This window comes from Vicia villosa, linkage group LG5, assembly GCF_029867415.1.
Source record: "Vicia villosa cultivar HV-30 ecotype Madison, WI linkage group LG5, Vvil1.0, whole genome shotgun sequence".
Taxonomy (NCBI): Eukaryota; Viridiplantae; Streptophyta; class Magnoliopsida; order Fabales; family Fabaceae; genus Vicia; species Vicia villosa.
In genome coordinates this window covers 1,998,962-2,068,433 of record NC_081184.1, presented here as the reverse complement: position 1 = coordinate 2,068,433, position 69,472 = coordinate 1,998,962, and the positions used below count along the sequence as shown (strand labels likewise).

Below are 69,472 nucleotides of genomic sequence, written 5' to 3'. Positions count from 1 at the left end.
TTTGTTTTCCATCCTTAGTAACGGTCCTTCACTTAGCAACATCAAAATGAAATATTCATATCAATATATGTGGGAAGAGAGCGTGGATAATTCTAATTCTTTGAAGGTTGTAAGCCCTCAATTAGAGACTCTATGTTTGGTTGGCAATATATGGTTAAGTGATGAAAGCATCGTAGTCTTTGCATCTATTTTTCCTAATTTGCAACTACTTGATTTAAGTTATTGTAATAAGATATCTCAAGGTATTTGTGAAGTTTTAAGGAGATGTGGTAAAATTAAGCATTTGAACTTAGCCCACTGTTCAAAAGTGAAACTACTTGGAATGAACTTTGAAGCTCCTAAATTGGAGGTGTTAAACTTGTCACATACGAGAGTTGATAATGCAGAACTCCATGTGATCTCAAAGAGTTGTCGTGGGCTTTTGCAATTGTCACTTCAAAATTGTTATCGTGTCTCAAATACGGGAGTGAAGCATGTGCTAGAAAACTGCATCCAACTCAGGGAGATTAATTTGAGAGATTGTCCAAAAGTGCATTCTTTGCTTGCTGACTCAATGATACTATCAAGGCCAACATTGAAAAAGATAATTGTTCCAACTCGTGTTAATATGTCAAGTTTGATTTTCAAAATGTATACAAATAGTAAGTTGTCATGACAGATTAGAAGGAAAGTAAAACAGTAAGTTGTCATTATGATTGGTACAAGTTACCGTTGTCTTGCTTTAACTCTATTTAGAGTCTTTTTGTAAGGGTTGCACCCCTAGTACGATTTTCTTATATGAATTGCTTATAAAAAAAAATAAAATTTGAGTAAGGAATTATAGAGAGATAGAGAGATATAAAATTTTATTTGTTTCAATAGAGTGATGCTAAACAGGTAATCACATATATTTTATTTTTTGAGGATAAATTAGAAATATAGTAAATCTGGAGCATTGGCTCCTGTTAAGCTCTATGTTTATGACTACTAATACTAATTTGTAAGCTTTCTTAAGAATATTCTATCAAAGCTAATATTCAAATGAGTCACAGCTTTCAATTTTTACTTCTGTGGTTAGAATACTATGGGAATGTAACTTACAGTTGCCAGGCAAGTCGGCAACTTTAAGGCTCAATGAAAGCTCGCATAATAGGTGGACAGTTTGAAGGAGTAACATGCCTTGTATTATGAATAGCACATCACATAGTAATAGGTGGACAAACTTTACTTATTATTCAAAATCAGATCCATTAATTTCAACTAAAAATTATAAAAATCAATGCAATTGTTTTTTTTTTTTTAATAAGCAATGATATAAGATATCGCAATAGGGGTGCAATTGTTTAATGTAATAAATTTAAGCTTCGTTGTGCAATGCTAGACTCGTTATCTTTATTTGTTTTAGAAGTGCTGCTGCAAGCAGATTTAAACAAAGAATGGTTGTTGTTTGTTGTTGTTATGCTCCTGTATCTGTCTTTCATCAAATTCAAACCCAGCTTGTTGTTGATTATTACTAGTACTAATTGGTTTTTTTCACATCAGTTTTTTTGATCAATTTATGTCTTTTATTTCTCACTTTTTGGATCAGATTTTTATCTAAGATGCTTATAAGGAAGTGTGAAATACCAATATCTTGAAAAGCTGTGAAACAAAAGCGTGAAAAAGTTAAAGGATCCTGTTTAGGATCGGTCTGTAACTTCTACTGATGGTTGCCTTTCTAAGTCTAACTACTCTTTGATTTTCCTCATCAAAGAAATGAGTTGTCTTTCATATTCTTACACAACCGCATCGTACTGCAGTAGCAGTGTGATTTTAAAATTACGTCTCCGAGTGTATTAGGTAGGAACCATCTTAGTCAATTTCAATCATGTTTCTTTAAGAATTTTCATCAAAAATCAAAATAATAGAATTCTAAAACTCAATTTACTTTTCATGTAGAAAAAACTTAACATTAAAAGTTTTTCAACATTGTATTTCAAAATCCTCCGTATAAAAATTCACACCACAACAGCCGCAATGCGCATCGCAACAACTGTAATGACCACAATCGCAACACCCGCAACCATAATCGCAGCCGCAGCCGCTACCGCGATGTAAAACCATGGATACAATGAAGGAACAAGTAAGAGATGTCAAAGTCGTAATAGCTTGAGAAAACGTCCGCAAGCCATTGGCGGGAAGAGTGTCTTGATTGGAGATATCAAGTGATTTGAGAGTCAATGGAAAACAAGGGATTTATTGGAGTAGCATGATAGGTCAAGTAAGATGAGTTTGGTGAACCTTTGGAAGAAGAGAGAGAGGAAAAGGTGTGTTGGATCACATAAAACGAGTGAGAATCGGAGACGGTTAGTACTAGAGAGGAATTGAAAACAGATTCCCAACACTCATCAGGTAAGTAAAACTCAGTTGCAACTACAACCATTGAAAGCCTATGAAGATCAGGTGAAGAGGAGTCAAAGAGTTAGAGGTAGCTGAAGACTAAGAAAAACTATAGAAGTTATTAAGAAAGATCTAGAGATTAACGGTTTGTAAAGCTCATAATCTCATTTGTAAAAATAGGGTGTTCAAGATTTTGGGTAATGTGTGATATGCTAAATGTCGGCATATCCCTTACTCAGTAAGCATACGAGTCCATGCTTTTAATGTGACTGAATTGAGTTAACAATACAGCTGGTGATGTGTGATTGCTAAATATCAGTATGAATACTGTAAGAAAGTGATACTGCTTCACTTGATATACTATTTTTCATAAAGGTCATACAACTTATGCTCCACTTTTTCTCCTCAAAGACATATCTTCCATGTGTATTTTGTTTTAATATATACACGCAACTTGCAAAGCATGTGATTATTATTCTCAAAGACAGCCTCGTAAACATTAGTATGGAAACAAAACCATCATCCACCCAAACTACAATGCTATGAAGTTAATTCTTTCATCTCTGCAATTTTTTATTACTTCCCTCACCTTTTACTAGCGGTAACATATAAACACATAAGGATGTGTAGAAAAAATAGTCCAACGAACAATTTCGAGATTACGGACAACGTTTCATCTTCAATTATTGACCCTGACAACTTATCAATTTATCTTAAACTTTTTCAATCCTATATAATCAAGGATTAAAAAAAACTTTCTCTAGAGATACCCTCACAACTCACAAGCATTTAACTCACGAAGTTGTAAACTACAGTATATGGAAAAAAAAAATTGAAACGTGCATCACTCATTCGCTTGAAGGTTGACGACTAAATTTGACATGAATTTGGAATCTTACTCCCCTTCTACCCCAAAATGTATGTCAGGAAAAAAGCATAAACAAATAAGGACCACAAAAACAAGACCAAGGCAGAAAACATGAGAGGTTTTTCTGTCAAAGGGTGCTATGAAGTTATTTCAAAGGCCTTAAATGCGGAAGAAGTGGCGGATAGTTATTGGCGTAAGATCTACAAGAAGCTTTGGTCGACTAAAATTCCTAGTAAGATACTATTTTTCGGTTGGAAATTGATCATTAATAGACTACCGACAAGAATGAATTTGGCGAGACGGGGTATTTTACGGAGTGCTCATGACTTCGTATGTCCTTTATGTCTCGTGGACAATGAAGACTTAGAGCATCTTTTTGGTGGTTGTTCAATTGTCAAAGGGTGGTGGATTAATCTTTGTCGTTGGCTTCGGGTGGATTTAATCGATTTTGACGGACCCATTATCGACCGCTTGCAAGCTCTTGAGGTTTGTTGTAATATTAAGTTTAAGGCTAGCTTAGGGTGGTTTTTTGGCTTGTCGTATTGTTGGGTAATTTGGTTATGTAGGAACTCTATCATTTTTGAAGGGGGTAGTTTGAATCATTTTGATGGTACCGGGATGATCAAATTGTTATCTTGGGAATGGTTGGTCTTTGGAAAGAGGGGTTTACCCGATTGTGTTTGGTCGGATTGGAACACTTTTCCGGGCTGTTGTTTCGGTTAGAAGGGGTCTGTTTTTTTTTTTTCTTCTGTTTTCCGGACTGCTGTATTGTTTTAGGTGGGGGCTGTTTTCTTTCTATTGTCTTTTGGTTCTGTTATGGTTGTAATGGGTTTTGCACCCCTTGTGCATCTTTATTAATACATCCTTTGCTTATCAAAAAAAAATGAAGGACGGACCATACAACGCTCACAAACACTTTGCATTAAATTGTACATTATATAAAAATCTTACACAATTACTAAGGCAATTACATGTTAAAACATAAAATAACTTCAGATGCTTAAATCACTGCAATCATTTAATGTAATAAATTAAAGCTAGCCTCATTTTCTTTACTTGTTTTAGAAGTGCTACTACAAGTAGTTTGGACAAAGAATGGTTGTTGTTAGCTATTGTTATGACCTTGTATCTGTCTTTAGTCAAATTCAAACCATTGTTGTTGAATAGTACTAGTACTAATTGGTTTTTTTTTCTCATCATTTCTTTGGATCAGTTTATGTCGTTTATTTGTCACTTTTTGGATCAGACTTTTATCTTAAGAAGCTTGTAAGGAAATGTGAAATACCAAGATCTTGAAAAGCTGTGAAACGAAAGCGTGCAAAAGTTAAAGGATCCTGTTCAGGATCAGACTGTAATTTCTAGTGATGGTTTCCTTTCTAAGTCTCACTACTCTCATTGATTTTCCTTATCAGAAAACTGGATTGCCTTACATTTGGTTATATTTTGTTACTACAGTCATGAAATAATACGGTTAATCTGGTACAGTATCGGTTGAGTTTGGTTCAAAACATTTTGCAACATTTTTTTTTTTCTTTTCAATAAGCAATTGATATAAGAACGCACTAGGGGTGCAACCCTTACAACAAGAAAACTACAAGGAATTAAAACAATCCATCGGGGATTTGTACCAATCATAAAAGCTAGAAAGATACCCCGGATTGCAACTAGCTAACAAACACCAAGATAAATACATGATTTTGTAATACACCACATCAAAACTATACTCCTCCTTTTAAAAAATCATCGCATTTCTCATGTTCCAAAGACTCCACGTGGTAGCTATCCAAATGGAATTGATCTTCATTCTAGCATTAACATTAACGACCTTCTCTTGGATAAAACCAAAATCCAAAAAAATAGGTAAGACCAATAAAATCAGTTCGGTATCTAGAACAGACTCACCGGTTTAAAAGACCGATTTGGTATTGTTCTTTTTTTTGTCCTCTTTTTCTCTTTTATTTCTATCAACATTTCTTATCATAGTTACATTTTCTTTTTTTAATAGACAATGATATAAGAAATCGCACTTGGGGTGGAACCCTTATAACGAAAAACTCTAAGAAAAGTTGAACATTTCACAAGGTTGTATAAAATATTTGCAAAAATATAAATATACCTACTTAGGAATAATTGGTAATACGGGTTGATATTTTTTGTTATTTAATTCATCATCATCATCATCATTATTATTATTATTATTATTATTATTATTATTATTATTATTATTATTATTATTATTATTATTATTATTATTATAAATTTTTAGCAAAATTTGACATTGAATGATCGAATGCAACTTTAAAGAGTAAAAATAAAGTCCTATTTAAATGGCAATATTTTAGCCAAATTTCTAATAGAAGCATTTAATTTTAAATATGTATTCAATTGTTTTGTTTTTATTTACTTTAATCAATTAATCAATTAATTGGAAAAAATGGGAACATTGGTTCAATTTTTTTAATTTTATTAATTGATTAGAAATATGGGAAATTAATTATTACTATAGATTTTAAAATTTTACAAAATTTGTCATTTTGAACGGTTCTAAAAGTTAGTAATTATATTTTTATTAATCACTTTCATTTCATTGGTACTATTCCCTTTTTTAGTCTTCACTTTACTTTTCATAAGCCATATTAAATTTTTATTGAATCTGTTAAATATTTTTGGAAATTTAAGATACTAATTATTATTTTTGAAAACTAGTCCAAGATTCTTCGTTTCTTCGTAATCCAAACTAGAGAGAGAAGCTCTCCCTTCTCTCTAGGAATAGGGCCTGGCTCTATTTTTCGTGTTCTCTTAGCCATGGCAGAAGCTTGGAGAAAGGTGGGAAAGAGGAATGGAGGTGGAAGATGGGACATTGCTTCAGCTAACGGTAAGCTGGGTGAGGAAGTGGTGGTTTCATCCTTCTTTATTACTGAGTTCGGGATCAACTGGAAGGCGAAGGATTTGTTTTTCGAGTTCAAGAACTTGGGTAACATAGTGGAAGTGGTTGTCTCCCCCAACAGAGATAAACGAGGGAGAAGGTTCGGGTTTGGCAGATACGCCAACGTCGAGGACGAGAGAATGCTGGCAACGAAGCTGGATAATATGGTGCTGGAGGGTAAAAAGCTGTTTGCTAATTTACCTAGATTTCAAAGGCCACAGAAGAATCCTTCGAGAGTGGTTGTTAATGGCGCTAGGAGAGTAGAGGTTAACACGAAGCTGAAGCCGGAGGCGGAATCTTCCCTCAGAAGGCAAGGTTGGGTTGATAACCGTTCCTTTGCTGAGGCAACTCAGAACTTAAAGGCATCTGGAATCCCTCTAAAAGAAGCTATACCGGCGGTCAAATCCTTTGTTTTTGAAGCGGAGGATGAAGACGTTACCAGATACGGAAGGGCGTTCATCGGGGTTTTGAGGAATGTGGGTATGGCGATGGAGATGAAGAAAATTTTTCTGGAGGAGGGTATTTTCACCATTAGAGTGACGATCCTTGGTCCTAATCTATGCGTGTTGGAAGACTTAGTGTATGGGGAGGTCGAAATTCTGATTGAAGAAAGAAGGAGATGGTGGGAGCAATGGTTCAGTGTTATTAGACCATGGAGATCCGCAGACATTGATAAGGAGCGATTCACGTGGATTCGAGTTTCTGGTATCCCTTGTCATGTATGGGGGATCAAGTTATTCAAGGCCATAGCTGATATTTTTGGAGGTTTTATTAAATGTGACGACAAGTCCATGGCGAGAGTATCTATGGAAGAAGCTAGATTTTTGATCAAAACTAATCTTCAGGTGTTGATCAATGAAAGAGTGAAGATGGTGGTAGGTGGAGAATCTTTCTTCCTGTTTGTTAGGGAAGATTCTCACGATCAGATTGTTTTAGCCAAGGCGGGTAAGATTGGAGAAGAGGGGGAAAGCTCTGTTTCGTTTTCCTCCGGGGATGTTCGGAGCTCCGGAGAGGAAGGTGAGGAGGAACAAGTGGGGTCCAACAGGAAGGTGTCAGTAGATTTCAACATAGGTGGGGCGGCAGATAGTAGGTTGGAGGAAGTTGTCGCAGGTTCAGGGAAGCAGGAGGTGAGCAGAGTTGCACCAAGAGAGGATAATTTGGAGGCTTTCAAGGTCTTGGGCAAGACTGTACCATCTGTATGTCCCTCTTTTTCTCATGCATTAAATGAGCCTTGCATGCTTGCATTTAGTGAAGGTACAGCTGGCAGCGGGGGGAACGAGGAAAGGATATTGGGGAAAAAGGTGTTATGTGAGGTGTCCACCAACAGTGTAGTGGGTGGGACCGAGTGTAATGGATTTGTATCAGAATCGTCTAGCTCTTTTAATGGGCCGGTGCAAGAAGTGGGCCTGGCCATAAAAAATATTTCCTTTGACTCTGAATGCAGAAATCTGTTATTATCAAAGCCCAAATTGCATGTGCCAAAATCCAAAGGGAGAAAATACAGAAGTGTGATAGATTTGGGCGAAAGGGTGGAAGCTGTTCCTTCCTATTTCAATTGCTTAGCGCCAAGGAAGTCCGGTAGTCTAAAAGATGATTCCGTCGGTGAAGCTGTTAAGGAAGACGAAGGAAAACTTAGTTTGGAAGGTACGTCAGTTCAGTGCCCTTCTCCTACTGAATCTGATTTTAATCGTTGCAATGATAGGGTGGGGAGAAATTCTTTATCTGATGTTGGGGGTAATATATGGAAGTCTATTAAGAGGTTGGGTGTTTCAAGCGGGGTAGAAGAAGAAGCGAATATTGAGTTTTTGGAAGAGATGGAGAAGAGAGATAGATTGGGAATGAAGGGTAAGAAGGAGACTCTCAAAATGTTATAATGAATTTAATTTCCTATAATATTAGAGGGGGAGGGGTTTTATCCAAGAGGAAGAGAGTCAGTTTTCTTCTAAATTCTTCCAAGGTGGATGTGTGCTTTATCCAAGAAACTAAACTTTCTAGATTTAGCGACGATATGGCGAGATCTTTTTGGGGAGGTCAAGAGGTGGATTGGACGGCTAGACATTCAGAAGGTGCGTCGGGAGGTTTGGTTATCTTGTGGAAGAAAGGATCCCTTGATCTTGTGTTCAGTTTCTCGGGGCCTGGTTTCGTCGGGATTAATATCTTATGGGAAGGATCGGTTATCAACCTGGTGAATGTTTACGCGCCCAGCAGTGTGCGGAATAGAAATCTTTTGTGGCAGAGTTTGTTAGAGCGGAGGAGCAAAAGTGGGGCGGAGGAATGGTGTTTCGGAGGTGATTTTAATGAGGTAGTGAGGAAAGAAGAGAGGTTGGGTGCGGGTTCGGCTGCCAATTCTAGGGGAATGGAGGAGTTTCGAGAGTTTGTAGCTCGTATGGGAGTGGTGGATGTTCCGTGTGTGGGGGGGAGATTTACGTGGTTCAAGGATAACGGGAGAGCGATGAGTCGTATTGACAGGTTCCTTGTTTCTAGAAGATTGATTGATGTGTGGGGTGTGGTGGATCAAAGAATAGGCTCGAGAGATGTATCGGATCATGTTCCTATTAGTCTAGTGTGCGGTACGGTGGATTGGGGTCCAAAACCCTTTAAATTCAACAATTCTTGGTTTACTCATAAAGACTTCAAGGCTTTCATTCATGAGGAGTGGAGTAAGATTATCATTAAAGGAAGGGGAGATTTCGTTTTGTTTGAGAAACTTAAGAGGTTGAAGGAAAGATTAAAATGGTGGAATCGGGAGATATTCGGGTGGATTGATTTAAAAGTAGTGGAGGAGGTGGGGATTATTAACGATATGGATTCTTTGTTGGTAGACAACTTTGGTGAAAATATTGACGACTTGGTGGAGAGAAGGAAAGAAGCAACTTGTGAGATGTGGAATTGTTTGAACACGAAAGAAAGTATGCTAAGGCTAAAGTCGAGACAATTATGGTTGAAGGAGGGAGATAAGAATACTAGGTTCTTTCACAACTCTATTAAAAATAGACAAAGAAAAGGAGCGATATCGGTTTTAGAGGGTGAGCGGGGTAGGGTGGAAGGTGTTGACGATATTAAAAGGGAAGTTAGGGACCATTTTGAAGGTTTTTACAAGGAGGAGAATATTGACAGAGCTGTCCCGGAGGGACTGGTTTTTCGTTCTTTGAACATTGAAGAAAAGGAGTGGATGGAAAGGCCCTTCTCGGAAGAGGAAATTAAGACGGCGGTGTGGGATTGCGATGGTAATAAAAGCCCGGGCCCGGATGGTTTCACGTTGGAATTCTTTCAGCAATGTTGGGAGACGGTAAAGAAGGATGTGGAGTGTTTCGTAAAGGATTTCTTTGATAAAGCTAAGCTTACGAAAGGATGTACTTCATCCTTCATCACGCTTATTCCAAAAGTTAAGCATCCTATCAAATTGACCGAATTTAGACCGATTTGCCTTGTCGGTAGCCTTTATAAGATCATTTCAAAGCTTTTGGCGGGTAGGTTGAAAAGGGTCCTAGGGAAGTTGATTTCAAATAACCAAACGGCCTTTGTTCCGGGGAGAAATATTTCGGATGGTGTTTTGGTGGTGAATGAGGTGTTGGATTTGGCCAAAAGAAAGAAGAGGAGGTGTTTCGTTATGAAGGTGGATTTTGAGAAAGCTTATGATCGGTTAAGTTGGAATTTGTTGAGGTTTGTTCTTAAGAAAATGGGGTTCGGGGAAAGATGGTTAAGGTGGATGGAAGGATGTGTGTTTACTAGCTCTTTGTCCATTATCATTAATGGGAGTGTCACTAAGGAATTTAATGTGGAAAAGGGCCTCCGCAAAGGTGATCCGTTGTCCCCGTTTTTGTTTGTCATAGCCGCGGAAGTTCTAACGGGCCTTATGAATAAAGCTACCTCGTTGGGTGATTTTAGAGGTTTTCTTTATAACGAAATTGATGCGTGTGGTATGCTTCAATTCGCGGATGATACAATATTCATAGCGGAAGGAGATCTCGCGAATATTTGGACCATTAAGTCTATTCTTAGAGGTTTTGAGATTATGTCGGGGGTGAGGGTTAATTTCAACAAGAGTAACATTTATGGAGTCAATGTGGGAGATTGGTTCATGGAAGCGGCTTCGAGTTTTCTTGCGTGTAAAGTTGGTTTTTTGCCTTTTAAATTTCTAGGCGTGAGGGTAGGAGATAGTCCTAGGAAATTATCGATGTGGAAGGATTTGCTATCTCATCTTAGAAGAAGGCTAGCGGTGTGGAAAGGAGTGAACCTTTCGATAGCGGGAAGAGTGAGCTTGATTAATTCTGTTTTAAATGCCATACCCATTTATTCGTTGTCCTTCTATAAAGCTCCTTCGAAGGTTCTCAACGAAATTCGGTCTATTCAAAGTTCCTTCCTTTGGAGTGGTAGAGAGGGTAGAAGAACTATCCATTGGGTTCGGTGGGAGACGGTTTGTAAAGGGAGAAACGAAGGAGGTTTGGGAGTGAAGAATGTTGAGGTGATGAATTTAGCGTTGTTGAGTAAATGGAAATGGAGAATCTTGACGGATGAGGATGCGGTTTGGCGTGGAATTCTTGCTTCTAGATACGGCGAGGTGAAGAGGAAAGTGTTGGTTGGGGATGTGTCTGTCATTGAGAAGACCGACTCAATTTGGTGGAGGGACTTGCTCATATCTGATCATTATATTTCCCTTTTAACTCATGGTTTTGCAGGGGCAGTGGATTGTATCATTGGCAATGGAGTGGACATACCGTTCTGGTATGGTTGCTGGGCAGCGAAGCAACCTTTTGCTGCAGCTTATCCGGATGTGTTGGTGGCAGCCGGTAATGATCTGCTGTCCGTGGCTGCAGCAGGAGGGTTCCATAGTAATGGCTGGGACTGGAATGAAGGTGCTATTTTCGGTATGCTGGCTGAGTCGGATGAGGGGCTGCGGACAGAGGTGCTGCAGCATATCAAAGACTGCGTCCCAGTCATTAACGAAACTGACAGGTTCATATGGGCGCCTTCCTCGGACGGAATTTTCTCGGTAAAATCTTGTTACAACAGATTTTTTGAAAAAATGTCCGGTCCTCCCCTTGACCCTAACATTGTTAAAGCTGCTGAGCATTTATGGAAGGTAAAATCTCCGCCTAAGATTCTTTTATTCGGATGGAGAATCATCCACAATCGTATAGCCACGAAGGACCAACTATTTAAAAGGGGCATTTTAGATTCTAGTCTTTTACTTTGCGTCTTTTGCAATAAGGAGGATGAGAACCTTGAACATCTCTTAGGCGGTTGTGAAGTTTTGAAGGAAGTGTGGATGAAGACTTATCGGTGGATTGGCACTATCAAGGATCTTTCGTACGAGGACTTTGTTAGGTTCCTCCGTTTGCTATGCATAATGTGAAAGGTTCGATGTTAAGAGACATGATAGCGGTTATTTGGTTGGCGGCGGTGTGGGGTATTTGGATGTCAAGGAATGCTACTATATTCAAAGAGGAGTCTTTTAGCTTTAATGAATGTTGGGGTGGGGTGGTGTACAACTCTTGGAGGTGGCTTTGCTCCTTCTATAGGCGTAAATCTTATTGTAACATTTACTCTTGGAATACCCTTCCGCTTTCTTGTTTTGATCGGTAGGAGTATTTCCGTTGTGTTCTTTCGGGTGAGCATCCCTTATGCTCTCTTTTAATTCCATTGCCTATTCAAAAAAAAAAAAAAAAAAAAATTTTTGAAAACTGAGGAGAATATGCCCACAGATAATCAGAATGTGGATTCTCCGCCGATCACATAATTAGCCATAAAAGATGTGTTGGAAAGAGAAAAAATCAGAGAGTAAATGACATAATTAGCCCACACAAATACAATGCACTAACACTGTAATTATTTACTACAGGGGATTTAAATCCATCAAATCAACGACTTGTTCTTCAACTAAAACAAGGGTTACCGAATCAAAGTTGTATCAAATCAATATGGCTTCTTCTTCAAACAAAAGAAGAAGCAAAACAAGGATTGCAACTTATCTTTATTTACCTGATGATTGTTGGGAACATGTGTTCAAATTTCTCAGGAAAGACGACTACTATGACCCTAAGTCTCTCTCCCTCGTCTCGAAACAATTACTATCCCTCACCAGTCGTCTCCATTACTCACTCCTTGTCCGCGAGGAAACAAGCTCTTCCATGCGTCGTCGTCTCTTCCGTAGATTCTCCAACCTCAACTCTATCCACTTCCCTTACTACACCAATTGTATCGACTATCTTCTCCATGAAATCTCTCATTTCTCACTAAACATCACATCACTCAATCTCTCCACTTATCAATCTTAAATTTCACCAAGTGATGGCTTGATACGTTTTTCCCAGAAAATTACAACATTAACTTCACTCATCTGTTCCGGCATTCGCTTTCTTGATACTAGTCACATAATTCTCATTGCACAATGTTTTCCTTTGCTTCAAGAACTCGACCTCAGTTTTCCTAAAAAATGCAGCTACAACATCCTCAATGGGCTACTACAACCACTTGAACCACTTTCATTGGCACTTTCCAAACTCCGAAAGGCTGGTCATAGCTATATCAATGATCCATCTCTCTTCCACTTGTTCAAGAACTGTGAATTTCTTGAAGAGGCCATCCTATTTGGCTGTCATCGACTAACCAACTCTGGTATTGTCTCTGCTCTAGCTGAGAGACCAACACTGAGGTCTTTATCCTTTACCATTTATTCTGAACCACGAGATTGTTCAACTTTGTTTGCACTCCTTAAGAACACTCTTTCACTTACTGAAATCCGAATGGAATACAGCCTCAACATTATTGTACATAATTCTAATTCTTTTATGGACATTTTTGTAAGACCTCAATTAGAGTCCCTTCGGCTGGCTCACAATTCATGGTTGAGTGATGAAAGCATCAAAGCATTTGCTTCCGTTTTCCCCAATTTGCAGCTACTTGTTCTGAGTTATTGCACTAACATATCTGAACAAGGTATTTTTCATATTTTAAGGAGATGTTGTAAGATTAAACATTTGAATTTATCCGGCTGCTTAAGAGTTAAGCTACTTGGAATGAACTTTGAAACTCCCAAACTAGAGGTGTTAAACTTGTCACGTACACATGTTGATGACGAGACACTCTTTGTGATTTCAAAGAGTTGTCGTACGCTTTTGCAACTGTTGTTGGAACATTGTAATGATGTCACGGATAAGGGAGTGAAACACGTGCTAGAAAACTGCTCACAATTGAGAGAGATCAATTTGAGAGGTTGTCTTAAAATGCACAAAGATGTTTTTCACTCAATGGTATTTTCAAGGCCATCATTGAGGAAGGTAATTGTTCCGACTCGGTCTCTTTTCAGCAACAAAGAGTTGAAACTCTTGTCGCGTCAAGGATGTCTTTTCTGCAAGTAAAACTAATCTGCTGATGTTCGGACTCTGAAATGTAAGATTTTTTTTCTTTTCGGATTTACCTCTGTGAGAAACTACTCTTTTCTTTAATGTCAAATTGAAATGTATGTTCTAATTACTTGGATAATATTATTGTGTCCTGGCAGCATGAATTAATTTGGATACTTGTTGCAGTACAATTTTCTCTGCTGTTACTTTTCTTAATTTTCTGTGTTATCAACATTAAAAAACGAACATTATGTTACCGACAATACTTTCACATGTTGATTTGTACACTTTAAGTTTCTGCTTTTTCATATATTTCGCTTTTGACAAGCAACTAGGGGTTTATTCAACCATTTTTTCATAATTCACCCAAGAGAGTTATGTAAAGGCATTTAAAGTGAAAAATGTGATGCAAGAATGGTTTGTCCTTTTAGTATTGTTCTTTTACTCTAAAATCTCTCTATATATGGTAAAGTCAGTGGGTGAGTGGTGTTGCGACTTGCGAGTTGTTGCACGTGGTAATGCTAACTATTCCCTTTTTAGTCTTCACTTTTACTTTGAGTATTTGAACAGTTCCCACTATTGTCTATCTATATCAAACTCAGCTTTATAATGTTTTTATTTCTTCTGCTGGGAATTTTTCATAAAGTTCTTACTTTGTTTTGCTTGCAGGAATGTTATAAAACACAGAATAAAGAAAAACTTATTTGCTCAACAATTGTCTTGAAGAACATAAAGTTAAGTGTGCGGTTATAGCTGACGCGATAAGCCATTCTAAATACTCCTCAGTTTTTTGGAACATTTACAAGCTTCATGATATTCACAAGGTTGTAACCAAAATTCTAAACATGGAGCAAAAGTAGAATTACCATAATTCTCGGTTTCTTAGGAAAATTACATTGTATTCATATATGGTTTAGGGGAAGCCTGCTATATTCACACATGTGTGAATCAATACTTCTTTTAAGACCAGATTAAGTATTGACTTCATATTATCGTTATTCGTACTTATCAACTTCTGTACTTCCATATCTAAGATACATGGCTATTTAAATGTTGAAAAGAGGCATGGTTATTCTTAATTCTAATGTTCTGTTGCAATTCTTTACTAGTTCATGCACAATCCAGATAGATTGATTAATTGTTAATTATATATTAATAAGATAGGACAATTCTTTGTTATAAATGGGTGGCATAGTGGCGAACGTGCATGCGCACCAGGGACTGAACCCAACTACACTCGCAGAAAGCCAATCGGCCACCACTAGGTTTGGATATAACATGACAAATAACATCAACAAGACTGCACCAACTTAAATCAGGGGCTTTTTTAAACTTCATTACTAGCCGGAAATAAAAGCTTAAATGAGAGACCTCAATAATCAAGAATCAAGTGAACACAAGCAGAGTAATCCAACAACGACAGAGATTAATCAGAATATAAATAGCAACAATGCAAAGTAGACCAAATTACTCTCGAGTCAAGAACATGAGTGATGCTTTTGCTCACACACCAACATAAGATGTATTTTTATATAGACTCCATAAACTTTAAGTTTTCGTGAATGCGAAAATAATAGAAGAGAAACAGCTTGATGAAAACTGAGTACAAATATATTATTCTTCCTTCTTTCTCTAATATCTATATTACGGATTTTATTACAAATATATTCTACAAATAGTGTTTCTAAACTGGCATGTTTTATTACAGATTTTGTAGTATACTTCCTAGTGATGAGTACAAGTCACAATTATTTATATCACGGAAGCGCGAGTAATCATTTTCCAACCAAAAGTGAAGAAGAATGATAACATTAAACAATAAGATTTGATTAGTAAAATAAACAGAATGAAGCATACATAGCAAAAATGCAGTCATTGCATTGGTTGTGTTCAATTGCTACGAACAAACACAAGAAATGTGATTTAGGCAAAGCAAGAAGCTGTAACACTAACACTATATCTATATCATCATAAACGAAAGACTACAATATTTAGCTATGATAGTTTAGTTATCAAGTGAATAAGCTAGAATGCCTAGATGATATAATACAAATGTCAATCAATTATGTAGCAGAAATTTATGCGTTCTATGGTTATAGCATAAAGAATAATTTGTCTAATAATTATATTTGAATTTTGAAAGTTAACTATGATTTCATGGATCTAATTCATCATATAGAAGAACACACTTGTGGATTAATAGACAAAACTAATATTCTGTTATTAAGTTCTTCTAGTGAAATGAATATGTGGTGGAGCAATTATCTTTCTTAAAGACGGGCTTGACAATAACATTGAAGAAACATTACGATGCACTTTATCACAATTATGCAAATTGATCTCTCTTAGTTCTGTGCAGTTTTCAACCACGTATTTCACCCCCTTACATGTGACATAACGACAATTTTCAAGGTTCAATTGCAAAAGCCCGCGACAACCCTTTGAGATTGCAAAGAGTGTTTCATCGTGAACGGCTGTATATGACAAATTCAACACCTCCAATTTAAGAAGTTCAAAGTTCATTCCAACTAGTAGCTTCACTCTTGAACAATTGGCTAAGTTCAAATGTCTAATGTTACAAAATCTTCTTAAAACTTGACAAATACTTTCATCAGATATAAGTTGGCAAGAATTCAAATCAAGCAGTTGCAAATTGGACAAAATGGAAGATAACCTTATGATGGTTTCATCTGTTAACTCTTGACAATGAGCCAAATAGAGAGACTTTAATTGAGAGTTTACAATACAATCCATCGAAGAATTAGAATTCCTTACACTCTCTTTTCCAATAGATGTCCATTCCATTTTGATCTCAATAAGTGAAGGACAGTTACTAACGAGTGCAAACAAGGCTGATTCTGTGAGTCTATTACACTGACTAAGGTCTATAGACATCAAATCACCAAGAAATAAAGACAACTCGGCAACACGCTGATTATTCAGAAAATATGCCCTGTGAAGATTCAAATGTTGTATACATGGACACTTGGATAGCAAAGAGAATATTCCGGTATAACTATTTTCTGGACAATTTGGGAGATCAAGCCTTGTCAAAGGAAGACCCTCCATTGCAATAGAGGAGAGCAACTCATCAGAGGTGATAAAAGAGCACAATTTAAGACAAGTCAAACCCTTCAAACTCACCAATGAGTCAATGAAAGGTGAAGTAAGGGAGTCGTAAAAGGGCCCAGTAAAAGATAAAGACCTCAATGTTGGCCTCTCGCGTAGAGCAGCTGCCATGCCAGGCAGGGTTATGCGCGAACAATTAACGATGCTTACTTCTTCGAGAAGCTTACAGTTCTTGAACAAGTGGAAAAGTAATTCGTTGGAGATATAGTAATTATTAGACAGGTTAACTTTGCAGAGTTTGGGCAGTGCGAATGAAAGAGCCTGTGCAGAGAAGAAGGCGGTTTTGTAAAATATGAAATTTGTAGGGCTACTGAGATCAAGTTCTTCAAGGAAAGGGAAGCATTCGGCAATGAATAACATGTCGGTGTCATAGAAAGTAGCAATGTGGGAACATATGAGAGATCTCAAAATTGTATTGCTTAGGGAGAAAGCTCTCAATCCCTTTGCTGGAATCTTGACTTGGTTTGAGATATTGAGTGATGTGATATTCAATGGAAAACGAGAGATTTGGACGAGAAGATCGTCGAGATCACCGTCGCAGTAGGAGGATAGGTTGAGGGAGGAGATGTTGGAGAATCTATGGAAGAATTGGCATGTCGGATTATAGATAGTGAGAGATGATCGAAGACGATTTGTGACGGAGAGTAACTGTTTGGAGACGAGGGAAAGAGACTTGAGATGAAAGTAGCGACGGCGGGTGTCGTCGGCTTCGTGGTTGATAAGGAATTTGAAGATACATTCCCAACATTCATCTGGTAAATAAACATTGGTTGAAAGCATAGCTACTTTTTTGCTTCCAGCTTGTATGGATGAAGATGAAGAAGAAGTAGCCATAGCCATCGTTGATTTTGATTTCAGAGAGTTTCTTTTCCTCTTCCTTTTGGTGCCGCCGAATACTATTATGGGAATATTTGATGGGTTATATAATATGTTAGGTTTAAGTAAATATTGGACTTTTGGTTTTTCTGTTTTGGTAATTTGTGTATATGTTATAGTTTTATATCTCTATTTTTTTTGTAAAATTTAGTTTTCCGTTTTAATTTATTTTTGGAATGTTATGGTAACTTTATTAATTTTAAATGAATTTAAATTACTTCAAGTATAAGGTAGTCATTACATCTTTATTATTATGATTTTTTTTTTTAAATTAATCCAAAATATCTAGATTAGTAATGGCTGAATTCTCAAAAACAAATCCAATTTTAAATTTGATTACACTTTAATATTTATATGATATACTAAATGTGATTTAATAGAACTTTTTTTTTGTTTATTTAAGTAAATATAATTGTTAGATCATAGAATAATTTATTAAATATTTATAGATATCAAATTAGAAAAATAAAATAAAATAAATTAAAAAACAGGATCAAATTAAGGTGTGTTTGTTTTAAGGAATGAAATAACATCTTGAGAATGTGAGATTGAAAATATAATAATTTCATGTTTGCCTCAAGATTTTAAAAATTGAACCCGGATATATTTTATTCCTAGGAATCTTGTTTATTCATAATTTTTCTCATACTTATTCCCCTGTTTAAAGGGTGGGAATCCAACATTCTCTTAGAAATAAGCTCGAAATCTTTAACTTTTCATTACTACTCACATTTATATTTTATTCCTAGGAATCTTGTTTATTCATATATTTTATAAGCATTGCAGAGAAATATATTTTTAAGCCAAACACAGCTAAGTAGGAGTATTATTCATGAAATAGTAATCATGAAAGAGTTAAAAGGTAGTGCACTGACAGTGTAAAATAGTTTTACACTGTCATCCAATAGGGAGTCATGAATGTGCCATGTCATTAAAGCTTTTTTTAAATAAAAAAATATTTTAATTAAATGCATGGTGGTGATTGGTTGACAGTGTAAAAATACTTTACACTGTCTGTGCATGACCCATTTTCTCATCATGAAAATATGATTTAAAAGAATGTTAATCCATAACTTGAAACAAACCTATTTAATTTCTTTAAAAAAAAAAGATAAAAGTAGGATAGTTTGTTAAAAAAAATGAGTAATTAGGTTTTTTTTAGGGAACAGTAGGATATTAAAGAAAAAAATTTCTAAAATCCTTAGAATAATGTTTTATTTAAAATATTGATTGAAAATAATCTACTCTAAAAAATGATTAAAAATAGTCCAAAACCGTTAGAATATTTATATTGTTTTCACGTTTTCAATCTGTCTACCCTAACCCTAAAATCTGTCACCATCACTAATTGTGAGACTGCCATATTGTCGTCGTCGGCAGTAGTAACATAATGGCGGCAGAAGCATATTTATATTTACCTGATGAGTGTTGGGAATGTGTCTTCAAATTTCTCAACAACCATGAAGTCGACAAAGACAACAGCTACTTCAAGTATCTCTCCCTTGTTTCCAGTTTCTCTCCATCACCAACCGTCTTCGATTCTTTGTCGTTATCGGCTCAAAAACAGTCCCTTTCATCCATCTTCTATTTCAAAGATTTCCCAATATCACATCCCTCGCCCTCAAGCGTGGCTTCCACCGTAATTCCAATGCCTTCCGTGGTGATCGCAATGCATTTCTTCATCAAATATCTCGTCTTCCTTTGAAACTCACATCTCTCGATCTCACCAGCCAAGTCTTCATTCCCGCTGATGGGTTGCGAGATTTCTCCCAAAATATTACAACTTTGACATCTCTCAATTTTTCCGATATGGATTCTATTAAGATCTCTGACATGTTACTCATTGCCGATTGTTTTCCTTCACTCGAAGAACTTGATATAGGTAGAATTGCAATATTTCACGATCAAAATAGCTTCATTGATGGGATAAAGACTCTTTCGTTGGCACTTTCCAAACTCCGCAAGATTAATCTCTCTACTCATAGTTACATGACCGACGAATGTCTTTTCCACTTGTTCAACAACTGTAAATTTCTCGAAGAGGTGATCATATTTGATTGTTTTAATATTACCAATGTCGGTATTGTTTATGCTCTCTGTGAGAGGCCAAAATTCAAATCTTTACACTTTACCAATAGAACAGACAATTGTTCAAATTTGTTAGACATCCTTAGAAACTGTCCTTCACTTAGCAATATCAAAATGAAATATCCATATCAATATATGTGGGAAGAGAGCGTGGATAATTCTAATTCTTTAATGGTTGTAAGCCCTCAATTAGAGACTCTATGTTTGGCTGGCAATACATGGTTAAGTGATGAAAGCATCATAATATTTGCTTCCATTTTCCCCAATTTACAACTACTTGATTTAAGTTATTGCAATAAGATATCTGAAGGTATTTGTGAAGTTTTAAAGAGATGTGGTAAAATTAGGCATTTGAACTTATCATACTGTTCAAAAGTGAAGCTATTTGGAATGAACTTTGAAGCTCCTAAATTAGAGGTGTTAAACTTGTCACATAGAAGAGTTAATAATGCACAACTCCATGTGATCTCAAAGAGTTGTCCTAGGCTTTTGCAACTGTCACTTGAAAATTGTAATTATGTCTCAAATACGGGAGTGAAACATGTGGCAGAAAACTGCATCCAACTACGAGAGATTAATTTGAAAAACTGCCAAAAAGTGCATCCTAAGGTTGTTGACTCAATGATATTTTCAAGGCCAACATTGAGAAAGATAATTGTTCCACCACGTTATCGTTATCGTTTCAATGATGGAGAGAGGGAACTCTTATGTCATGGATGCCTTCTTTGCTAGTATTATGAAACAATTCTCAACTCTTAAATTTAAAATGTTTTGTGTTTTTAGATTTACTTATTGAGAAATTACTTTAAAAAAATTTATATTTATGCTCATAAAACTTTTCATGTTTGTTCATGTATTGCTAGCAGTGAGTGTTATATGCAATTTTAATTTATTGCTTCTCTTAAATTATATATATTTTTTGGATAAAATTCTTGTCTCTCAATATATCAAGTTGCGAAAAATTCTTACAGTTAATAGTTCCAACTAAATTATGGTTATTATGGTAAAATTTCACTCTGTTTTCTCAAAATGTACACAGATATGTAGTTGTCAACTGTCATGGCAGATTTGTTTGAGAAGTACATTTAAATTCAGAAATTGAAAGGCATTCACAAGTTAATTTCATACCTAGTACTAGCAGCAAAATCCAATAAAAGGTGAAATTTGAATCTGTTATGTTTGGATATAGTGATCCAACTACGTTTTCTTTACACAATTTGTACATCCTAATCGATGCATACAAAATTGAATTTGAAAAGTTGCATATAAAATTGAATTTGAAAAATTGCATATAATGGTTTAGCCATAATTAAATTGTTATTTTCTCTCACGTAATATACTTATTGGCTACACTAAAAACAAAACCCATTCAACAATAAATAGCAAAATTTCCGACTCAACAAATAGGTTTAAACTTTTCAATCATTAAACCCTAACTCCAAATTACGTAAACCCTAAAATCTGTCACCTTCCCTGAACTCGCAACTACCATTGTCGTCGGCAGTACTCAGTAGTAACATGCACCCGAAAACAGCTTATCTATATTTGCCTGATGAGTGTTGGGAATGTGTTTTCAAATTCCTCAACAACGATGAAGACGAAAAACACAACCGCTACCTCAAGTCTCTCTCCCTAGTTTCCAAACAGTTCCTCTCCATCAAAACAAAAAACTATAGAAGTTATTAAAAAAGATCTAGAGACTAACGGTTTGGAGAGAAACATGATTCTGGATAGAACATTATGGCGGAAGTTGATTTATATAGTGGACCCCACTTAGTGGGATAAGGTTTGGTTGTTATTGTTGTTGTGTAAAAATGTTTTTGAATGCATATTTTGATTCAAGCGAAGATGTTTTGATACAAAATAACATATATACAATAAAGAACAAGATAAAACAGTGAATGCAGCAAATTGTAAGTTTGATGCTCCTACTTTAAGTTGTAAAAGCTCATAATCTCTTTTGTAAAAATAGGGTCTTCAAGATTTTGGGTAATGTGTGATATGCTAAATGTCAGCATATCCCTTACTCAGTGAGCATATGAGTCCATGCTTTTAATGTGACTGAATTGGGTTAACAATACAGCTGGTGATGTGTGATTGTTAAATATCATTATGAATACTGTAAGAAAGTGATACTGGTTCACTTGATATACTATTTTTCATAAAGGTCATACAACTTATGCTCCACTTTTTCTCCTCAAAGATATATCTTCCATGTTTAATAATAGTATTTTGTTTTATTATATACACACAACTTGCAACTTCTTTTATTACAAGAATGGTATTGACAATCAGACACATGATTCTTAATACTTGAAGATAAACAACATCACCGCAAAGCATATGATTACTATTCTCAAAGACGGACTCGTAAAAATTAGCATGGAAACAAAACCATCATCCACCAAACTACAATGCTATAAAGTTAATTCTTTCAACTCTGCAATTTTTTATTACTTCCCTCGCCATTTACTAGCGGTAACATATCAACACATAAGGATGTGTAGGAAAAATAGTCCAACGTACAATTTCGAGATTACGGACAACGTTTTATCTTCAATTATTGACCCTGACAACTTATCAATTTATCTTAAACTTTTTCATTCCTATATAATCAAGGATTAAAAAAAACTCACAAGCATTTAACTCACGAAGTTGTAAACTACAGTAAATGAAAGCATTTTCGCTTGAAGGTTGACGACTAAATCTGAGAATTGATTTAGAACAATGAGAAGTCATAACACATGTCTAATACTATAAGGACCACAAAAACAAGACCAAGGCAGAAAACATGAGGTTTAATTGAAGGATGGACCATACAACACTCACAAGCATTAAATTGTACATTATATAAAAATCTTACACAATTACTAAAGCAATTATACGTTAAAACATAAAATAATTTAAGAGAAATAAATATGAAACAAATATCGTCTTACATTTTAGAGTTCAAAATCCAACAAAGCATTTACATAAAACTAGCACATGAGACGACATCCATAACGAGAGAAGAGTTTCTTCTTTTCGTCACTGAACTTTTTGAAACTGAATGTTTTGGAAGGTGAAGCAGTTATCTTTCTCAATGATGGCCTTGAAAATATCATCTCATCAACAATATTAGGAAGCAATTTATAACAACACATCAAATTGATCTCCCTGAGCTGCGTGCAATTCTTTACCACATGCTTAATTCCCTCCTTTGTAACATAATTACAACTTCTTAGTACTAGTTGCAAAAGCCCAGAACAACTCTTTGAGATCACATAAAGTGCTTCATCGTCAACACTTGTACATGACAAGTCCAACACCTTCAATTTAGGAACTTCGAAGTTCATTCCATGCAACTTTACTCCAGAACAGCCATATAAGCTCAAATCTCTAATCTTGCAACATCTTCTTAAAACTTGACAAATACTTTTTTCAGATATGTTATAGCAACATCTCAAACCAAGCACCTCCAAATTGGGGAAAGCGGAAGCAAACATTTTGATGCTTTCATCTCTTAGCCAGTAGTTGTAGGCCAAATGGAGAGACTTTAATGAATGGCTTACAACAAAATCCTCGAAAGAATTAGAATTTATTACATGCTCTCTCCCAATACTTGTGTTTTCCATTTTGACCTCCGTGAGTAAAGGGCTGTTCCTAACAAGTGAAAACAAGGCTGGTTCTGCGAGCATGCTACAATAGCTAAGGTTTATAGACACTAAATGACCAAAAAACAAAGACAACCTCATAACATGTTGGTCATTCAAAAATTCAGAATATCGAAGATCTAAATGTTGTATATGTTGATACTTGGATAACAAACAAAAGATTCCAGCATAACTATATCCCTTGCACGCGTGGAGGACAAGCTTTTTCAAAGGAAGACCTATCATTGCAAATAGCAACTCATCCGAGATACGCAAATAAGACAAATCAAGACAAGTTAAGTCCTTCAAAGTCATGAAGGAGTCAGTAAAGGATGAAGTAATGTTGTCATTGATTGACACACAACTAATTGCTAGAGACTTCAAAGTTGGTCTCTCACGGATGGCAGAAGCAATGCCCTGATGAGTTAATAGTGAAGAATTCATCATGACAACATGTTGAAGAAATTCAGAATTCTTAAAAAAATGTAAAAGCCATTCGTCGGTAATATATGTAATGATACGACCATAGAGATTAACTTTGCGCAGCTTGGGAAACACCATTGGCACATCAGCATTTAGTGTAAAATTGATACTGTTACTGAGGTCAAGTTCTTGAAGGATAGGAAAGCAATGAGAGATAAGAAGCAAGTCGGCAACAGTGAGAGAAGCAATGTTAGAACAAATGAGAGAGGTTAGGGTTGTAATATTTCGGGAGAAAGCTCTCAAGCCGCGTGATGGAATGTTAGGTTGGTTGGAGAGATTGAGCGAAGTGAGTTTCAATGGGTAACGAGAGATTTGGACGAGAAGGTTGTTGATGTTACCGTAATAGCAGGAGAGGTCGAGGGAGATAAGATTGATGAACCTTGGAAAGAGACGAGAGAGTAAACAGCAGGTTGGATTCCAGACAGTGAGAGAGTGGCGTAGACGGTTTGTAATGGAGAGAAATTGCTTGTTGACAATAGAAAGAGATTTGAAATAGTAACGATTGTCGTCTTCATCCTCATTGAAGATAAATTTGAAAATATATTCCCAACAATCATCATCTAAATATAAATCAGTTGAAACAATTTGTTGGGGAATTTTGAGAGAAGATCTCTTGCGTTTCATGTTGCAAATAAGAGTTGCAGAGTGAATGATCAGGAATGCCGATGTTCTTAAATGTAAGGAACGTAAAGTAAAGGGCAGGTTTGAGGGTTTAGGTTTGGAGGGAGTCAAGGAAATAGGTTAGAAGAAAAGCTGGATAACTTTGTATTTTATACTGCATCATATATACTATGTAACGGTTTTGGAATTTGTTTAGACTATTTTGAATCAATTTTTTTAAATAAAATTTATTGTAACAGTTTTAGAATTCTGTTTCTTCATTATCTCACTTTTTCCTTAAAGATAACTAATTACTCACTTTTTTTTTTTGTTTATTAACGACTTACTCACTTTTTCTACTCAACTACCCTACTTTTACCTTCTTTTTTTCATATTAGAGTGTAATCAAATTTAAAATTAGATTTGTTTTTTAAAATTGAGGTAACTAACATTATAAAGATATTTTGATTTTTTTTGTCTATGCTTTATAAATAATTGAATTTTATTTAATAATTTATAAATAAATATCGTGAATAGTTGTGTTGGTAGTATAATCCTAATTCCACGTACGTAGAAAACAACCAAAAATGAAATTAAAATTCCAAAAAACCTAACAAAATCCACCGTTGATTTCCTCACCACTGGCTGCACCGAAAGCATTCAACATGAAAAGAAAGAGAAACTCTCTAGAATCATCATTCATGGCTATGGATAATCCTAATTCCACGTACGTAGAAAACAACCAAAAATGAAATTCAAATTCCAAAAAACCTAACAAAATCCACCGTTGATTTCCTCACCACTGGCTGCACCGAAAGCATTCAACATGAAAAGAAAGAGAAACTCTCTAGAATCATCATTCATGGCTATGGCTTCTTCTTCTTCCATTAAAACTAGAAGCAACACCATAACAATGCTTTCAGAAGGTATTTATTTACCTGATGAATGTTGGGAGTCTGTCCTGAAGTTCCTCATCGACTACGACACTGACGACAACCACCGTCGCTACTTTCATCTAAAGTCTCTTTCCCTCGTCTCCAAACAGTTACTCTCCCATAGTCACATGGTTCGCAATTCGCTCCGGTACGTGGTACGCATTCGGGTACGCGGTACGCAGCTCTCAAAGAATTAGGTACGTGAGGGGTATACAGAGTTGGTACGCTATTTCGGTTCGCGGTACGTTCAAATAAAATAATCGGTACGTTATAACTAACAAATATTTAATTAAAATAAAGTCTCTACTTATTTAGTCTTAAAACAATTCTAAACTTTATTTGTGGAATATAAACTTTATTTGAATAATTATATAAGCTAATAGAGATAAACTTGTGCATATGAATATATGTAAGTCCCACATCGGAACCTTTACTTAGCTTTAGTGTTATAGTTACTTATAAATACCCTTTGCAGCTACGTTGGATTTGCAAGTCTCATACAGCTATTAAAGAAGCTGGTTGAAAGTGGGGCCAGAGATTTGTCACTACAATATAATGTGAGAAACAAATCCCTGGCTTTGAAGTTTTAAAATTAGTTTAAATTTTATTTATTAAGGTACTCTGGTACGGCATATTTGCAGAATTCTGTGCGAATTTTCGCGTACCAATTCGCAAAAGTACCGCGAACCGGTACGTGCGAACCAATTCGCGGTTCTCTATAGGGGGCAGCGAATTCTGTGACTATGTACTCTCCGTCACAAATCGTCTTCGATCATCTCTCACTATCTATTATCCAACATGCCAACTCTTTTCTAACCTCTTCCGTAGATTCTCCAACATCGTCTCCCTCAACCTATCCTCATATTACGGTGACCTCAACGATGTTCTTATCCAAATTTCTCATTTTCCATTGAACATCTCATCACTGAATCTTTCCAACCAACTCAAGATTCCAGCAAAGGGATTGCGAGCTTTCTCCCAAAACATTGCATCTTTGACATCTCTCATATGTTCCAACATTGCTACTCTCTATGACACCGACCTGTTACTCATTGCGGATCGCTTCCCTTTCCTCCAAGAACTTGACCTCAGTAACCCTACACAATTCAAATTTGACAGAAAATACGTGTCTATCTCGGCACAGGTTTTTTCATTGGCTCTTTCCGAAATCCGCAAAGTTAATCTTTCTCATGACAACATTTTCTTCCACTCTTTGGTCTTTTACTTATTCAAGAACTGTAAATTTCTCAAAGAGATTATCATGATTGACTATTGTAAAATCATTAAGATGGCTTCTGTTGTCCGCAAGAGACCAACATTGAGGTCTTTATCCAATTCCAATTTCAATAATACCCCACATTTTGGTCACTTCGCTTCATATTTCATTGCTTCATTGGTGTGTTTAAAGAGTTTGACTTCTCTTGATTTGTTCGCTTGGAAAATATCTGATGAGTTGCTCACCTCTATAGCAAGGGAGGGTCTTCCTTTGACAAAACTTTTCCTCCGAAATTGTGTCGGTTATAGTTATAATGGAATTTTTTGTTTGTTATCCAAATGTCAAGGTATGCAATATTTGGATCTTCAAAAGGCTGATTTTCTAAATGATCAACATGTCACGGAGTTATCTTTGTTACTGGGTAATTTGGTGTCTATAAACCTTAGTAAATGTAGCATGCTAACAGAATCCACCTTGTTTTCACTCATTAGTAACTGTCCTTCACTTATTGAGATCAAAATGGAATGGACATCTATAGGAAAAGAGAGTGTAGAGAAGAATTCTAGTTCTTTGATGGATTGTAGAGTAAACTATCGACTAAAGTCTCTCTATTTGGGTCATTGTCTAGAGTTAAGAGATGAAACCATCATAATGTTGTCTTCTATTTTTCCCAGTTTGCAGCTGCTTGATTTGACTTCTTGCGAATTTATATCTGACGAAGGTATTGATCAAATTTTAAAGAGATTTTGTAACATTAGACATTTGAGCTTAGCCAATTGTTCAAGAGTGAAGCTACTTGTTGGAATGAATTTTGAAGTTCCTAAATTGGAGGTGTTGAATTTGTCACTTACAAGAGTTGACGATGAAACACTTTATGCGATCTCAAAGGGTTGTCGTGGCCTTTTGCAACTGTACCTTGAAAATTGTGATTGCATCACAAAGAAAGGAGTGAAACATGTGGTAGAAAACTGTACACAACTGAGAGAGATCAATTTACGAGACTGTCATAAAGTGCCAGCTAATGTTTCTTCGATATTATTTTCAAGTCTCTCTTTAAGAAAGATAGTTGCTCCACCTCGTTTTCATTTCAGTGAAAGAAAGATGAAACTCTTCTCACGTCATGGATGCCTTATTTCCTACCAAAGTTCAAATTCTTAAATGTTAGATATTTTTGTTTTGGTTTTTACTTCTATATCATATTTACTTTTATAAGATTCTCGTGTCATACCTATTGCATCCCTCATTGGCAACATGAACTTTACATACTTGCAACATACTTACACTTTTTCTGATCTGCTATTACTCTTCTGGATTTCTTATATGTATGGTTAAAGGTGAGATTGTGTATAGTTTTAAAATGAAATCCATGCGGCCAACTAGGAAGTCCTCTAATATGCTAGTTGTATGTTCATTGGCTCTCTACATGCTTAAATGTATTTATTTTTGTACTTTTTTTATCCCGAACTAAAAGTATAAACATAGTTTTTTAATTTATGATACAGTTTAGTATGCTAAAAAAGCAGAGAAAGCAACTTCCGATGAACACTACAATTTTTGATACGCCGAAGAGGGAGGCCGGTAGAGAGTCATCCAAGAATTTTGCTTTTCTGTGTAAAGCAAAAAGATCGTCTACTTTAGCGTCTAAATTATAAAAGAATTGTTTTTTTGCTATGTTTCATAAGTTAGTTTTACATTTCAGAGATGCTGTAGTTACTGGTTTAAAAAAGAGTTGATAAATTATCCAATTACTTATTTTAATTTCTCAATTATCCAATTATATTAAGTTGTTTCTTTTTTCTTCACCAACAAACTGTACTATATAAACTGAACAGTCTAAATAGCAGCATACCTTCACTAACAACCTGATGATTTCACCACTATCATTATCATTTTGTCCTACCAGCTTGAAAATCATAATTCGAGCCACTTAAAGAAATTGAACTAGTAAGAAATAATATAAGATTGGTTTTTAAACTCAGAAAAGTAACAGTGCCGAAAAGTAATTGCACAATCTAACAACATTAAGAAAGAAAAAAACAGGAAAGGAAGCACCGAAATAATATATGTATGGATACGACCATATAGATTAACTTTGCGGAGCTTAGGAAGCTAAGGAAGCACCGTTGACATACCAGCATCTAGGCTAACATTGACATTGTTACTGAGGTCAAGTTCTTGAAGAAGAGGAAAGCAATGAGAGATAAGAACCAAGTCGGCAACGGAGAGAGAAGTAATGTTGGAACAAATGAGTGACGTTATAGTTGTAATATTTTGGGAGAAAGCTCCCAAGCCATGTGATGGAATGTTAGGTTGGTTAGAGAGATTAAGCGAAGTGAGTTTCAATGGGTAACGAGAGATTTGGACAAGAAGGTTGTTGATGTTACCGTAATAACAGGAGAGGTCGAGGGAGATAAGATTGATAAACCTTGTAAAGAGGCGAGAGAGTAAAAGGCATGTTGGATTCCAGACAATGAGAGAGAGGCGTATACGGCTAGGGGTGCTCGCGGTGCGGTTTGGGCGGTTTTGACTAAAAAAATCATCCGAACCGCAAGAGAAAAAATAGTGCGGTTTGGTTTGGTTCGGTTGGCTTTTAAAAAAAATCCGAACCAAACCAAACCAAACTAATGCGGTTTGGTTCGGTTCGGTTGGTTCGGTTTTTTACAGATATTTTATTCAGCCATACATACACATATAGATGATAATATAATTTTGTATTTATACATTCATACACTATCAAATAACAACAAAACTCGTCATATTTTGACAACAATTTTCCATTTAATATGTAAAAATTAAATTAGACAAAAGTGGAATATTAAACATAAAATAATAGCATAAAACAATATAAAAATTATTATAACAAAACAAAAAAATAGAAGAGACGAAAGATTAATGAAAGTGAAAAAGAAAAAAAGTGTAGAGAGATTAGAGAAGAAGATATGCGATAAAAACGAAACTGAAATACGGAACATTTACATAAAAATGAGAAGGTGAAAAAGAAAGAATATAAGAGTGTAGAGATTATAGAAGAAGAGGGAAGATGTATGTGGCAAAGAAGGTGCGATAATGTTATTAGAGATTTTAGAAGATCGGGACTGAAATTATATGTGTAAGGATGAGAAAATTGTTCGTAATCATAATGCAAATGTATAATAAGTTTAAGTTTGGGTTGAATGTGAGTTAGTAAAATTTAGGTTGTAACATAGTGCGGTTTGATTCGGTTTGGTTCGGTTTACAAAATACAAATCGCAAACCGAACCGTGCGGTTTTGTAAAAACTGACCCAAACTAATCCAAACCAAATGCGGTTTTTTGCTGTTTCGGTTTGGTTTGGTTTGGTTTGCGGTTTTCTATTGGGTTGGTTTGGTTTTGATCACCCCTATATACGGCTAGTAATGGAGAGAAATTATTTGTTGACCAGAGAAAGAGATTTGAAAGTGAAACGATTGTCGTCTTCATCCTCATTGAAGATGAATTTGAATACATATTCCCCGCAATCATCATCTAAATATAAATTTGTTGAAACTCTCTGTTGCGGTGCTTTGAGAGAATATCTCTTATACATGTTGCAGTGAATGATCAGTAAGGTTTATGCTACTGCTACTGCTAATGCGCTGGCTATTGCTGAGAGTAGGGTTTATGCAAGTTGGTTTTGAATAGTGCGATCAAAATAGGTTTTGAATAGTAAGTTATTTTTATTTTGCCTATGTTAGTTATTATTTATTTATACATTGCTGCTGATTGTTGCAGCCAACTATTGGTGGGCGTTAATATGTTGTCGCGCAAAATTCCAATCTATAGGGCGGCAACCATATGGTTGACAGTTTGGTGGTGCATTTGGAAGTTGAGAAACGACTGCTGTCTTCATTCTCATTGAAGATGAATTTGAATACATATTCCCAGCAAATGCTAAAGGATTTATAGTTAATTGTTTTGGGCCGATTAGATTGACTTAGAATGAATTTCTGCCGACCATATCAATCCCGACTAGCACTGAGATAAAGGTCTCACTCCATCCAAAATCTTCCTAATACGCGCAGATTATCATTCTAATGATCATCTTAGATTTAGCCATAAAAGATTCAACGACTTCCTGCAGTTCATTTCTAATTAATAGCAAGATAGTTATTTCCTCTCTATTAAGTAAATTGAAGACGCTATAATCAGATAACAAGTTTTAAATATAATTTCATTTCGCTCGTCTTCTTCCCATACTGACTTAAGCATTGAACTGCTAATCTTAAAGTTTCCTAACTCCACCATGTCTGAAGATGTGATACGCCATCACTACCGTTTAACTTCTCAATTTTAGTTCCCAAACGGAACAAAGGCTTTGAGCCTAGGTTTCCTTGGGAAGGTTCACCACCCACTCAGTCAACAACAGTGAATTCTTAAATCTCTATTTCTTAAAGAGACGTGGATTGTCTCTAAATTCTCTCTATTCAAGAAACGCCTTTTTTCACATTTTCCATAACTGGATGAATAGAAGATACTTAGGACAAGACGATACTTCCTAAAAAACAACATATGATCGACAGTCGTTGCTCGTCTTGAGAGTTGCAAATCTCCCCCTTTATCAGATCCTTTACAAAGATAACACTACACTTATATATACTTTATCTTTTTTTTTTTACATAAAATTAATATTATTTTATCTATTTTTACTTAATCCTATACATAAATTTCGAACTATGCATGGGTCATATAATCATAATCTAGCTCTAATAAAAATACTACTAACAAATACATTTGATTTGGTAATACATTTAGGCTCTGTTTGGTAAAAATAGCGGTTGATTGATAAGCTAGCTGATAGCTGATAGCTTATGGCTGATAGCTGATGACTGATAGCTTATAGCTTATAGCTGATGACTGATGATTTATAGCTGATAAGCTGATTGAAGTGTTTGGTAAAACTAGCGGTTCAACTAGCTGATTAATTAAAATGACATAAAGGACATTTAATATATAATTATTTTAATTTAAATTAAAATAAATTATAGGGGTAAAAGTGGATTTTAGCTAAAATAATAAGGGTAAAAATGGAAGAAAAAATGATAAGCTATAAGCTATAAGCTAAAACGCTATTTGAAATAGTGTCTGAAAAATAAGCTATAAGCTAGTAAAATAAGCTATAAGCTCGTAATGAAAAGACCGTTACCAAACAGGTCTTTTATTGTTATATAAGCTTATAAACTATAAGCTATAAGACATAAGCTCAAAAAGTGGCATGCCAATCAGAGCCTTAACCGACGGTTAGCTCCAAAGTTAGCAAATCCCAATCCATTCCCTTCTTTCATAAACTAAACAATTCATCTTTCGCACAACCATCTTCAACACCACAATGTCACTACCAGATGAGTGTTGGGAATCCATCTTCAAATTCCTCCTCCTCCTCCACGACGGCGACGGCAATGACATCCACCGCTGCTTCGAATCTCTCTCCCTCGTCTCCAAACACTTCCTCTCCATCACCAACCGTCTCCGATCCTCCCTCACTATCTCCGATCCCACCCTCCCTTTCCTCCCTAATCTCTTCCACCGATTCCCCAATCTCACCTCTCTCCACCTCACGCGCATCACCAAACAAACTCACCTCCACGCGCTTCTCTCTCAAATCTCCACTTTCCCTTTCAATCTCAATTCCCTCAAAATCTCCAACCAATCCACCATTCCCGCCAACGGATTACAAACTCTATCCAAAACCTTTCCATCTTTGAAATCTCTCACATGTTCAAACATTGATTCTATCCATGACAGCGACCTCGCTCTTATCTCCGATTCTTTCCCTTTCCTCGAAGAACTTGACCTCAGTAACTCCCAAAAAGATGCTAATGTTGTGTTAAACGCTATGCTTTTGGATCTTCCTAATCTCCGCAAGGTTAATCTCTCTGGTCATTACAATATAAACGACTCAATGCTTTTACACTTATGTAAAAATTCTGAGTTTCTGGAAGAGATTGTGATTTTGAGATCCTCATTCATAACACATGACGGTATTGCTTTCGCAATCCGCGAGAGGCCGGGTTTGCGGGTTCTCTCTGTTAGATTGTGCTTAACTGGAAGCTATTCAAACTTTATTGACTCGTTGGTGAGTTTAAAGGGGTTAACTTGTCTTGATTTTTCGTACTCGGCTGTCTCGGATCATTTGCTTTCGTCGCTAGGAGAGAATGGTCTTCCTTTAAGGAAACTTATCCTCCAAGGTTGTCGGGGATATAGCTATGTTGGACTCTTTAAGTTGCTGTCTCAGTGTCGATTTTTGCAATATTTGGATCTTCAAGATGCATATTTTCTGAATGATTTGCATGTTATCAAGTTGTGTTTGTTTCTTCGTGATTTAGTGTCTATAAACATTAGTAAATGCACTAACCTCACTGAAGTTGCCTTGTTTTCACTCCTTAGAAACTGTGCTAAACTTAGCGAGGTTAGAATGGAATACACGTGTATTGGGGAAGTTGGCGAAGAGAACTACAATACCTTGATTAGTTTCTTTGTAAACCCTCAACTAAAGTCTCTCCGTTTAGCTCATACCAGATGGTTGAGGGATGAACACATCTATATGATTGCTTCCGTTCTCCCCAATTTACAACTCTTGGATTTGAGTTCTTGCTGTTGCATATCTGAAAAAGGTACTGCTCATGTTTTAAGGGAAGGTAGTAAGATTAGATATTTGAACTTAACCAACTGTCTTGGAGTGGAGATGCTTAGAATGAACTTTAAAGTTTCTTCGCTTGAGGTGTTGAATTTGTCGGAGTGTGGAATTGATGATACATCACTCTACGCGATCTCAAAGAGTTGCTCTGGGTTACTGCAACTTGACTTGGGACGTTGTTTTTATGTCACAGAGAAGGGAGTGAGGCAAGTCGTAGAAAGCTGCACGCAACTGAGAGAGATAAATTTGCAGGATTGTTGTAAAGTGGCTGCTGATGTTGTTGACTCGATGGTATTTATAAGGCCTTCATTGAGAAAAGTAACGGCTCCGCCTAATTTTCCTTGTAGTGAAAGCAAGAGGAAACTCTTCTTGCGTCATGGGTGTCTTGTTTGCTAAAATGTTGGAAATGCTTTGCTGAAGTTTGACCTCTAGAAAGTAAGATATTTTATGTTTTAGTAGTTACTTACTTCTTCTAGCTTTTTTTCTTTGAAAATGCTAACTTAGATTTATTGTATTTGTTAATATTATTCTACAAATTCTGTTATTGATTAATCCCGTCCATTTCGTTAGATACTTGAGAAAATATTCTCTGACGCTAATTCATGCCCATTGGTGTGTGGATCTTATTACATATACAAGATTAGAAGCAAGCTAATCAAAATCAGAACAGCCATTAAACCAATTTGCTCACTAATTTAAAAATCAGATTGGGATCGGAATCGGACTCAAACAACATCGTTATAAATTTCCTTTTTAAAAAGGTAAAAGAATGTGGTCTACCTACTAGAACTGGTCCAATAACCGGTTTCCACTAGCTTGCTCGATTTTACGATTTTCTCACTGGCTTTATGGTAGACCGATTTTTAGGGTCTTCCGAACAAGACTAATGACCAACCTGCCGGACTGGTTTTGATTTCCTTGATTAGAAGTTAGGATGCGTGCTTGAATGGTGGAAGTTCTTGGTTAACCTTACAGGCAACAACATGGCTCAAAATAAAATTGATGGTTTGCCAATGCATGCCTTCTAGTTGTCCATTTTTGTTTTCCTATGCCATTTATTGCTCATTATGTAGAAAAGTAGTCATATTTTTGTTGATGCCTACATCTTTGATGAACTGTAGATTTTCAATATTTGGATAAAACTTAAAAGTACCAAAATTATTTGAAAATTCACATCATAGATTTTGTAATTTAATAATAACTTTATCAGTATGATTATGGAAAGTGAATATGATCCAGAAATACCTTTACAGGGAGCTGCTGAGAGGTTTCACTTTCAATAGTAAAGATGGGTCAACGGGTGATAATGGCTGCCCATCTTTACCTTTTACATCTGGCTGGGGGAATGCTAGTTAGTAAGTTAGAATATTTCTCAAGTTGAGATCAATTTTTTCTTTTCAGGTGTGTTGTATTAGATGAAGGTTATTAATATGTGTTGAAAATGTAGTGCTGTGTATTCCTTCACATTGATTAATATTATATCATTAAAATGAATAAAAATGCTTCCACATGTGTTTTTCCTTTTTGAAACTACTTTGTGCAAATGTTTTTTTTTTAATTCTAAATTACTTTATGCAAAGCATGAATTATTTGATAGTTGCGCTCATGAATTGAAGATTGATGTACCCAATGTAGTTAGTGGTTGCACATTCGTAAATGTCTAAAAAATGGATGAAGTTTAGCTCCTATTTAAGAAAAACCACATTTAAGTTATGGTCGTTCTTATGAATTTTTTTGTCATGTGGGGTGATGAAGTATATCATGGCACCCCACCACAATTCAAAAAGTCTCAAAAGTGAATAATACAGATCACCTTAACATATGATGATTGATGATGCTTACCTAACAAGCAAAAGAACTTCTAGAAATTCCTGCTTTCAACAGGTATTAGTCAAATCCAATACAAGGGCCTCCACTTGTTCAACTTGATGAGACTCACTTCTTATCTCATCATAATCCAAGATTGGTTCATTGTGTTGATAAATGATCAAGTCATTTGATTTATTGATCAGTCTAATCTTTCTTGACACCACCTTTTGCTTCTTGTTCAATGCTTGTTTTGCTGCGAATCTAGTTTCTCTTTTCTAGTTAGATCAATATTTTTTATATCATTATGTTAGTGAAAGATTATCCCGAAGGATGTTGGGAATCAATATTCAGATTCCTTGGCCAAGGAAATGATTTGGAGTCTGTTTCTGTTGTCTGCAAGCAGTTCCTTTCTATTACAAATCGGATTAGAATTTCTCTAACAATACGTAATCCGACCATTATATTCCTTCCTCGGCTACTCTCGAGGTTTTTAAGGCTCAAAGTCATAGACCTCAGTCACTTCACCGGGGAATTAGAAGGCTTACTTCATCTAATTGCACAATCCGGGCTGGACCTTGATTTAGTCAATGTTTCCAACCAGAAAACACTTCCTGTCGATGGGTTGCGAGAACTTGGTTCAAAGATGATAAACTTAAGAGTTTTGATTTGCTCCAACATTGGTTCTCTTCGTGATAGCCATCTAATAATGATAGCTTATTGTTTCCCATTCCTTGAAGAGCTTGACATTAGCTTTCCATTGGATTCTGAAGTATCTGATTTTGGGATACTAAGGTTATCTACCATGCTTGAGAATCTACACAAGATTGATATTTCCGGAAATCACTTGGTTACTAATGAGTCCCTTTTGTCTCTATGCCAAAATTGCAGGTCATTGGAAGAAATTTCATTTTTCACATGTTTTAAGATAACACAAGTTGGAATTGCTTCTGCATTCCGAGTGAGACCATCTTTGGCTTCCATTTCCTTTAACATTGAAAAGAAAAGAATACACGGACCTGGTTTGACGCCCCTACCCATTAACATGGATCTGATCGATTCACTCGCGAGTTTGAAAAGATTAAATGCTGTTGATTTGTCAAACTCTTTTATCTCGGACGAGTTTCTTATTTCACTCGCAGACAGTGCTGGTAATTTTCTCAAGAAGCTTGTCCTCCATGATTGTTGCAACTTTACATTTTCAGGAATCTCTTATGTGTTGTCCAAATGTCAATATATTCAATGCTTAGATCTTGGGAAAGCCGACTTTCTTACGGATCAATGTATCAAAGAGTTATCTATGTTTCTTCTTAATTTGACCTCTATAAATCTTAGTGGGTGTTGCCAGCTGACAAACTCATCCTTTTTCATTCTCACAAGAAATTGCAAGTTTCTCAATGAGATCAAAATGGAGAGAACATATATTGGGGTAGATGGGGAGCAAGATTTCAATTCCATATCATTTCTCATCAACCTTCAAGTGAAAGAGGTTTATTTTGGTGATAATGTTTTACTGAATGATGCAAGTTTATCACAATTTTCTTCCATTTGTCCCTATTTACAATTTCTCGACTTAAAAGCTTGCGAGGGCATTTCTCAAGAATGTGTCGTTGAGGTTATGAAGAGATGTTGTAAGCTAAGGAATTTAAACCTTGCCTATACAGGAATCGAAAAGTTTGAGATAAACTTTGAAGTTTCACAATTAGAGGTGTTGAACTTGTCAGGGTCAAGCATTGAAGATGAAACGTTGTTCATAATCTCGAAATTATGCATTGGATTATTGTTTTTGGACATCCAAGATTGTTGTTATATTACAACTAAGGGTGTGAGGGAAGTAATAGAAAATTGCAGAGGATTGAAAGAGTTAAATTTAAAGAATTGTCGTTTGGTTGATGACGATTTTGTTTTGATGCTAACTCTTACAAAGCCATCTTTGAGAACAATAATCACCCCTTCTGGTGTTGAAGTTTATTACTGAATTGAAGTAGAAGAACTTGAATATGACATTTATCATATCTTGTTTCTTATGTGTTGTATTCTTTAATAATAAAAGCCTTTTGTGTGGATTGCATTCTTGTGGCGAAAGAAGTTTCATATGCTTCTCTCTGTATATGCTTTGTTTATGTGTTCCTTTAAGTACTCCCTCTGTCTCATAATAAGTGTCTTATTTGCACTTTTTTCATGTCTCAAAATAAATGTCTCTTTAAAAAACCAATGCAATATTTATTAATTTTGTCCACTACTATACCCCTATTTATTAACTTTCACGTTTTCAACTACTCTACTATCTATAAGAAATAAGGGTACTTTAGTAAATGTTATTAATTTTATCATTAAAACCAACACATCCTATCATTTTTTCTTAAGAACCGCGCAAAACTCAAATAGGACAATTATTATGAGATGGAGAGAGTAAAAATTAGAGACTACAAAGTTTGTACTATATAAATATAGTCTTCAAATAACTAGACAAACAAAATATTGCACGTGGTAAGTCTTGAAAAAAATGAAAACAAAAGTAAATATATTTAGCAATTTCATTTCAAATAGAACTAATAGTATTTATAAACAAAAATATTTTAATTTTTTATATAAATTAAATGGATGATTTCTCTAAAAAATTTAAAAAAATATAATGATTGATAAGATTTGTAACATAACGCGGTATGGTTTAATTTGTTCAGTTTGCAAAATATAAACTATAAATTAAATCAAATCACGTGATTTTATTAAAAAATATCTCAAAATACATTTGAATCAAATATAATTTTTATGATTTTTAAGTCAATTTGATTAACAATTTTCTATTAGATCGGTTCAATTTTAAAGACCTGTCGTACCGTGTCTAAAACCCATTGACACTAAAAGGAATGAATGAGATTTATGGTCCGTTTGTTTTGGCTTTTTTTAAAACAAATTTTTATAGTTTTACAAAATTTTGTGAAAATTTTTTTTAAAAAAAAAAAATTTATAAAAGTTTTAAATAAAAATTTTGTTTGAATAATTATTCTTAAAATGTGATTTTAGGTATTTCATCTATTTATGAAAAAAAAAATTGGATATCAAAATTTCAAAAAATCACTTAATTTTGAAGCTATTTCAAATAAATTTTCATAAAAATCATTTTTGAAATACAACTTTTTGAAAAAATTGCGATTTTGACTAAGTTTTGGTCTTCAATAATCTATGTTTATGTTCTAGAATGTCAAAATTAGTGTTTCATTTTAGAAAAAACGAATATAAAAAAAACGTGTAATATTTTAAAAAATGGTTTTAGAAAATCTATTTTTAAAATTATAAAAAAAAAACATTGCTTTATAAACAAAGAGGCCCTTACTTGAAATCAAAATTTAAAAATAAAAATTGCATATACTATCCATATCTATTTAGTTTTACTCATATAACCCCAAAGATTCTCTCTCCAACAAGTCTCTCACAAATCGTGCAGCTCTCTCATCTCCACTACTGCGTCCCGCCGGCACCGCTCACGACAAGCACCATTCTGAGTCCACCTAGACTGCCGCAAACCATCCACGGTGACGCCGGATTTCAATCTTCCTCCGCCTCTTTGTTGTTCATCTGTTGGTGTGTTCTCTTCTTCTTATCAACCCTTTCAATTTTCTCAATTATCTCTCAAGAAAACTATGGAGTTATGAATGAACCCTAATTTGTTTGTTTTTGCTTTGCATTTCATTTTATGCTATTGGAGATTGAAATTGTTAATTGATTGGTTGAATTGCTGGAATATCCAATTTCAATTTCCCGCTTAAACACTACGTATGCATTATTTGATGAGCTTATAAAAAATGTATATGCCGTAGCTGTCACTCTCTATGAAGCAGTGACATGGACACTGACACGTTGACGCCGATAATAATTTGAAAAAAGTTTGACACATACACACTTTTTTCACTGCCACATGTCTTTTTTCCGAGGTATCCGTGCTAGAAAAGTTAATGTTATACAATTGATATACAAAATTTATTTCTCTTTATAACTTATTTGCAAGCTTTTGATATGTGAAAATTCAATTTATTGTTTGTTCAGCAATGTGCTTATGTCGTGATCATGGTTTTGAAGTTGAAGTTGAAGAATGAGTTTCTATAATCATGTTAATTTGTATTGTGATTTTTTATTTTGAAGGTATGGTATGATTTTTTAAAGATAAATATTTTTTTGTAAGAATTGTTTGGATCCATTGCTTTGACCTATGATTTACCGTGCCAATGTTTTGATCGATCTCATGACTGGTCCAGGTTTAGCAACTTTGCTTTAGTGAAATGATAAAAATAAGCTGAAAAAAAGGAGGATGTTTAGCAGTAGAGCAAGGTGGTTGCGCTTCGTTGTGCAATTCAAGCTTTTTCCAACAACATCAGTATGCAATAATTCTGCCCAGAGAAGTTCCTTTTGTACATCGGCAAAGAACAGTAACAACAACAGCAAGGAGATCATTACTGATGAAAGGTATCGGCAGCTTGAAAATCTCGACATGATGACTGCCATCAAGATTCTTTTCACTGATCCCCCAAAGAAGAAAAAGTTTGGGTATTTATCTCCCTTCTAGTCTCTCTTGCATTTTGTCGAACATCCTCACTACATCCACAATCTTCAACTATTTTTTTTTAATATTGATGATTAAATAACCATCTTATATTTTGTTTCAATGTTTATGCTTATAGTTAACCAAATTTTTAAATAGAACTGCTTACTTTGCATCTGTGTCTTTGTTGATCAGGTTTGATTTCCATCTTGTGCAATTTTTCTTTGCCTGCATGCCTTCCTTGGGTATGATAACATATTTGATGTTTTTCTCCAATCACTGGACTTGAGCTTATTATTATTCGTAGTATTTTCTAAAGAATCTACTGCTAACATCTAGCTACATACATTTTTTTCCTTTACTAATGCAGCTGTATATTTGGTGGCGCAGTATGCTCGTTATGAAATAAGAACAATGGAAGTGGTACGTTTCTTTTCCCATTGTAATAATAGTAATATAAGAGGGACCTTTTTGTGCATTATAGCAATTTTGCTTTGATGCATGCATATGATGTTTGGATCATCTTATCTCTTATGTCTCTTTGCGTTGAACCTGTTCAGAGATCCATCTTAATGTCCTGTTTATACCCTATTGATTTGTAACTTCAGTGCAACATGTTTTTTGTTAGAATATTCAATGTATCCGATTCTTTTCATTTTCCAGGCTAGACCTGGTTGTGTATTAATCATTTTCTAGATGCTTTGTAGTTCATGTGTTGTGCAGCACCAAGGAATTGAATGTTGAGAATTAATGAGATACTACACAAGTTTAATAATAAAACATTATGATAAAATAGTGAAATCTAATTGAACTTTTGTACGAAACCTATTTACATTGTTGGCGTAGTTACTGACCTCGAGATATATGGGGTGCCACTTGTCTACTAATGCCATTTATTAGGAATATGTTACATCTTAGATTACATTTTCTTTTCTTGCTGGTACTTTTTGAATACCTATTTGACCTTGTATGTGTTAGAATACTCTAGAATGAAGAATACTGTCGTCTTCTGGGGTTGATTTTCCCTCTTGATAACGGTCTTTCTCCAAATTAATTCACAGGAAGTGGAGCAGAAAAGGAAGAAGAAGGAAGAAGAAGAAGCAAAGGAAAGAGAAAAAGAATTGGAACTAAATCCTCCTGAGGAAAAGGAAGCAAATCCGCAGCTGTCAGAGGTGAATGAAAGACTTGACAAACTTGAAGAAACTGTAAAGGAGATTGCTGTTGTAACCAAGAAGCAATCAAGCAGTAACATAGTCACAAATCAGGTAACTGGTGATGAGAAAGAACCCCTAAATAATTCTGCACCAAGGAACACTAGTGAAGGCAAGGATAATTCGAAATCAGAATCAGGTGAAGAAAGTAAGGGTTCAGTAGCAACTTCAAATTCTTCTCTTCAGAATCCAACAGGCCAGAATCAAAGCGGAAGAGCTTCTTAAGGTGGTTAGATCTTAAAAACATTTTTGGAGGAAATAAGTACATAATTTATCAAAAGCTGTACTGCAGGGCTCCTACTGAGCACTTGAAACTTGTTAATTTTGAGCTCATATTGGATTTGATCTTAACTCCACACTTAAGCATGTTTGGGTGAAAGAAGTCTTAGGATGAATGAATTCACAGAAAGACCTTTTTGTTACACCTCTTCTCAGTCTCACCACTACTATTTAGACCAAAAAAAGCAGGCATAACGATGTTTTTCCTTGAAAAATTACCATTCTTTTGCAACATGAAACGAAATGGTCCATCAAGATTATTTTTCATCTAATTTTATTTTAATAATTTGGTTATCTCCTAACAACATTAAAAAAAGACAAGCAAAAGTCCCAAAATGGATGTCAATCTTTTTTTTTTTTGTCACAATTATTTTAAGATAGTTACTTAATCCATTTTTTAAAATCCTTTTACATGATCAAATGAATCTCTGTACAAATATACTACCAAAAAGTTCACTCATAGTTTTTTAAATTCATTAATTGTAATTAAATCTCAAATTCTTCATTTAAATTTTAATATTTTAAATTTATTAATAAAAAAGTGTAAGAACGGTTTTCTGTGATAAAGAAACCACTAAATATATGTATATGTATTTTTAAAAACAATAAAATATTTATTTTTATTTTATTTAATTGTATTTTGACCATTTTATTTTATTGTATTATGTTAACAAAAAAAAAAAATTTTAAATAGAACTTTTTAATTTGGTGCAGATGGGTTAAGCAAAGGCTTAACGAATTTGGTGAATTTTAGATCAGTGAAGTTTATCAATGACACCAGAAACTATAAAGTGTCTTCTCACACTCTGTTTATAGATGACATCATGGTCTTCTACAGGGGAGATGTTACCTCCATTATGGTTGTTAAATCTTTACTTTCTAGATATGCTGAGTGTTCTGGCCAAGTCTGTAATCCTATTGAATCTATCATATATGTTGGGCTATGAAACACTACAGACACAATATGCTAGCTGACATGTTGGGATTCATTATAGCTCATCCTCCTTTTCTTTACTTAGGTGTACCCATGTTTAAAGGTAAGGCCAAAGCTAAACACCTTCAAGTTGAAATTAGGTAATTGGAAGGCATGTTTGTTATTTATAGCTGGTAGGCTTCAGCTCATAAAATTTGTTGCCTATAATATGATTATGTATTCCATTCAAGTTTATGACTGGTCGATTAAGTTCATCAAGGATATTGAGAGATTGTTCAAAAAAAATTGTGGAGTGGTGATGTTGACAAACAAAAATTTATCGCAGTTTTTTGGCATAAGTGTTGCATATCCATCAAGGAGGGGGGTCTGGTCCTTCGTTCTCTGAACAACATTAACAAGGCCTCTAATCTTAAGCTTTGCTGGGAATTTGTTAGTGATGATAGCAGTTGGGAAATTCTGTTCAGAGCTAGAGTGTTGAGACAAGGTAGAACTATAAGTAATAACATTAGTTCATCCATTTTGAGTGACATTAAAGTTCAGGTCACTAATGTTGAGGAAAATTCTCACTGGCAAATTGGAAATGGTAAGGATGTGAACTTCTGGCTCGCTAGAAACAAGAAAAGATTTGAGGACAACATTGCTAATTGGAAAGCTTGCACCAAAAGCATTGGTAATATGATGACCTTAGTGGGGAATGTTGCTAGAGACAAATGCAGTACTAGCTTAAAAATGATTTCACTCTTCTTAAGAAACTCAACATTAACATCAACCCTCCTTTGAGGAAGCACACTATTGAAGTTTTTTGGAGTCCTCCTTTAAATGGTTGGTGCTGCTTTTGGTACCCCCTTCATCTTGCGCGTATGGTGTCATGTTCAAAAATTCGAATGGTAATTATGAAGGCTCCTTTTCTTTCTTTATTGGTAAGGGGAATGTTTTGCTTGCTGAATTCATGGGTGTCATAATGACTATGGGAGGTGGCTCTTGAAAAAAACTGAGGCAATCTTTGGATTGAGACTGACTCTATCATTGTTGTTAGGGCGATGCACAATGTAAATCTTGTCCTTGGTCTGTCAGAAGTCGTTGGAACTCTTGTGCCGATACAATCGCTAGTTTAGGTTTCAAAAATAGGAACAATACTTGGTACAACTATATTGTCAAGGAGGCTAAGGAGGAATTTTTGCTCGACAAATTTGATTTTTCCAAACTTAAATTAATTTCCTTCTAAGGGGTTTTGGTCTTTGTCCCCCTTATTTCTTGTATCTTCTTTTCTTTTTTATTGAATTTTTCAGTTTTTTAAAAAAAAAAAAACTTTTTAATAATATCATAATTTTATAATTTTAACATAACCTTTTACTTTTTAACCTTTGAAAATGACAATTTTTTAAATATTATTAAAAAGAACACACTATTAATAAGATTACAATTTTTGTTTACTATTTGGTTGCAATTTTTGTTTTGGATTGAGATTAAATTTACAACCAATGTGATAATTGACCAAGTAAAAACCATTTCTTTTAGAAAATACTTTTAGAAGGAAACCACAAATATATTTTTTTTGTTTGGGTCTAGTTTTGAATATTTTGGATCTATACTAACTTGTTTATCATAAACCCTAAACCCTTCCATCTAATTCCAAACCCTGCACTTGCGTTTTCCAATCTGTTGTTCAATGGCACGCTTCCTCCGTTCCCTCAGAAAAACCCTAACCCTAAACCCCCAAATTCACATTCAACAACAACGACTATGCATTTCTCCTCCTCCTCACATCATTTCCCGAAGAACTTACATCTCCGAAATGCGCAAAGAAGCTTTCGAAGGAAACATTTCCAGACTCCTCCGTAACGAAATCCAATACGAGATTCAGTCCTCTTCTTCTTCCAAACCCGTACGTCTTTTTCCCCTTTTCGTAATTTGTGATTGTGTGTGTAATTGGTTTTGATCCCGAAAACAACTTATAAGTTATGTGAAAATAATTCGATTTTAATTTAGCTTTTATAATGGAACATAGTTTATGTAGAAGCACTTATATGATAAGTGCTTATAGTTCTTAAGCTGTCCATGTCTGATTTTGAAATATCTAGTTGTGTGAAAATGCTACATTGTTACACTTTTAGCTTCTTTAGGTTTCATCACAGCTACAAAATGTTTACCTAGTAAGGATAAGCTGTTGTGGAAGTACTTGTAAGAGAGAAAAAAATGAAATGTTTTTTAACCAGACTCATAGTGTTTTCATAAATATCTATACACTGATACAAGTTATTATGTATGACTTAGAAATTAAATACTTATGCTGTTGAATGACATTAGCCAAATACACTGTAAGCATTACTTGATCACTCAATATTATGATGAGAATCGGTGTATGAGTTTTTCTTTTTAAATAGTAGGTGCAGTTACTTTTTTAATCTACAATGTTGCATTCTAAACCTCTTTTTTTTATCCACAACTATCTCTGCAATTAGCATTGCTTGGTGAAATCAGCTAGTTTTCTTCTGTTTGATTTGGCTGAGTGAAACTTTTTGATGTGAATAATAAGGGGCATATTCTTGTTTTGCAGCCTACCAACAAATTTGGTTCCTTTTTGGTGGATGCCCGACCCGGTGAGCGATGGATTACATTGAATAGACAATTTGCCGATGAAAATATTAAAGTTGAAGTCACTATGTTTGATGGAGCTGCTCCTGCTCCGAAAGCAAGTGGAGGTGTGGCTAATGCAGATGAAGTGCAGCTACATATTACCTTAATTGTAAATATCTCTAAGGGAGATGGCGGAGTGCTGGAAATCATGTGCTCTGCTTGGCCAGACAGTATAGAGATAAAAAGACTGTTTGTACGCGCTGACAAAAATACGCCAGCTGAGCCCTATGCTGGTCCTGACTTCGAGTAAGTTTACTTACTCATTTCTTACCCTAACTGTTTGCTTACAAATTACAATTATTGTTGTTAGATAGTGGCCATAGCACTACAATATAGTGGAGTTTGAACAAATTACTATTGTTCCGTGATATGCTATTTAGTACAAAATATTGTCAAATAGAAACACTATACTAGTGCTAATAACGCTATAGCACTGTTGCACAGCAGAAGTTGAACAAACTGTTATTTTCTACAATTGCTTACAATTTTGAGTGATAGTTAGATTTTGATTTGTGTTCGCACTTCTTGATGATGTTTCTTTACAGGGAATTGGATGATGAGTTGCAGGATGGGCTTTATGATTTCTTGGATGCAAGGGGTATAGATAATAAACTCGCCACTTACTTGCATCAGTACATGAAACACAAGGATAAAACAGAGCTAATAGGATGGATGGAGAAGGTTAAATCTTTTATTGAAAGGAAATAAGTGCATTGAGATTTATAAATGTTCTAGGTGAGATAAACCATGAAATCATTTCTCTTGTCTATTTTGTCACTGAAGTTTATTTCAAAGAAAATAAGCACTTATTTTTTGTTCACTTTGGAGTAATCATTGTTAGTAGAAATTGTATAACGGAAATAGGAAATGACCATATTGTAATTATGGTTTTTGTCGGGGAGCCCCCTCTCTTGTGAAGAAAGAGTGAAAACATGTCGTGCAGCATCTTAAATGGAAGATTTTGTACTTCTGTGAAAAATTCTGTGAAAGATTTTATATGATGTCTGCTTTACAATCTATGAACAGTGACTAACATTGTTCTGGGAATAATAGACTTGTAGCAGCCAGAAGCCGAATAAGGGCTGCAATAATTTTGAGCTTGTTTCAAATTAATGGCTGAACAGGACAAGACTCCGGTAATGCGTGGTAAAGTGTTCCTGTAAAGTTAACAAAACATAAATTCATGTTGTGACTCTGAAACTCTGTTCTGTTGTTATGATGCAGGTGTTTTACCTCTGTAACAAACTCAAATTGCATATGGATCTTAAGTGATTAAAATTTTGATGTGATTCATTTCACCTACATGCACACATCAAATAATTTTTCCTTGAAATATAATTTATTAACTTTTTCCTCCATGAACTTCTTCAAATAATCTCAGTTATGAACTATTCTTTCTTATCTCCATCCCTTCTTTTGAGATTCTTTCACAATTTCCTTTAATTATTTTTAAAATTTCTCATAATACCTTGAATATTATGCGGCATACACCACATTTTCATTCACACCCTCCATTATTAAAAAAAACTATCAACTCATGTCTCTTTTTGACAATCTTCTGACGACAACCAACTACCCCTTTACTAACCACCATCACTGAGACAAATAACCCTAATCTAGTGACTATCATTCTTTGTCCTTGTCTTCCATGTGTCCTTTTTATTTTTGTAAATATTTTTTATACATTGAGAAACCAAATCATATTTTTTTAATGTATACAATTCAGATGCAATTGTATAGAAGATGGTAGAAAATATGTAGACAAAAGACTCTAAATTATGCGATAAAAAGAATAGATTAAATGGAGATAAGTCAAACAATTAAAGAAATAATTAGAGGTAGAGAAATTTGAAAAAGTATACGAGAGATTTTTAAGAAAGATCTCGAGATTAACGATATGTATATAAATATGACTTTAGATAAAATATCATAAGAAAAATTGATATAAATAAGATCTCGAGATTAACTATGAGAAAATGGGTGATGCACTGACAGTGTAAAAAAGTTTTACATTGTCAACCAATCACAACCATGAATCAGGATAAATCAGACTTTAATTTTTAAAAAAATTATATGACATGGCAAAACGATTTGTTTCTATTGGATGACAGTGTAAAACTTTTTTACACTGTCAGTGCACTACCTTTAACCTCATTAACTATATATATATATAGGGGACGACTCAAGTGAGAACACTTGGTTATTATGAGAAATGAGAACAATAAATCACGATCATTAAATTTTGATTTTGTTGATTTTAATGGACTAGATTGGTTTCTCTTTCTATGATCCTTAGTATTTATTATGGAAAAATTGATATATGTAGTTGGCTACCGGTTACTCAGACAAGACTAGATTGTTATTGTTGGTGTATACAATTCAAATGCAAAGATACACAATTCAAATATATTATGTAAGACTCTTTTCTAAATCAATGTTATCTTCTTTTTTTTTAATGAAAAGAGACCTCTCTTATGAAATCAATTTTTAAATATACAATAAAATGATCAAGGGTTTTCAGTCTCTTAAAAGTATAATTTTTCATGTTGTGAATTTCCACAACTAAACAAAGATATACTGGATAACACAAACTTGAATCCAGTAGATTAGTAATATGCTTAAAGATAATGAATCCTTACTACAGTTTTGTCAATGGAGTAATCTTGAAAGGACCAGTTAGGTTCAGGTGAGCTCATCCTAGTACAAAAGTCTTGATAGAAAAAAGACATCTGAATGTAATTATTGTCTTTCTATATTTGTTAAGGTGAGAAGGGATGTTCCAATTAACTTAAACCATAATATTTGCCGACATGAGTTTCTTTAGAGAATTAGAGATGAAGTGATTATGACTTGACTTATTTTGTTGAAAGCCCACTGAACTATATATAATAAAATAATACTTGTTAAAATATATCATCTCATATATGCTACTACTATTTTGTTAGAATCAATGCATAGTAACAAAAACATGCACTGTTTCACTAGCCTAACTAAGATGTTGATGTTAAAACTCAAGTTTCATGTACTATCTATTATTGAAGATGAGGACATACAATCTCAAATTTGATTATTCATATGAAATCTTGATGAACAAGAACCATATTTTGCTTCAAATGATAGCTCCTTGTGTTTGTTCTTTTGTGATTCTTTCTTAGTTAGGAGGCAAAATTGAATAATATCTTAGTGGATGAATGGTGAAAGACTTAGGTATGCTACCACAAGTAAAATAGACAGCTCAACTAAAGTACTGCTTATGGCAATAAAATATATCAAACTCATAATCCATGTTAGGAAACATTCTTAGATCTTACAGATTATAATTAACTGTCATAATGACTAGACTTTCAGTTGCTTTTGAACTGAATTTAATCATAATAGTATTTGTGTTACATGATTAACATGAGATTAGTGTAAACCTCATGTGAATATGGACCTACACAAATTTGAAGTGTATATAAGATACAATTAGTTGAGAAATCAATGTTCAAGATTTTAATCAATACTACCTCCATCTCAAAATAAACATCACGTTTAATTTTATATTAATTATGTTTTTCCAATTTTACATCTAATTAATATTACATGCACCACTTTTAGGGGAAGTTTGTTTTGGTTTTTAAAAAAAATGGTTTTTTATAAAAAAAAAAATATACAAAGTAACTTTTTTAATTTAGTTTGAATAATTATTATTAAAATTTTGAAAAATTATCTATTTTTGAAGCTATTTCAAAAAAAAAAAATTTTAAAAAAAAAAACCAATTTTGAATTAGAATTTTTTTAAGAAAAACTACAATTTCATTTATATTTTGATCTTTAATAATATATATTTATGTTATATAATGTTAAAATTAATCTTTCAATTTTAAGAAAATAAATATAAAAATTTATAATATTTTTAAAATTATTTTTATAAATACACTTTTAAAGAATTTTTTTTAAGCTAAAACAAATAGGCCCTTAGTTTAATAATATTCTACTTTGAATTGATAAATTCATCCGTACTTAATATAGGGAATATAATAAACATATTCTCCTTTCTCTAACATTTATACGTATAATTTTTTTTTTGTTTTAAAAATTAATCTATGAAATTGTAACACACTATTTGCTCGTATAGAAAAGTGGGATATTGCAAATTCGAAAAATATCTCAACACTTTATACACTTTATGTGTGAAATGATCAATAAGTTAATTATTATTGAATAGTTCAATCGGTATGTATTATTTGAAGAAGACGAATGAACAAGTTGAGAGAGAAATGACATTCATTCTGAATGAGATAGAATATAGAGGACATTTTCTAAAGATGAAGAAGACGAACGAACAAGTTGATAGAGAAAGAAGATGAAGACGACGACTAGAGAAGATGGTTGAAGAAAGAAAACGTCGTCAAAAATTCAATAAATAACTAACCTTTCTTATGCTAAATCAATAAAAATATGTCATTTATTTAAAAAATAGTACATATCAGTGTTTTTTGGACGAAAAAAGATCATGGGATCAAAACTGAAATTTATCCAAATATATAAGTTTACTAATAATTTGTTGTTTTGTAGTTGATATTTATAAATCAATCATTATTAAACAAAATTAATTATTGTGAGACATTAGGGTAAAAATTTTCTTTTGAAGTGATATGATATTGATATCATATCTTAGTGTTATTTTGGCTTATTTCCACATGGTTTACCCCACCAATTTCTTTGATCCCAATAGAGATGGTCCATTTCTCCAACCACAAGTAGGTTAAAGTAGGAGTTAGTGACACATTTGCAACCATTAAAACATTCATTCATTTTGGTGGACCAATTTTTTCAATAAGTACTAAAAATATGACAGTCACTAACTTCCAAATGTCTACAGTAGATCTTTGTCACCCAATATATGTGACATACATCTTGTACCTTGATTCAAATAGTCCTAGGTTGACATTTATTTCACTTTCAAATTCAATTATTCCTATTATTTTACTCCTTTGCAAGAAGTGAAATTAAATAACTATTTGGCATTACATTTCATTAAGATGGCAAACGACATGCCCCCATTAAGTCCGTCTTACAAAAATCTGTTCCGTTTTATATCTTTTAGATTTAAAAATATAAGATTTATGTAAATATCTATGTCTGTAAAAGTCCTAACCAAAAAGGGACGGAACCGGCTAGTACTCGGGTTCGATCCCGGCTGGAGTCAAAAACGCCCTGAGGCCACGGTGCCGTCGCCTCCGAGCCCGGGTCCGGATTAGTCACGTGGGGCCCCTTTCCCCCGCGGATACCGGTCTTGCCACCATACATTTCATGAATTACATACACAACCCTAACACCTAATACCTATAATAATTTGAAAAAAATAAAATAATTATGTATAACAATACAAACATATATAAGACACCGACACATATTTAATACTAAAATTTTGTGCTAGAGAAGTTCTTAATTGTGGGAGCAAAAGATGCTCATACATTTTGGATTTTTCTCCTCTAAAGGAAACCTTAAAGATAAAGTAAGCAATCTCAACCTTTGATGAATAAATCTAAATGAATTGGAGTATATTACATATTTTAACCTATAAACTTTATAGTTCATATTAGTTTATAACCAAGTAAACTCATGACTCAAATATATTAAAAAAATCATAATTATCGAGTGAAATAAGCTTTCTAATTTATCATATATATAACTTCTTTTGTTTTTGGATGAATCAAAAACAATTATAATAATCAGCATGTAATTTATTTTTATAACAAAAACATAAAGCAAATAACAGAAAATCAGAACCTCTTGTAAGTAATCAAAATGCATTCAAACCTGGTTGAACAAGAGAGATACATGAAAACAAAACAAGTGAAGAAGGAAGAAAAAAAAAAGTTGAAAGCTCTTTAGCTAAAGAGAAAATAAACTGTGTTATTTTTTCGGTCTTAACGCTCCGGTCGAATTTTCTAAAGTTCGACCAGTAGATAAGTAAAGTCTGATCAATGATTGTTCGGATTCGAACAAATGACATTTTGTTTAGAGCTTAAGAGACAAGTCAAGCTTCTGCAACTTGTCTTGTTTAGGCTTCAAATGTGAAATGGTGTTATCCATTAAGTAACCTCCAAGTCCAAATCCTTCATTCACAAGACTTTTAGGAAACATAGCTACCCTTTGAATGCCACTGCCAAAAGATGGATCAGATTCATTCCTCACATGAAAGTTTTCGCATGGAGGCTTTCCGATTGCCGGTTGTGAGTCAAAAATCGGTCTTTTCCAACCATTTTGTCCATTTGAACAAAATCCAAAAAAGGGTGTTTGTGTTTGTGTTTGATAAGAAGGTTTGTTGATCATAGAATGCACTTGAATGCCAAGTGACTTGTTACATAAGCCATAAGAAGGAAGAGAAGAAGCCATGCTAGTTGAATAGCCTCTCCTCGCCAAAGTTCTTTCGCGCTTATGAGCATTCTGGTGTCCTCCTAGCGCTTGCGAGCTATAGAATTTTCTTTGGCAGTAGTTGCATGAGAAAACTCTTGGATCAAGTTCATTTTCATGACTCGATTCCGACGAGCTTTCTGATAAACTCGCATGGAAGCAATTGAGGAGGTTTAGTTCCGGCTTTGAATATTCATCGTCACATGAATCTTTGCTAGAGAGACTTAGATCAAGCACAAGTTGAGAAGATGATTCATGCTTTTGCTTTGTAGTATCCATAGGAGTTTGTTGGCATGGAAGATTCGAGTTTTCGGAAGGAAATATAATGCAAGTGTAAGCTTAGTATTGTTGTTATCTAAGTTTGGTTTAACTGCAAGAGAGATGAAGTTGGTTGTAAATGTTGTAACAACAATAAATGCTTAGTGCTATGTATAGAAATAGATAGCACTATTTTACAGTTACAAGGTCTTAATATAGAGAGACCTAAAACTTAAGACATCTATTTGTGTGAATGTGAGAAAATGAGAGACAGAGAGAGAAAGGTTTGTATTGTATACTAGTTTGATTGGAACTTATGTAGAGCACTATAGTACAATTTACTATGGACCTAGATTCTCTATGTCCTACAAGGATTTTTATCTTTTTAGGTCATAAATTCACGCATTCATGCAGTCAGTACATTAGTGACGGTTGAATAGAGAGTAGGTTGTCCGTCCTTGATTTATGGTTAGCGATAATTTAACTTCATGAATGCGTGTGATTTGTAAGTGTAAATAATATCGATGAACTAAATTCATACAGAATTTTGATATTGCTTTAGACGGACTCCCACAAATGGACGGTGAGATTAGTTTCTTTAAAATAGTCAATCGTAAAGTCGGATATTAAATTTAAAAAAAAAAACTATATATTCAAATTCTACAACATGGATTAATCTAAAATCAGGACGATCAGTGGTTACTTTAATATTGTCTTTTCACATGTCTCTCTACATTTTTTTTTGTACTTGTATATGGCTTTTTATTGGTATATTCATGTCTATAGGTTAGGATATGATAGATAAGATCAATAGCTTACTTTTCAATTTAAGAATAATGTATTGTTGTAAAATGGACTTGTCTTATAAAAGGTGTGGTATTCTGAATTTCTTAAACCTTGTTGGTGGATTTGCATTATCTTTGAGGAAACTCTTTGGTCCTTGTCTTCTTGCTGGACTATTGTTGTTTATGTGATAAGATATAGACTTGTCCACATTGTCAACTTATTTAATTAGCAACTTGATATTCATATTTGAAGTCACTCACCATCTTTGCATATTCAGATTAACCATTACCATATGTTTTAGGATTCGAAGACACTCACCATCTTTTTTTTAATGCTCTTTTGATTTGAACATTTGAAATTGGTTCTCAGTTGATCTTGAGAGATTCTTGATCATCACTTCCATGCATTGTCTTCTTTTCATCATGAATGGATATTCGAGCTTACAGATTAAGAATTTAATATTGTTAGCAATTATTTAGTTTTGCAAGAATAAAATCTGTGTTTGAATAAAAAAATTATTTGCAACTTATAGCACAAGTAATTATCAAAATAAACACTTATGAATAAATTTGTATAAATTATTTTTATAACAAAAAAATAAAATAAATTTAAATCTATTTTTAAAATTTAATAGCAAATACTTATTTACAATTAATTACACCATATAAAAAATATATTAATTACACTGCTATTTATTATTATTTTTTAGGTTAAATAAGTTTTTGGTCCTATAAATATTGCAGTTTTCATTTTTAGTCCTTCCCTGTCTTTAGCCAACGGTTTTTAAAAAAATCGTTGCCAAAACCAGTTAAAACCGTTGCCAAAATCTAGGAAGGACTAAAAATGAAACTGCAATATTTATGGGGACCAAAAACTTATTTAACCCTATTTTTTATTTATAAAAGAAATTATATTTGTTCCATGGTTGAATTAGAATTAATCAATGAACGATGAAGCAAAATTTGTTGCGCTATATTTGAGTTTCTGATGTAGTGAAGAAGAGTTTATACGTAAGGTTAACACTATGATGTCCAATTAAGTTAGTAAGAGAATAAAAACTGATGTGTAAATGAGTATAATTTTAAAATCAGAGAATGACACCTTTTTTCTCTTAAATAGTGGGAACGATTATTAACGTACAAAGCATGGAATGAGACAGAATCATGATCAACTGTCAGATTAATCTGACGGTCAAACTAGGGGTGGAAATAGGTTAGGCCGAGTTAGGCTTTGCCAAGTCTAAGCATGGGCTGTCAAAAAACAGAGACCTAAGTCTGGCCTGTAGCCTGTCGTAGGCTTATTTTTAGGCCTGAGTCTGATCTTTTCGAAGACCTAGTTAGCTTGTTAGCCTACATAAAAGCCTATTTTTAGACATATGTAAATAAGCAATTATGATAATGTTTAAATAGACTAACTAACTAAAATACCAAGAGACTAAAAATTTGTTTGCATTGACTTATTTTAACATTGACTTATTTTAACTTACCTATTACCAAAAGTTCTGGGAGACTATTTGTTTAAGAGAACTTATGAAAACAATGTTAATCAGGTATTTTCATCTTATTTTCACAAATTTTTCAAGATAACCAAGTTTTATTTATATATATTCATTCAAAGAACAAAACATAACATACTGATGATAAAAAATTATTCATATTTATTTAAATAGGCCGGCCTGATACGTTTAAAAGGCTTTTTTGGGTCTGAGGCCTAGAATTCTTAACTAAATAGGCTTATAAAAAAGCCTAGGCCTTTGTTATTTAAAAAAAATATGTGGTCTGGCTTGAGCCTGTATAGGCTAGCCTGTATGCCCTTGTTATCGACCTGACCTATTTTCACCCCTATGGTCATCAAAACTCTTAGGCTATGTTTGGGAGTTTGGATGGGAGGGGCTTCCGAAAACGAATTTTTAAAAAAATATCAAAATATTTAACATTTAAAAAAAAATTGTATAGGATAATAAAAGAGTATATCATTACTATATTTTTAATTTTTCAAATACTATAACAACATAAAAGATATTTTAAAAATTCACGTAAGTCCTTCAAAATCCTCAAAAACCCTCCTTCAATACAAATTTTGAGTTCCCCATATTAGAGAGTTTTTGGTGTTATGAATAAAAACAAACCCTCTAAAATCTTCCCAATCAAAATCATTTAATTATTTCCATCTAATCCTTCTACTTTTTCAAAGTTTTTTTCTCCCTTCCCTTCTAAACTTTCAAACATATCATTCGAGGTGAAATTACATATTTTAGGTTGCACGTTTCACTGGTTTCACTTTACTTTTGGGCCTTTAATCTTCAGTCTCGTGCGGTCACAATAGTAATAATCACTGAAAATCTCCACACTCTCAAAAACACATAATTATTAGGTCTTGAGTTCAAATTTAAGTGGTGTTAATATAATAATATTGACAAAATTTCTAATCACTACTATTTTTTCCTGCAAAGTTAATATATATAATATGTGTATAATTATTTGTTGTAATGTCAAATCCTCAAAGACTATGCGAGATAAAAATTCTTTACGTAAATTAGTCGAACGATACTAGATATATTAAAAAAAAAGTGTGTTCATCACTTTCAATGTCACTAACTAGTAACAATGTCATTCATATACACAAAGCATCACTTTTTTCTTTGGAATTTTCGAAATAAACTAATGTAATTTATTAGTTACAGATCCCCTTTATGATATTTCCAGTGAAATTTTGAATCAAATGTACTTGTGATGCTTCATGTGTCCCATATTACAGTGTTTTTTTTTATCATAGTTGATATGACACCACAAACTAATGTCCCTAGTTTTTTTAGAAACAATTGCTTTTTCATAGTTGGCCATGGGTCCTTCCTTTCTTTATGTTTTTTCCTTTGTATCTTTGTTAAGATCATAATGCTTCACCTTAATAATTAAATAATTGAAGCCTAGTTTATGAATTTCAAAATAAATTTGTAATTTTTTTCTTCTAATAGACAAAATGATAATAATCAACATAAACTCACGCACAATTGTAAATTTTTTATTTTGAACCCGATATATAATAACTGACCTAACAATATTGGCATGCGTCAATTGAACTAGAATTTACAAGCTATTTACAAAAATATGAGATTTTTTTCTTTTATTTTCTGATTTTCAGTTGAGAGAAATTAGTAGTTAATATTCGATTTAATTTTTAAAATATTATTTCATAGTGACATTGAAATTGTCATGAAAATGTCAATATATTTTTAAGTATTAGCTAAATTAGGTGACATATGAATTTGTCATGTAAAATGTTAGGTAAGGTTAAGATTCCATAACTATATACTACAAAACTAAACTATTGTTAATTATATGATGAAGTGATGAACTCTATTAAAATATTAAGAAGTAAACCAAATTCTAAAACCAATTAAAATTGCTATTATATTAGAAATGATCTAATCTCTCAATGCTATGAGTAAAGTAACCATTTAATTTCCTTTTCATGAAGGTAGCAGCCTTTTTTGTTTGCTTGCAAACTCATTTTATTGTGATTGAGACAACCACCAATTGGCACAAAGTGTTGTACTACATAAGCAACTGAGGCTGCATGTACGGTTTGGCTTTGGAAAAACACATGTTTGAAAAATAAAACATTGTGACATTTGATGGATAAGTAACATCTTTCTGAGATTGTTAATGTAACTCATCTGCCTCTGCTTGTGCTCATTCATATTGGCTTGGAATCAAATCCATGACAAGAAAGGACAGTGACAAGAAAAGGATAAGTTATATGTTTGCTTCCAATTGGTAAAAAGCTAGCTTTGAGGGTATATTGAACCATTAGAATATTATGGAGAAATTAGCTGCAAATTTTCTTATATATTAATTTTCTTACATAAATTTGTTTATTGAAGATTTTGATATAACCGAGAAGGCAAAATTAATGTTAGACTTATATTGATGTTGTGCCTAAACTTCATAGTAAAATTTTTGTAGATGATGGAGATGTACAAGAAGATGATAATAATTTAAGGGAATTTTCTAATGCACCGTATATTTTAGTAGGACAATTCGTGAAAATACATTTATGTTTTTAGATTTTGAAAATACATTTCCGAATGCATCAAACTTTAACATACTTCTAAATGAGGCCTTAAATGAGTGGAAAGAATTTACTGGAGATACATTTACGTAAATTATGGATCATGCCCCAATTTCAAGCAAAAATATTTCGGAGATGTATCTCGAAAAGGCTTACGTAGATGCATCTCCGGACGCTTTTCGTTCAAATACGCACCAGAGCCCCTTCCCCTTCTTCACTTACTCAAACTCTTTTCTAAACTCATTTTGGACAACACTCCCCGACCACAATATCTCAAATTCACTCAAAACACATCCAAACAATATCAAAGAGCATTAATCTTCATCAAACATCTGACTTCAAACAACATTGCGCAACAACAATTTTCAAGACATAAATTGTAGGTTTTTGTAAACTTTATTGAGCTTATGTAAAATTGTGTAAAAGTTGATTTTTAGGTTAGGAAATCGAAAGATTTTAAGTGTTTGATAGCTTTGACATAATGAAAAACGAATTAGATAGGTAGTTTTTACGATCAATAGATTAATTTTGATGTTTTATAGGTTTGCATTCGGCTACTGACGGTGCTTAGAGATGCATAAATTTTTGGAAATGCATATCTGAAATGTTTAATGTTTATCAAGAATCGGATATGCATCTTCGTAAGCAATATGTGCAATGTTTTTGCCTTTTTTTGTAAAGAACTCATTGTGTGACGTTTGTCGTGTCTATTTACAGGAATTATGGCTGATAGACAATCCAGATTGAGACACGATAGGATTGCACAACATGCATCCGTTCCGCGATAAATGAGTCAACCATCCCAAACTTCCTCTACCTTTAGACTGGTTGATGTGGAGGTGTCTTGTTCTATGGCTCGTGTATTTTCGTCTTCTCAATATTCACGATATAAATAAAAACATAATTCTAATTAAAATATTATAACATAAATTGATTCATGTAGTTAACCCATCCTATAAGATAAAATTTGAATGTTGTTGTTATTTCTATCTCCATTTATAATCTATTTGAATATTTTAAAGTGTTAGCATCAAATATGATCCAAATAGTTAGTTGATTATTGCATATTTTTAAGACCACAAAACATGTCTTTTTGTTGTTACATTGAATATGGGAGTGAGTATCCCACTAAAAAACCAAATATCATAATTATGATTAGCTCCTACTAAAAAGAAAGCTATGATTTTGTCAAAACTCAATGTAATCAATATAATCAAATGAAACATCAAAATATATATTGATATGGTTGGCCAAAAAAGTGTAACAAGATAACTATTCAGTTGCTTTTGAAGTTCTTGGCTTTTGTACTATTCTGTTTGCTAGCCCAAATTTGAATCAAAATCCCTTTTATGATATGCTTGCTTGTTTATTCTTAATGAATCAATCAATGTTGTATAAAAGTAAAATAGGTAGGGATTCAAGAATTTGTCCAACATGAGAAAATCCAAGGATAACTCCTCAAACTCAAACATGGCCACATATTTTCACTACTATTCTCTGATGCAAGTCACATCATCATGTGCTCTAAGTCTTCGAGGAATTGTTCATATGAATGTGACAATAGGAGACAAATAAACACGTGTCTGTGTTTCATTAGTAGTTTTATTTAAATGCAATTTGTTTGACTTTTAAAAAAATAATAAAAAAGTATTGAACTCACTTAGTTGAATCCCATTTAAACCTCAGTTCTTAATTTAATAGTGTGAAAAAAATTCTCAAAAACTTTCCATGACCGCAAATAAATTAGAAAAAATACCAACATCTAATTACTGACAATTATCCAATAGAAAACTTTTTTTTTTCTTTCAAATAAGTATTTTCGTGGAGGTAAATAATAAAGTCTTTTTAAATTAAAATGGTTAGAAGTAATTCATATTCAAAAGTTGTATTATTTCATAAGTTAAGATTATTCAGAAGTTATATGCTTTAGAATCTTGCTCAGCGTAGCTAAAAAGTTGCATGTTCAGAACTTTGTGTTGAGTTTTATTAGCATAGTTAGTTTTGCTTACATGGCATAGTTTGCCTACGTGACATTTTGATTTTTGTGTATTTAAACAAATTTGTTGCAGTAAAATCATAACTGAATTTTCACCATTGAGAGTTTGTTACGTTTTTCTCTCTTCTCTCTCTTCTTTCATCTTCATCTTCATCTTCATCTCCAACCTTGTGCATCAATAATTAGTATCTAGAGCCCCGGTTTGATTCACGGGGAAACACGAGTGTACATAAAGCGTGTATGATTGATTTCGTTTCTTGAATTCATGTTAAATTCACGATCGAAATCATAATAGGATTGCATTTCTTGATTTTGCGGGATCGAGAAACACGAGTGTTTGGTGAGATCTAAATGAGTTTCAGTGCACAAGAACGAAGATGAACGGCGGAAATAGCTTGCATACAAGGCTTCTATTGTTTGATGGAAAGAATTGGAATCGGTGGGTGATTCAAATGTGTGTGTTGTTCGGTGGTCAAGACGTTCTTGATCTCGTCACTGACGGTTACGTTTCGGTTGTAGTGGATGCAACGGAAACGCAAATAAACGCGCAAAGAGAACTGGGAAAGAAAGATCAAAAGGAGTTGCTCTACATCCATCAGTGCGTGAATGCAAATGTGTTTAAGAAAATTGTTGATTAAATGACGACAAGGCTGAGTGGGGCATAGTAGCACGATGCTACGAAGGCGATGCATCAGTGAAGAAGGTGAAGCTTCACTCTCTACGTAAGCAATATGAGAATCTCAATATGAAGAACAATGAGAAGGTACCTGATTACATCTCTAGAGTGATTTTGATCACAAATGAGATGAAGGCTTGTGGAGAAACGCTCTCTAAACAAGTTATTATTGAGAAGATAGTGAGTTCTCTTACTCCTCAATTTGATTACGTTATTGTAGCAATTGAACATTCTAAGAACCTCAGCACCATGAGAATTGAAGAGTTGTTGAGTAGTCTAGAGACACAAGAGTTGCGTCTGATTGAGAAAAGCATTGAAAGAGAGGTAGATTGGGCTCTGAAGGCATCTTCTGTTAAGAAGAGTCAAAAGAAGTCTTGGTTAGAAGCCAAGAAGAGACATGTTGGTGGTTCTCAGAAGTCATAAGCCTCCAACTCTGATGAGAAGAAACATCAGAAGAGAAAGGAGAAGCTTGCCAATATAAAGGTTTAGTGTTACAATTGTAATAGGTTTGGTCACTTTGCCAAGGATTGTTGGTCAAACAAGGAAAGGAAGTCGAAAGAAACAAACATAGTTAGAGGACTAATGATGAACCTGTTTTATTGATGACTTTTGAATCTGATGGTAGATATTTGGTAGACTAGTGGTATATGGACACTGGCTGCTCAAATCACTTAACAGGAAACAAACAATGGCTGGTTGATTTTGACTCTAGAAAGAGGACAAAGATCAAATGTGCTGATGATAAGTACCTTAATGTTGAAGGTAGGTGAAATGTCAAAGTCAGCGTGAAGAATGGTAAAATTGTTCTGATCAAGGATATTTGATATGTTCCTATCACGAAGAGCAATCTGATGAGTGTAAGTCACCTCATTTAGATAGGTTTCTCAATTATCATAAAGAACAATCTCTTGAAGTTGTATGATTTTGATTTTAAGCTGATTATGCAATCTAAGCAGGAAAGCAACACAACATTCAAGGAGAATATGGAGACAGCTGAAACTAAATGCCTTAGTGCAAAAGGTGCTGAAAGTGACAGTGACATGTGGCATAAGAGATTAGGGCTTCTGAACAGTTTCCATAAAAAGCACCTGTCTTAATCTTGATCTGCAATTTCTTGTTCTTCTTCATTGAAGTTTCATACAACTCCTTCAAAGTTTCAACAACTTTCATGTCCCTCACCTTGCTATCATCTTTGCTCCATTCTTCATCTATACTTTCATAAACATTGTTTCCTTGTGAAATATCATCATCTGATACGAATAAATATCAAGTCTGTTCATTTTGCCAAAACAGACATCTCTAGAAGAGTCTCCCTTTATTATGTCCGTTCTTGCAATGGTATGAAATCATTCGAGCATTACACCCACACTTTCTCCCTGGAAGGTTTCTCACACTTGTGGATTCGTAGGATACTAATTTACTTCGCCTTGATGAAGATGACATGGTGTCAGAAATTTGCTATGAACGAAGATGAGAAGAGAGAATAAGAATGGGGAACACAAAGGAAGAGAGAAGATGGTTTATGAGCGCAAGAGAGAAGATGACGGACAAGGAGAAGGATGAGGAATAATTAGGGTTCATTATGGCTTTAATAATACACAAAAAATAATTCATTTAATTATAATCCTACGTGTCAACGGGAAAAAAAAAACCCATCTGACATGCCACGTACTCAACTTTTAGAGGAAACTAACGGGAGAGACTACTTTTAGGGACATAAAACTTTGCAGGGACGATTGTTTGAAGAAAATTTTTGTAGGGACTAAAATCAAATGTTCGCATATTTATAGGGATAACTAACATATTTAACCCTTATTTTAATGTCATAATATGTCCCTTTGAAAAGACTTGTTGATATTTAAACTTACTTCAAACTTATTTCTTTTGAGCATTTTAAGTTAATAATTTGATTTATGTTTAATTAAACTAACAAAATAAAAGAACAAAGAAATTAAAAGTGATTAATTGATTTGAATTTAGATAGTAACATAAAAGTTAATGCAATGAAGTGATTTAATGCGTGGATTTAACTTTTACATAAAATGCCGTCTTAGCTCAGCTGGTATAGCGCAAACCATGTGGTCGTGGGTTTAATTCCCACAGACAGCGCATAGATTTATTTTTACAAGTTTTATTGAACTTACCAGTTTTTCTTTTTGAGTCAGGTGAGAAAAAATATGCTCACTAAAAGAAGAAAGGATGTCAGGTGTAATAAGTCTAGCTTTGTTGTCAGGTGTAATAAGTCTAGCTTTGTTCTATCCAGCACTGCTATGAAAATGGAGGTGAATGATTCTTTTCAAATTAGATACTATAGTACTTGATTATATTTAAACCAATAAAGATATGAGGATAAAACAAATAAATTAATGAACGTGAAGGAAATTGGCATTGGAAGATCATATTTCTTGTTTTGGAAAGATATTTTACTTGGTGTAAAAATGAAAATTGGTGAAACTAATTAGGGAAGAGAAAAACCTTTTTTTTTTAAGATGTTGTAAAATTTAAAGGTTCAATCAAACTAACACCTTCTAGTTTGTTATGAAATTTGATAATATATCAACCTCACTAAAAATATTTATGTGTAGGACAAATAACAAAGACAAACAAAAATAAATGACGTCAAGAAAAAATTAATTTGGTGAACTGTATAAGCAAATTCACTTCAAATACGAGTACACAGAGAAATTGTTTATCTAATTCGATCAAGCAAATCTACTTTATGAGAGAAAGATGTTCTCCCGTTCACTATACTTCTGAAAATTGTTACAAATGAATTTTTTTAAAAAAAATATCTCCAAAAGTTCCAAAAAAACAACTATTATTTTCTATCAAAGTGTTTTTTCATCTCTTCAACTCTCAATATATAAATCGCACAAATCTAATCTCCTAATCTTCTTATATCTCTCTGTCACACCGCCGCCTTGCAACTCTAGCCCCTCCGTTGACTTTCCTTTGCTTTTCACAATTTTGATTTCAAACAATCTCGAAATATGTGTTCCTTCTATTCATCCCTTAAGATTTTGAAGTACACTTCCTCGTGAAATACAGTGAATGAGAGAACACATATTCGTTAATAAGGTAGAGAGAAAATGTTTCATTTTTTCATTGGTTTAACTGTCCTCAAACATGTATTCAAAAAAATTTAACACTCTAAATTCCCAAAATCTTTGTTTTTCTCTTTTTGTTGTGAGTGTAATGTATGGATCTTTACTCAGCATTGCTTCTGTTACAAGGATAAACAACCAAAATGAACAAATACAAAACACTACCTTTCAGCATTGTAACACAGAGTTTACACAAGTTGAGCACCAACCAAAAATTAACAACCTCATTTGGTTATCCAGTAGATCAAAATCAGAAATGTGCATACAGATGCCACAAGGGAAAGTATAAGGGTATCCATTGACTTTTTCCGCTTTATTGCCGACAGTATGTTATTTACCTGCAATGAATCGGAGGATGAAATCTTCCTACAATCGATATGTAAATGACGAAAAGAAATATGTAAAATTCGATGATGAATAAGAGTCATACCGTAGGGAGGCGACTGCTCACGTTGCTGAGCTTTGAATTGATGCCACCAAATGTCGAACGTTGGAAGACAAGTGCCCCTAGTGTTGCTTGTGCTTGTGAAATTACACCGTCCATCTGCCGCACATGAATAAGCAGAACAAGACCGATCAAATTAAAAATCATATATCGAATTTTAAAGAAAAATAAAGGAATTATTCGAAAAGCAGGATATGGTATATAATGAGTACATGTTTCTAAAATGAAAACAACATTTTATATTAGAAAAGCACGTAAATGTTTTATATGACTGACATGTCCGGTATTTCGACTGATAGAAGCATGCTCTTTTAGGAGCGTATGCTGTTCTGATTCGCCATCCTCTTCCAAGTCTAATCTTGACCTATCAAATTCTTTAAAATCGTCTAAAAGTGAAGCATGTTCTTGCTTTGCTCGAAGACTTGAGCGGAGACGATAAAATTCCTGCATCAAAATAAACCATTGGCATCAGGGAACATGGAATATCAAACTCCGCTATATTATAGTGCTATAGAGCCGCTATTTAACAACACTTTATGCTAAATAGAGTATCACAGAATAATAGTAATTTGTTTAAATTTCGTAATTCTATACCACAACAATTTGAAAGAACTACGCATACGGTAACACAAAGTGATATCGGGTAGCTCAAGGTCTGACAACTGAAATAGTATACCTGAGCGAGATCTTGAAGAATTTCTTGGTGTCTAGTCAAAGTATGAGAAACCATATCGGAACCACCAGATGACACCCAAGCTTGCATATGTGAGTTTACTTGTTGGAGTTGTTTTATTAACCGCTCAATCCAAGACTCTAGATCACTCTCCGCAGCATCACCTTTTGTCGAAACATTAGTAGAAACAAGTTTACGATAAAGATTCATCTGCTCATCCAATTGAGCTTCAAGTTTTCTCGCCTGCAAAAGAATCGGGGAAAACAATTCTTCTATCAATCATTTGCTTGCCTTAATCATCTATGATCACCAGAATTTTGCAGACGCAGCACAGAGCCATTTGGTTCTAAGTACAATCAGTATTATCAAATATCCGCCACGGTGGCGCTACGGCTGATATACATGGATGGCAGTTTTTGGGTTTGCCGCAATGGTAAATAACAGAAGTTATCCTAAACAGTCTTACAAGTGATTCTATCCGAAGAAATGCTCAAATAAGTAAATCCAAACAGGTCGATAATCGGACTCAAATCCACTCATTCGGTACATAACACAATACTGATCACAATGCAAATAACCTTGATTGTTTCCCAAGCAAACCATAGGTTAAAATGAACCTAAATCTAGGAACAAATTCTCATCCACAGCATTTCAAATACTCAAAATTCAAAGCAAAACCAAAAAAAATAAAAAATTTCTACTAATTAAATTTAAAACCTTATATTTTATAAACTAAACTAAATCTTGTTCAAAGCATATATATATCAAAAAAAGGAGCACATGAACTACAAAATTGACAAAACCCCATAAAGAAAAACCAAAATTTTCGCATGTGGGGCATTTCAAATTGTGCATACCCATATCAGTTAGTATAATTTACAGCATAAAACACATGAAAAGGGAAAGAATAATAATTGGAACCTGTTTGCGAAGAGAATCCCATGAAGTAGGTGCCTCCATGGCTGAAAAACAAAGATCAAAAATCAAAAATCAAAACTTTGAATCGAATTGGAAAGAGTTGTGAATCTTCTGATGATAAATTTTGGGTTGGTTGAGTTCGGTTGTTTGACGATGAAGACAGTTCGTTTGCTCCTTTTTTAATTATTTTTATCTTATGTTTTTAATTTGATTTTCAATATAAAAAAAAAATATATGGAAAAAAGAGTTTGCTTACTTTCTAATCTATTCTTTAATGCAAAGATTTGGATCTAACCAACAGCTGCTTCCTTTTAAGTATACAATATTTTGAGATATGATGATGAATGAAAAAAAAAAATTTATCAAGAATGAACGAGTTAATTATATATATGTTTATAAGTAGTGAAATAAACATCCTTCAATATCTGATAGGTGTAAAAACATATCTACTAAAACAAAAGTTATCGAGATCTTTCTTTTAGGCCCTCGAGTGTGGATTGGGTGAAGTTGAAAACGGATAATGTTTGCAAATTCGATTTGGTGGCTGACTGCGGAGGATTTTATAAGAAATGAGGAAGGTATTTGGTTGGGAGGCTTCCCAAAATAGTTAGGTTATTGTAACGTCTTTATGTCGGAGTTTTGGGGCTTGTATGAAGGCCTTAAACTCACGTTGTCCCTTGGATATCGTAAAGTTGAAGTCAATGTTGAGACATGGAGAAGTAGGAGGATGTTCGTGTGTCTCATTCGTTTAAAGAAGCGAACAAATGTGCTAATGTGCTTGCTAGTATTGGTTGCAGTTTAGGTCCTGATATTGTTTTTTATAATGCAGGACCTGATTGCATTGTTAGCATGTTAGATGAGAACTCTCGTGGTGTCTCTTTTGTGAGGTTGGCGTGTGTATAGTCTTTTGTTTTTTTGGCCTTAGGCCCTATTTGTAACAGAAAACGACATGCTTCAAATATAGAATATTATGTCGAAAAAAACCAGGTATTAAACGCAAATACTTTCTTGATTTTAAAATTGCAATATCTACCTCTAGCGTTTTCTTAAACCAATAGTATTATACATTTGAACTATTGGATGATATATGCTTCCTTGTTGTTAAACCCTCTACTGTTTCAATTTATCCTACCTTAAAATTTTCTATCTAAGATGGTTCTCCATTGTACTATCCTTCTTCATACATGAAACTTATTGGAAGTCTAACCTACTTAAACAACATAAGGTTTGATACCTATTATGATGTACAACATTTAAGTCATCTTATCTTAATTCCTCTCATTCCACATTACCAAGCCACCACCAGAATCTTAAGGCATATAAAGACATTTTCTGCAAAAGGTATTTTGGTTTCTTCTTCAATTGATCTTAAACTCTATGGCTTTGAAATTCTGATTAGTATACACGTCCTATTACTAATAAATCAATAACAAGATATCATATGTTATTTCAATCTTCTCTCATTTATTGGAAATCTAAGAAACAGAACACATCTTATAGATCATCCACTGAAGTTGAATGAGTGTATGTGTTCGACTCTTGGCTACACCATTTTAATTTATTTATATATAGTCATTGTGGATATTTTAAAGCATAATGTAATTTAACCTAGTAGTAAGTGAATGGTTTTCCAGCATAAATTTGCATGTTTAACTCTTGGCTACACCATTTTATTATTTTCTTTAGCTGAAATTTTAAATTTTCAAAATACAGCCTTTACTTACTTATTTGTGACCCCCTCAGATATTTAGGCTTGACTCCCACCGAGAAAAACTACCTTTTTTTAATAAAAAAAAATTCTTAAACAAAATGATGTACATCTTTTTGTGATGAAAAGTGATATTTTGACACCAAATTCTACACCTACACCATATGTTATTGTTCATGAATACGATGAACAGTAGTGACATTCACAATTTTGACTTCTTTTTTTCATTTTTTTTCTTTCTCTACAAGATAGCTTTGTTTATTGGTGTGTAAAAACTTGGTATATATATATATATATATATATATATATATATATATATATATATATATATATATATATATATATATATATATATATATATATATATATATATATATATATATATATATATATATATATATATATATATATATATATATATATATATATATATATGTGTGTGTTTTTTTTTTTTGTGTTAATATGTCTTGTTATTAAAAATTGGGAAAACAACTGGTTAATATAGTGTAATAAGTTGGTTAATATATATCATAATTTGGTTATTAAGTGTCCAACAATTAAAAAATAGTCTTATATAATTAGGGGTAGAAATATGTTAGGTCGACCTACAATGACCTATAGTCTGAAGGTCTGCTCAATCAATCCTATTTATAAGGTGAACAATGCTTGATGTCAAATTTAGATGTAAAATGTAATATAAGCATAGCATAACATACCATTTTTGTGATTACTTTTTACCTCTTTATTATTCTCAATAAAATACTTAAAAAAGAAAAACAATAACATATATGTGTACAAATCAACACTAGTTTATTTGGATATAATGTTGCACAACTAATTGATGCATCTAAACACATAAATATTGTAACATGTGCATATAGCCAGCAAGATATGGATACATCAATTGCAGTAATCACTCATTCTTTCTTAATTACAAACTATAATGTATTTATACATTTATTATAATACAAAAGTTCTATTTAAAGTAAATTTCTATTGCAACCTTGGGGACAAGATGAGATTATCTTCTAAAGCTTCCAGGGGCAGAAGAGGCTTTTACCTCAGTGTTAAAATCTTCATCAGGAAGTTTAACAGCAGTGTAGGCACCTGCCCCAGCCAAAGCTCCAAGAATAGGAGCTATGATATATAGCCATATGCCTTTGTAGTTGTTTGCAGCAATTGCTGGACCCAATGTTCTTACTGGATTCATTGAACCTCCAGTTGCAGGCCTTCAGCAACAACAAGATCAAAACAATTAAATATATTATGTGAGTTTCTTTATTCACTTTTTAAATTTCTCAAAGTTGGAACATACCCAGCAATCAGTATATTGAGCATCACTGTGGCTCCCACCGCGATTCCCGCAAGCTCTCCCACCTACATCAATCATGTTACTACCACAAGTCACTATCATAATCCAAAGATTAATTAATTCCTAACAAAATCTTTTATCAAACTAGAACTACTCATCATTAATTATTATTTTTTTATATACAAGAGACGAGTGAACTTTTAGAGTTGGGCAAATAACATCTCTGCTCCGTTTAGATCCGTCTTATAAAAATCTAAAAAAAAATAAAGCTAGGTGGAGAGACATATTTGAAGGCATGGGTTTAAAATAATAATCAGCCTTGTAAAAAAAATAAGGACAAAATGAGACAGATCCGCGGACATTGAACATTTTAAACTTAAAAATAGCAAAATTACGTATGAAAGTCTGAAGTCTAAATTTACACTAAAAAAAATCGAAGAAAACGGACATGTCCAACCATTAAGATTCCAAATCCCACTTGTCTTCAATTAGTGCTACTGTATAGAGACAAATATCTCACTTGCAAAACATATATGCATGTTCATTCATACAATTAATGGTCACAAAAGAATGAATTTTATATCCATCTACGACAAAAGCTGCTAACATATCTTTTCCATTGACTCTCATCTCATCTCATCTCATCTTACCCTTTTGGATTTATGTGCCTCCAACTTCCTGTACCACGTTGCTTTGTTCGACTCATAAAATTTTATATATATTGCAATATTATTCCACCTTCTAAGATTCGTTTAAAGTTAGAGCAAAATTTTGTATAAATTTGTTTTAGACATAAATTATTTATATCTAACGAAATTTGAATAAAAAATCGTGAGAAAAACACTTTCTCAGAACTAAACCTTCGTATCACGAAAGTTTTATAATAAAATATTGATGTGATAAAATATACTCACAGCTCTTGTGTCGGTTGCAACTGCAGTGACAACAAACATGAGATTAAAGCTGATAATGAACTCTAAAGCAAAAGCTTGGCCATATTCAACTGAAGGAACAGTGACACCACCATTCATGAATGGATGAAAAACTCCTTTCAGACTAAATGCAGCACATATTGAAGCCAATACTTGTGCACCAATATACAAAGGCACCTACGTACAATTAATTCACAAATTTAAAATAAGCACTTATGTAAAAAAAATGAATTAGAAGATGAAGTAGAGAATTTTTCTTACATTTTTCCAGGGAAAGTGCTTTAATGCGGCGAATGAAATGGTGACGGCAGGATTGAGATGAGCACCAGAAATGTGACCGGTTGATAAAATTATGATCATAACTGCTAGTCCAGTTGCTCCAGCACATCCAATTAGTGTCTCTGAATTTTGTGTCTTTTGGTTCACAATTGCAGTGGCTATTCCAGCAAACATTAGAATATATGTGCCTATAAACTCTGCTCCAACCTAGTAATTACATTAATCAACACATCGTCAATATATAAATATAAATAAATATTGCCGTCAGAGATTGAATCCAGACAATAGTTTACACTCATTTAATTCAACTAACAGATGTCAGTTGAGCTGACCTACCTAAATGCTGACATAATTATTATGTGAATGGAAAGTACCTTTTTGGCAAGAGGGACAGGAGGGGGAGGCAAAGAGCAAGAGACTGTAGGTAAGGCACCATCTTCCAAAGTCCATTCTTTAACACTAAAACATTTCAAACTCTTGAGTAATGAGTTGCTTCTACCATTTCCATTTCTTTCAGATTTGAATCCACCAAAAAGAGGAGCACCAGGAGTACCTGGAGTTGCTGGAGTAGAAGGTACTGATGGGATTTCCTCATTGTCCATACTCTAATTAATCACTCTCAGATTAAGTATTAAAATAAAACAAAAGAGTTTAGAGAAATGGCCTTGAGATTGATGCTGGAGTTGTTTGTCTTAATGTGTTAATTGGGATGAGAGTTCAAAACTAAGGTAACATGTATATATAGAAATAGGATAGGTGGGGTATAAATTAATGCTTTCTTAGGAAGGTGAGTATGTACATAAAAGTATATAATGGAAAATATTAATATTTGCTCATATGGGATATGGGATTAGGTTGGTTCATTTTTTTTAAATGACTTATATAGAGTTGGGATCATATATATATATATATATATATATATATATATATATATATATATATATATATATATATATATATATATATATATATATATATATATATATATATATATATATATATATATATATATATATATATATATATATATATATATATTATAAATGATTTTTAACTTATGAGGTTCCTCACTTTTTTTTTATAAATTTTGGAACTCTAATGCTTTGTTTTGCGGGAACTAAAAATCAAAGAGAAACTTTATCAAAATTATTCGTGAAGGTGATCGTGTACGTTGGATATCGTCATGGAGGATTCTTTGCCTCCAGTAGACGGTCACATATGTTGGACCTTCATAGAAGAATTTGTGTCGTCCATTGAGACGATCATACATGTTGGATCCTCGTGGATGGATCCTTGTTATCCATAGACGTGATCACATATGTTGGATCCTCGTGGATGAATTCTTGTAGTCCAAATGACAACTTTATATCATTCTAATGGGGGAATCATCATCCTAC

General features: G+C 33.8%; 12 protein-coding genes across 19 annotated transcripts in view; 7 read left to right on the top strand and 5 right to left on the bottom strand.

Moving 5' to 3' along the window:
• Positions 1-655, top strand: part of LOC131601815 (F-box/LRR-repeat protein 4-like) — a 1,428-nt gene extending 773 nt beyond the window's left edge. Inside the window, exon 1 of the mRNA XM_058873708.1 lies at positions 1-655. This exon is cut by the window's left edge and continues 773 nt beyond it. Within this exon, the coding sequence (XP_058729691.1) occupies positions 1-655 (655 nt within the window).
• A 10,961-nt stretch (positions 656-11,616) lies between these two features.
• LOC131601803 (uncharacterized) lies at positions 11,617-13,513 on the top strand. The gene is made up of 2 exons (XM_058873696.1): positions 11,617-11,763; positions 12,467-13,513. Exons 1-2 carry the CDS (start codon positions 11,617-11,619, stop codon positions 13,511-13,513), a joined length of 1,194 nt encoding a protein of 397 aa, XP_058729679.1.
• Positions 13,514-15,721: 2,208 nt separating this feature from the next.
• Positions 15,722-17,467, bottom strand: LOC131601798 (uncharacterized). Its single transcript, XM_058873692.1, has one exon. The coding sequence runs from the start codon at positions 17,465-17,467 to the stop codon at positions 15,722-15,724; it is 1,746 nt and encodes a 581-aa protein (XP_058729675.1).
• A 1,426-nt stretch (positions 17,468-18,893) lies between these two features.
• Positions 18,894-20,323, top strand: LOC131601797 (uncharacterized). The gene is made up of 2 exons (XM_058873691.1): positions 18,894-18,994; positions 19,099-20,323. Exons 1-2 carry the CDS (start codon positions 18,894-18,896, stop codon positions 20,321-20,323), a joined length of 1,326 nt encoding a protein of 441 aa, XP_058729674.1.
• Positions 20,324-22,569: 2,246 nt separating this feature from the next.
• LOC131601793 (uncharacterized) lies at positions 22,570-24,330 on the bottom strand. Its single transcript, XM_058873686.1, has 2 exons — positions 23,040-24,330; positions 22,570-22,994 (listed from the first exon to the last, which is right to left on the bottom strand). The coding sequence occupies exons 1-2, from the start codon at positions 24,328-24,330 to the stop codon at positions 22,570-22,572; spliced, it is 1,716 nt and encodes a 571-aa protein (XP_058729669.1).
• Positions 24,331-25,054: 724 nt separating this feature from the next.
• On the top strand, positions 25,055-27,754 carry LOC131606109 (F-box/LRR-repeat protein 14-like). The gene is made up of 2 exons (XM_058878391.1): positions 25,055-25,352; positions 25,988-27,754. The coding sequence occupies exons 1-2, from the start codon at positions 25,133-25,135 to the stop codon at positions 27,613-27,615; spliced, it is 1,848 nt and encodes a 615-aa protein (XP_058734374.1). The 5' UTR covers positions 25,055-25,132; the 3' UTR covers positions 27,616-27,754.
• A 3,935-nt stretch (positions 27,755-31,689) lies between these two features.
• On the top strand, positions 31,690-37,398 carry LOC131601124 (uncharacterized). 5 transcript variants are annotated; one of them, XR_009283585.1, is made up of 3 exons: positions 31,690-33,543; positions 34,362-34,463; positions 35,806-35,945. XR_009283585.1 is itself a non-coding variant. In XM_058872874.1 (3 exons), the coding sequence occupies exons 2-3, from the start codon at positions 35,222-35,224 to the stop codon at positions 36,890-36,892; spliced, it is 1,575 nt and encodes a 524-aa protein (XP_058728857.1). In that variant the 5' UTR covers positions 33,497-33,543; positions 34,362-35,221; the 3' UTR covers positions 36,893-37,398. The 5 variants fall into 5 exon arrangements, 4 of the variants coding, with proteins under 4 accessions (XP_058728856.1, XP_058728855.1, XP_058728854.1 ...); XM_058872874.1 differs by having other exon boundaries at positions 33,497-33,543; positions 34,362-35,709; positions 35,806-37,398; XM_058872873.1 differs by lacking the exon at positions 34,362-34,463.
• Positions 37,399-38,302: 904 nt separating this feature from the next.
• Positions 38,303-41,016, top strand: LOC131606108 (uncharacterized). 3 transcript variants are annotated; one of them, XM_058878389.1, is made up of 6 exons: positions 38,303-38,499; positions 38,962-39,057; positions 39,171-39,459; positions 39,650-39,699; positions 39,825-39,877; positions 40,516-41,016. In XM_058878389.1, exons 3-6 carry the CDS (start codon positions 39,224-39,226, stop codon positions 40,888-40,890), a joined length of 714 nt encoding a protein of 237 aa, XP_058734372.1. In that variant the 5' UTR covers positions 38,303-38,499; positions 38,962-39,057; positions 39,171-39,223; the 3' UTR covers positions 40,891-41,016. The 3 variants fall into 3 exon arrangements, with proteins under 3 accessions (XP_058734372.1, XP_058734373.1, XP_058734371.1); XM_058878390.1 differs by lacking the exon at positions 38,962-39,057 and having other exon boundaries at positions 38,303-38,495; XM_058878388.1 differs by lacking the exon at positions 38,962-39,057.
• A 2,407-nt stretch (positions 41,017-43,423) lies between these two features.
• Positions 43,424-46,373, top strand: LOC131606107 (uncharacterized protein At2g39795, mitochondrial-like). Of its 2 annotated transcripts, XR_009284732.1 has the most exons (5): positions 43,424-43,763; positions 44,436-44,761; positions 45,061-45,250; positions 45,569-45,651; positions 45,740-46,373. XR_009284732.1 is itself a non-coding variant. In XM_058878387.1 (3 exons), exons 1-3 carry the CDS (start codon positions 43,548-43,550, stop codon positions 45,221-45,223), a joined length of 705 nt encoding a protein of 234 aa, XP_058734370.1. In that variant the 5' UTR covers positions 43,425-43,547; the 3' UTR covers positions 45,224-45,559. The 2 variants fall into 2 exon arrangements, 1 of the variants encoding a protein (XP_058734370.1); XM_058878387.1 differs by lacking the exons at positions 45,569-45,651; positions 45,740-46,373 and having other exon boundaries at positions 43,425-43,763; positions 45,061-45,559.
• Positions 46,374-50,293: 3,920 nt separating this feature from the next.
• Positions 50,294-51,459, bottom strand: LOC131606106 (zinc finger protein 1-like). The gene has a single exon (XM_058878385.1). The coding sequence runs from the start codon at positions 51,194-51,196 to the stop codon at positions 50,522-50,524; it is 675 nt and encodes a 224-aa protein (XP_058734368.1). The 5' UTR covers positions 51,197-51,459; the 3' UTR covers positions 50,294-50,521.
• A 10,311-nt stretch (positions 51,460-61,770) lies between these two features.
• Positions 61,771-64,031, bottom strand: LOC131606105 (Golgi SNAP receptor complex member 1-1-like). The gene is made up of 5 exons (XM_058878384.1): positions 63,848-64,031; positions 62,930-63,169; positions 62,530-62,697; positions 62,239-62,352; positions 61,771-62,146 (listed from the first exon to the last, which is right to left on the bottom strand). The coding sequence occupies exons 1-5, from the start codon at positions 63,884-63,886 to the stop codon at positions 62,033-62,035; spliced, it is 675 nt and encodes a 224-aa protein (XP_058734367.1). The 5' UTR covers positions 63,887-64,031; the 3' UTR covers positions 61,771-62,032.
• A 2,314-nt stretch (positions 64,032-66,345) lies between these two features.
• On the bottom strand, positions 66,346-68,898 carry LOC131606104 (aquaporin NIP6-1-like). The gene is made up of 5 exons (XM_058878383.1): positions 68,450-68,898; positions 68,058-68,282; positions 67,779-67,973; positions 66,868-66,929; positions 66,346-66,781 (listed from the first exon to the last, which is right to left on the bottom strand). The coding sequence occupies exons 1-5, from the start codon at positions 68,675-68,677 to the stop codon at positions 66,574-66,576; spliced, it is 918 nt and encodes a 305-aa protein (XP_058734366.1). The 5' UTR covers positions 68,678-68,898; the 3' UTR covers positions 66,346-66,573.
• Positions 68,899-69,472: the final 574 nt, after the last annotated feature.

Coding starts and splice junctions, on each gene's coding strand:
- LOC131606107 (XM_058878387.1), top strand. CDS start 43,548: ATGGCACGCTTCCTCCGTTCCCTCAGAAAAACCCTAACCCTAAACCCC. Junction 43,764..44,435: donor CCTCTTCTTCTTCCAAACCC/GTACGTCTTTTT, acceptor CTTGTTTTGCAG/CCTACCAACAAATTTGGTTC. Junction 44,762..45,060: donor TATGCTGGTCCTGACTTCGA/GTAAGTTTACTT, acceptor GTTTCTTTACAG/GGAATTGGATGATGAGTTGC.
- LOC131601797 (XM_058873691.1), top strand. CDS start 18,894: ATGGCGGCAGAAGCATATTTATATTTACCTGATGAGTGTTGGGAATGT. Junction 18,995..19,098: donor AAAGACAACAGCTACTTCAA/GTATCTCTCCCT, acceptor TCTATTTCAAAG/ATTTCCCAATATCACATCCC.
- LOC131606106 (XM_058878385.1), bottom strand. CDS start 51,196: ATGGATACTACAAAGCAAAAGCATGAATCATCTTCTCAACTTGTGCTT.
- LOC131606108 (XM_058878390.1), top strand. CDS start 39,224: ATGTTTAGCAGTAGAGCAAGGTGGTTGCGCTTCGTTGTGCAATTCAAG. Junction 39,700..39,824: donor TGCCTGCATGCCTTCCTTGG/GTATGATAACAT, acceptor TTACTAATGCAG/CTGTATATTTGGTGGCGCAG. Junction 39,878..40,515: donor AAATAAGAACAATGGAAGTG/GTACGTTTCTTT, acceptor ATTAATTCACAG/GAAGTGGAGCAGAAAAGGAA.
- LOC131606109 (XM_058878391.1), top strand. CDS start 25,133: ATGAAAAGAAAGAGAAACTCTCTAGAATCATCATTCATGGCTATGGCT. Junction 25,353..25,987: donor TTCCCTCGTCTCCAAACAGT/TACTCTCCCATA, acceptor TCTGTGACTATG/TACTCTCCGTCACAAATCGT.
- LOC131606105 (XM_058878384.1), bottom strand. CDS start 63,886: ATGGAGGCACCTACTTCATGGGATTCTCTTCGCAAACAG. Junction 62,698..62,929: donor TTCTTCAAGATCTCGCTCAG/GTATACTATTTC, acceptor ATTTTGATGCAG/GAATTTTATCGTCTCCGCTC. Junction 62,147..62,238: donor TGAGCAGTCGCCTCCCTACG/GTATGACTCTTA, acceptor GATTCATTGCAG/GTAAATAACATACTGTCGGC.
- LOC131601798 (XM_058873692.1), bottom strand. CDS start 17,467: ATGGCTATGGCTACTTCTTCTTCATCTTCATCCATACAAGCTGGAAGC.
- LOC131601793 (XM_058873686.1), bottom strand. CDS start 24,330: ATGAAACGCAAGAGATCTTCTCTCAAAATTCCCCAACAAATTGTTTCA. Junction 22,995..23,039: donor CCCCAATTTGGAGGTGCTTG/GTTTGAGATGTT, acceptor GTATTTGTCAAG/TTTTAAGAAGATGTTGCAAG.
- LOC131601124 (XM_058872873.1), top strand. CDS start 31,801: ATGTCACTACCAGATGAGTGTTGGGAATCCATCTTCAAATTCCTCCTC.
- LOC131601803 (XM_058873696.1), top strand. CDS start 11,617: ATGAATGTTGGGGTGGGGTGGTGTACAACTCTTGGAGGTGGCTTTGCT. Junction 11,764..12,466: donor TTTCCGTTGTGTTCTTTCGG/GTGAGCATCCCT, acceptor CGTTTTTCCCAG/AAAATTACAACATTAACTTC.
- LOC131606104 (XM_058878383.1), bottom strand. CDS start 68,677: ATGGACAATGAGGAAATCCCATCAGTACCTTCTACTCCAGCAACTCCA. Junction 67,974..68,057: donor AGCACTTTCCCTGGAAAAAT/GTAAGAAAAATT, acceptor AATTGTACGTAG/GTGCCTTTGTATATTGGTGC. Junction 66,782..66,867: donor CTCAATATACTGATTGCTGG/GTATGTTCCAAC, acceptor TTGTTGCTGAAG/GCCTGCAACTGGAGGTTCAA.